Genomic DNA, 70,416 nt, shown 5'->3' with positions numbered 1-70,416 from the left:
GGTCAGTGAGGAAAGTGGGAAGTGAGCTGGGGGGGTGGGGTACAGAGTCACATCTGATGGCTTGGTGGCATTAAGTGTTGGGCCCTGGCCTTGCCAGGGGTTGAGACCGGACTACAGAGCTTCCCCAACATCCTCGCTGTCCTGGGCATCGGTTCCCTCCCTTTCCCCGGCATCCACACCTCAGCACAGTGAGTGGCAGCTGAGGCCGGTGTCCACATACCTGTTGGGACAGGGCGGGCAGCTTGTTTGTTCTTCCCAGGGCCAAGCCTGGTGGGCTGGACCCAGAAGTATTATGTTACTCAGCCAAAGAATTCCTTTCCTTGCCTGCCTCCATTATAAAGGGGAAATAAAACCCCAAGCTGTATACCCTTGTGGCCCCAAGCCAGGTCCTCAAGTGTCGTTTCTGAGGAGCTGCCCTCCCCAGGGCAGGGTGCAGCCTCCAGGGAAATAAGAGCCCTTCTTCCCCATCCCACCGGTGGTGGTCCAGTCCCATCACCCTGTCCCGCCTACCCCCAAGGAGGCCCTGTGTTCTCCAACATGACCCTTGAATGTTTTCCTCATCCCAGGTCTGAGCTCTTGAGAGCAGAGTGGGGCTCGGCGCTTTCCTTATCCCAGTGAAGGCTGGGACTGGGCTGCTGGGTTGATGGGTTTCTGTCCCGGCACCGGGTGGTGCTGGTGCTGGTACGTTCCAGCAAAAAGAACAACCAAAGAGGTCTTTCGCCATTGTCTGTGTCCTGGTGTCCCCGTCTGTGCTTTGAGGACCTGAGATGGGTTTGGGATCCTCCAAGGCTTGTGCTGCTATCGTCCAGAGCTCTGGTCAGAACCAGACAGCCCTGGGCAAATGTGCACCAGTCTTTCTGAGTTGCATCTCCCTGGAGAGTCCCAGGAGCAGGTGAGGTCTGAAATGTACAGACCTGCCAGGTGAGGCCCTCTCGTTTTGCAGCCAGAGCTGGAAGGCCCGATGGAACGCTTTCCAGGGAATTCTCCCTGGAATGCGAGGCAGGGAGAGCGACAGGTGAGGGGGGTTGGGTACAGAGAGTGTGCAGGGCTTGGGCTGAGGAGGGCCTCGGCGATTCCCTGCCTCCTCGTGCCACCTGATGGCACGGTCCTTTTTGATCTGGAGGAAGAGGGATCGAGGAAGCTTGGATTTGCGTGTGCCAATGCTACTTTTCACCACAGACGAACCGTTTCATGTCCTCATGCCTCAATTTCTTCGCTAGTAGAGTAAGAAACTCAGACTGGATGATCTTTAAAATCACTTCTGTCTTTGATGTGCATTTTTATGACCATTTTATATCCTGTGGCCCGTTGCCAACAATAAATGCTGGTTTGTGAATGAAGTCTAGGTATCATCTCCTTCCTGTCTCCCTTCCTGGGCAGAGTCTGCCTGGTTTGGCCCAGCTGCGATGACAGGGCTTCTAGCACTCCTTCTGGGAGAGACAGGTGTATTACTTGAGAAGCAGAAGCAATCAGGTTCTATTTCTGAGGAATATGAAAGTTTACATTTGTATTTATTTATTTATTTATTTATTTATTTATTTATTTATTTATTTATAAGTTTTTTAATGTTTATTTTTGAGAGAGAGAGAGAGCACGAGCAGCCGGGGGTGCAGAGAGAGAGAGGGAGACACAGAATCCGAAGGAGGCTCCAGGCTCTGAGCTTGTCAGCACAGAGCGCGACGTGGGGGCTCTAACTCACAAACCATGAGATCATGATCTGAGCCGAAGTCAGATGCTCGCCCGACCGAGTCTCCCATTTTAAGTTTTTAAATAGCATGAAGCGATATATAATTAAACTTGGCTAAGACGTTCCCCTGCCCCCAACGTGTTCCTATCTCTTCTACCTGGTGGAACGAAACTTTACTTGACTTGCTAGTTTCTCTCTTGTCTTTTATTTTCCTTACTCTTAAATATTGGATCACAAGGTAGATTGCCATGTGTTTGTTTAGTATCCATAGCCCAGCTCTGAGTGATTTGGGCAGGGAAGCCATGATTTACATTCTTTCATGCCACCACACAATGAAATGTCTTACTCATAAGCATTCTCCAAGAGTGTCAGTGCCCCGAGAGCCAGGATTTACCTGTGTGATCACTGCCCTCTCCCTCACTCTGGGAACGGTGCCTGGCACCAGTCATACTCAATGAATATTTGTTGAACGAATAGAACATCAGATGAATAGTGGGTACTCGTAAGCGCTTACTGGTTCGCCCTGAGCCATCCTTTGTCTCGCTGCATCCCTTTGACTAACTTGGTGGTACATTTTCCTTGGTACTCTTTGACAGCGTCCCCTTGGCTCTAACTCTGGGTTCCGTTTTGCTCAGTTCTCTGGCTTTCTGTTCTGATCCCTCTATGTGTCCTCCATTAGAAATCCCAGGCATTCTTTGTGGCAGCATCTAGTACTTTCATGCCGATGGCTATCAAGTATGTGTCCTCAGCTCTGAACTTGGCTGGAGCCAGGTTCTTACATCTCCAGCTGACGGTGGGCTGATGAACGGGATCATGGAGTATGAGTGCTGGAAGGAACCTTGGCAGTCATGCTCACCTAACTCCACATGATTCTTCTCTACTCCTGTCACGAGGCAGCCCACTTCGTCGTCGTCCAGCCCTGGTGATTGTCCCCCATGCCGCTTCTTTCCCTTCATCTGTCGTCTTGTCTAAATTGTTAGCTTCTGGACAGCAGGGGCCATATCTTATGCAAATCAATTGACATTTGTTTATAAAAAGTGTATATTTGATAATATGAAAAGTTGGAATGTTTGAAGTTAGGTGAGAGGTGCTGTTCCCTAAATAGGTTTGGGGGGTCTCCCCTCCGTTCTGGTTTTGGAATAAGAAAGGCCTGGGTTCAAATTCCAAGCCTACCATTTAGCATCTATGAACCTTTAGGAAAGTTCCTTCTCTGAGACTTGATTTCTTCATCGATAAGGCAGTGATACTAGCAGTAACTACCTTGCAGGCTTGGAATGCGGACTCGTGAGATACCGTAAATTCAGGGTTCAGTGCAGGGACCGACAAGTATTGGGGGCCCCCCAAAATGGAAGTTGTTATTACCAGTTGGCTGACATTAACACTCAGCTTGGGCTCTAGGTCAGCCTCTAAGCAATATGTATGTAGCTCTTGCCCCGTACTTCTCCAACCCCTCCTCGCCTCTGAATACAATACTGAAACCCATAATCCTTTGTTCTCTGGGTGAAGGTACAAGGATGGTTTCCCCTTTCAGACAAGTCCATTAATTTCTGCTTCTGAATATGGAACCATGTCAGTGCTGACACGGACACTATGGAAACACAGAGAAGAAGGAAACTAATCTATACGTTTAGTTCAGGCACTGTGTGGAGCTACGTCACAGTGCCTGCCCTCAAGATGCTTGTAGTCTGGCAGGAAGGAAAGGCCAGGATGCGTGGAGTGAGTAGGAGACGATGTTGGCTTCTTATGACAAAAGGCTGCATTGTGATGGGCACACCCAGTTGAGTGGCCCATTAATAGGGTGGTTAAGAGATTAGGTTCTGGAGTCACAAAGACCGGCCCTCTAATCTTGAGTCTGTCACTTTGGGCTTGTGGGACTTGTGCTTGTGTGCTTGTGGGACTCAGTTACTTGACTTCTCTGGACCTCAGTTTCCTCATCTGGGTCCTCTGGTGAGGATTAAGTGAGGGCACGCACTGAGGAGTGCTCAGCATAGCCCAGCATCGCTCCCTAAGTGCTACTGTTGTTAGTAGGTGCTTTCTGCTTTGGGAGAAAAGAGCTCACCGACGCCTCTGCTAATCAGAAGGGGTGAGGCTCAGATAATTAGAGGGAGGGGAGAGTGCTCTGTAGTTGGGAAACAAACAACAAATGACAAAAACTCACAGAACAACAACGGCATAGAGCCAGGAAAGACTCAGGAATGTCTAAGGGCAGTGGGATGTACATCAGGATGGGAACAGAGGAGAGTGATGTGTATGACACAGTAAGCGGGACCAGCCACAGGACAGTTGGAGTTGGACAGTTGCTTCCTCGTACCCTCCATTATGCCTCTCACGGGACCCGGTTCAGCAAATGCTTATTATTTGCTACTGAAATTCTTGGTCTAAGTAGGTGGGCGTGTGTCTCTTCTGGCTAATGTACTTCATAGGCTGATTACCTTCTTGAGTGCTTCCATTCCATTTCCTGGTTCAAAGCCCCATAAACGTCCCTTTTTCCTATTCAGGTCTTGGTCAGCAAATTCCGAGGAAACGTATCTGTACTATTTATCATCGAGAAGCTATGAAGCACCTTTCTTCCCAGGCTTTACCCTCCAGACAAGAGCGTCTGCCTCGTTTTGGAGTCACAGAGCCGGACTTCACGGGCTACTGCGTGGCCCGGAGCAAGTTACTCAACCTCCCGTGCTCTATTTCCTCACGTGTGAACTTGGAGTAATGTGCCTCTTCGCAACCAGTTCCCCTTCTGGTACCTGCTCTGCAATGCTGGCCGGACTGTAAGCAGGTCTCGCTCCTGAGAGCACGATGTTAGACGTCGTCAATAGAGGGTGCTACCTCAGAAGTAGGGTCTCGTGAGTAATGGCTTGAAGGGTCCCGGGTTTCTTTTTGGGTGATAAAAAATGTTCCGGATTAAACAGCGAGATGTGGATGCACTGGCAGTCACCTAATCGCACACTTGAACGTGGTTAAAATGGCGGGTTTTCTGTTGTGTGACTTTTACCTCAATAAAAAGAAGTAGGTCTCTGTGAAGACAGGACGAATCTGTGGTAGGAAGGGTTGAGAACAGTCCTTGGAACGTGGTGACTGGTCCGGTCCAGTGACTGTAGTTTTGCTTCGTCGTTTAGCGGTCTGTCGCCGGACCTACTCTTCCTTGGACCCTGGCACCTTCTTCTTGGGTGTCAGAGTCTAGCCGCCTCGGAGCTGTCTGTGTCTCGGGCTGGCTCTCTCTCACTGGCTTCTCAGGCGGTGGAGTGAATGCCTGCCCTCCCGCTTCTCCCGAATCTCTCCAGACAGCTGATGGCGGGGGACGAGGAGTAGCCGAAGAGGCCGCAATCGCTGCATAGCTGAGGGGAGTCAAAAGAAAGGAGGTAACGTTAGACTTTGTGTCCCAGGGCTCTGGGCCCCTGAAGCGAAGGTTAATTTTGCCCGACTATTCTCCCCAGGTCTCCTCTCTGGTCTGTTGCCCTCCGTGTGGTGACTGTGGAGCCCAAGCGTGCAGTCCCCAGCTCCTTCTGGGGAGAGGAGCTGGACCTCCGGTCGGAGGCTCTGGAACATTCTGTAGGTTGGCAGAGGCGGCGTAGGCTCACGGGACAGGGATGCAAGGGAAGGCTTCAGGAACCACATGGTGGGGTTTGAAGAAATCCTGAGGGCTGGTTTGGGGGAGATCTTCCTTTAGGGTAATCACCGGTGATGATGATGACGAGAGACCGGAGAAAGGTGAGGAGGTGTACACGAAGAACTCCATTCCTTCAGTTTCCTCCTCTTCCATCCGGGTAACGGTCCCCACCGTACCACCGGGCCCGGAAGACTGGTGTTTCCGTCGCATACAGTGTCGTTCCTCCCAGACCCAGGGTTTTTGGGACAACCTAAGTCAGACGTTTTCTGTCCTGATATCCCCCTCTTACCCATGCGCGTGCCTGGTCACCTGTCCTGCCCAACCCCTCCCACTACGGCTCCATCTTCAGAGGGTGCTGCTTGCCAGGGGACCGTCACAGAGCAGGTGGGGAGCACACGACAGACGGGGGCTGCCTCCCTGCAGGGCTCGCGTGTCCTCTAATGCTGGGGGCGGGGGACACCAAAAGCACGTGCCTCGTGATTGGCAACTCTGTCACTCTGTTGCCATTTTCCATTGAGCTGACTCACGGAGGCTCAGGAAAGCAGGCTCAGCGGCCGGCCTTCGGGGCTCACACGTCTGACCCCTATCCCCATGGGGTAGCCACAGTCGCTGGGTGGCACTGGTTTCAGGGTCCCCGAGCTGTCAGGGTCTCTCTCTGAGGACTCCCCTCAGACACGGTTACCAAACATGTTTTTCGTGTTTATTAACCTGCTTCGCTTCTCACGTTTCCCTGGGCACAGCTGCATTTCTTATCTGATGGGCTTCCTGCCAGCCCCTCGAAGCCTGACAGTTACAAAGGGCGGGCGGATTAGCTGCAAAAGAATATTTATTAGAAAAAAAATCCCTTTTATTCTTCTGTCCTTTTTGTGGAATTAGCCATATATTGCCTGGATGAGATAAGAGCAGCCCTTTTGTGAGCGAGGAGCAGAGGTCCGACATCTGGGTTACTGGCAATGCCAAGGTGAGTGATGATTATTCTCCTTGCCTGCTGTGGACCCTTTCTCTCTCTCGACCTCTCTTGGAGGCTCCTGCTCAATTTCACAGCTCAGAGAGGTCTGTGGTGTGGCTGGATTTCTCCAGAAAGAGGAGGATAATCTTTTTGTGAATGGATCTCATGTTTCTTCTAAACTCCAGGGCTGGAGACCAGTAGGGAACCAGTCATTTGGTAATGATCTTTCAACTTGGTAGCTCCACTTGCTGGGGTTTGTTTAATGGGGTTATAGAGAAAAGAGATGTTCCAATGGAAAAATGGAAGCAGCAGTGGCTTTCCTTATGCATTCAGGGAGAAACTCTGCCACTGAGGGAATTCTTGGTTCCCAAGTAAATCAACTCCTTTGTGGGAAGTTGGCTTTCCTTCTGTCTTTGAGACTTTGGTGGTGGGATTGCGAACTGAAGATGTTTGCATCTGGCTGCTTCAAGCCCGAGGAATGTCCCGATCATGGCACTCAGAGTCCCTGTGAGGTCCCAGAGGACATGTTCTGTGAGGGCCCATGCACTTTGTGTAAACTCTGAGAAGATGTCAACTTTCCCGCCCCAATCTGGGAGCCGCTGTGCCAGACCTGCCTGGGCCTGCCTGCCTCTGATGTACTGTGATACAGGGGAGGTAGGTGAGGAGGCCTGGGTGCTGGCCAAGAGAGCGACTTCTGATCTGGTCCTTCTGGTGCCAGTGGTGGTCATCATCTGGTATTCAGGCCAGCCCGGGCTCTTGGGGTCATGGGAAAACCAATGAATCAGGATCTCTAGACGAGGAGCTAGGGTCTCTGAGAATGGAGGGAGAATCATTGTCAAAGAAGAAACTAAGATAAAGTATTAGAGCCACAAGGGACATGGAAGATGGAGACCCTTGTTTGCCCATCACCACTAGAATTCAAATTCCCTTTGATATCCCCACCAGATATGTCACACATATTTCTGGTATATTCTCTATTGTGTGGTCTCCTGGAGGAGAGGCTATGGCTTTTAGAAGAGAGTCTTTCCAAAGAGCTTTGGTGGCATGAAGAGAGAACAAGGGGTACTAGGGTCTTGGAGAGATGTAACTGCTCACATCTGGCCCTCTTGTGCTATTTTTTCATTTACTTTTCCTTCCCACTGACCCCTCCTTCCTGGCTTCCTGGCTTCTCTCATCTCTCTTTGCATGGAACACCCCTCGCCTCATAGGTGGGCAACACTGGGCGTAACTCAGAGTAACTCATCCTCTCTTTCCCATCCCAACACTCTCCTCTTGACCTCCTGGTCTTGGATGACGGCACCAACATTCTCTAAGTCACCCAGGATGCACAGCCCCGGTGAGTTTGCTACTTTTCTTGCCCCGCTTTCTATATCCAGTTGGTTCCCAAACTGAGTATAGTCTACCTGGGTGGTATTGCTTCCACTCGTGCCTTTATTTCCCTTCTTACTTGTTGCCCTGGTTTCGATCATTATTTCTCATCTAAGTTAATGCATTAGCTACCCAGTTGGACTTCCAATGTTTTCCTCTTTCTTCTTAAATTTGCTTTGTACTCTGGGGCTAGATTGCTCTTCCAAAAGGCTCTTATCATGAACTTGCAATATTATACATTGTCACTAGCTCCCCAGTGCCAACCTGAAAATCCTGGAACTATTTAAGAAGGGTGACACTGAGGGTTCTCTAGTCTTCATTTTTGGCCTTATTCTTGTGTGTGGGGGGCACTTTAAGCCCTGCGAGGGCAGGGACCTTGTGTGTTTTGTCTACTGGTGTATCCCTGTACTCCGCACAGAGCCTGCAAATAGCACATAGGCCCTGGCATGCAGCAAGGCCTCAACGATGCTTGTAAACTACTTCCCTACGCCCAAAATACTGCTGCCTACCAGGAACCCTCACTGCTCCCAAAGAACAGCCTTCTTCCCCATCCCCCCCTTCACCATTGCACATACGCTCCCTGGAATGAAGGCGACACAATTTCTGTTTATTCTACTCCTACCCGCTTCCCAAGGCCCAGGCCAAATCTCACCTCCTTCAGGAAGCCCTCACTGATTCCTCAGAGAGACGCCACGGCAGTTCTTACTCTCCTGGGGCACTTGGCATTGTTGGCCTTTATTTGAAGACTTCTCGTGTCTTTCTTTACTAAGGTTTGAGTTACTTGAGGGCAGGGATCGTTTTTTACTCATCTTTTGAAGCACCTAATACAGTGTCTTCTCCTGGATGTGCTGAGTCAAATGTATTGAATTAATAAATGAATATCCATATCTTATCTGCAAGCCTGTTTGATTCGTAACCACATGGACATACAGCTTTAATGACGAGGAATGACTTGGAGGCCAATTAGCATCCATTTATGCTACTGCTGCTGGGGGTTAATTAACTCTAATAAATGTGCACAGATTAGCATTTGTTGTTTTACAGCACAAATCACATCAAGGTGAATCCCGTGCCAAGCTCTGAAGCAGAGGGTTGTAGACACCTGAGCTGTGGACGGGAGACGCCCTGAAGTTTAACCCATGAGGACCTCCCGCCATTTCCTCAGCTGACTGCTTTCTCGGATCCTTTCAAAGATGCGTTTCCTAGTGATGGTCAGACAGCAGAAACCCGTCACAGCCATGAGCCTGTGCGAATTCCCTTTGCCTGTTTTGTGAAGATCTGGGGAGGGTTGCTATGGTGAACTTAGTGCCTGGGGAGGGAGAGGAGCCCCTGCCTGAGAACGTTCCTGGTCCCCAGTGTCCCTCCCCCTCAGGAAAGTGACATCAGAGAGGAGGAGCTGAGCTTTTACCCCCGTGGGTCACCTCATCTCTCTACGCCTCAATTTCCTCATTGGATGGTGGCATCTGCTTTATGGGGAGGGGGGTGTTGCAGTGGCATTGCTGAGGATGAAGTGACATAATGAGTGTCATGGTACTTCGAGAACCATGTATTACGCTGTCACTCACTTCATCGACATCGACAGTCCCGAAAGTTGTCGGCTTCTGTTCAGCTGCCTGTGCTGTGAGAGATGAGTGGTGTCTGAGAATTCCTTTGGGAAGGGTTTGACCAGCTCTCTGGGGGGCAGACAGTGTGGGCAGTTAATTGAGTCGCCTGGCACACACATGACTCTCTGAGGCTGGCACAGAGAGGACTCTGGAACACGTCCCGTCAGTCTGGCCCAGTGCTGGATTAGCGGCCTGTCCTGGGTGTCATTTCAAGTTCTGCTCCAAGTTCTGTGTTGTCTGCAGATCCTTGGCGGTGATACAAGGGCTCTGCTTCTCCAGATCTCCCAGATCAAGCCGCCTCACTTGGGAGTGGCAGGTGGAGGGGGAGCTGGAAGATATTTCCAGATCCTGATTTCACAGCACAGTGACTAGACAGAGAGGCATCCCATAAAGCCTTCCTGGGCCCGGCACCGCGGCAAGCTGTCAGTAGGGGGAGCTCTGTCACTGTGGTGCCTCCTCTTGCCGCAGCTGGGGTGGGGGTCTGCCTGGGGGTCTGAGGAGGGGCTCAAGGAGGCCAAGGGCGCTGTCTTGGGTAGACAGGTACTGAAAAGCAGCTAGGTCAAGAGTTGTGGGCTGCGAGAGCCCCAGCAGAAAAAGAAGTGGAAATCCACTGTGCCTGGTGCCCAGGGGTTAGAAGGGTGCTTGGGTTAAGCACACAAAGAAAACGCACAAATATCCCAACTTAGGGTGTCTTAGTGAAGACGGGCTGGAGGGTGTGGCTTCACTAAGACCGAAGCTGCTAGAATTGCCCTCCCTCCCTGTTCCCTCCCACAGGGCCGCCTGTGGGGACTGGCCACAAGGGGGCCCAACATGGTTCCGGGAGCTCCTGAGCGTGCCCTCTGTGGGTGCCTGGGTCTCTCTGCTCACTGAGCAGCCCTCATGAAGCTGGCCTGGCCCTGGCTTATCAGCTGCACCCAAAGGCAGGAAGGTTCTAAATGAGGCTCCTAGCCTCAGACTGGGAAGGGGGGAAGATAAGATAAGGGAGGCCTCCTTCCTTCCAGGGCCTGGGGTGGCTTTGAGCACTTAGGGGGACAGATGTGTGCCTAGGACTCTCCAGGTGGTGGGGGTGAGCAGCAGGGACGTCCACCTCCCTCAGAGGGTCTGACGCTCAGATGGACTTGTCTTGCCCCTCTCGCAGGAGGCTACAGCCATTTCTCCATCTCTGTTCTGTGCTGAGACCCTGGGAAGCCCGAGGACAGGACATCAGGTTTGTCATCAGCCTTGCACGTGTGTGAGATGAGGCTGTGTGGCATGCGTCTAGATGTTTGAGCAGGAGGGGGGCTGGGAACCATTTCTCATGGGCAAGTGGGGAGGAAGCCCGGCTTAAGTGGGGCAGTGTGGCCTCATCCAGAACTGCTCTACCCTTAGTGGTAACTTGTGAGACACGTCTTTGTGACGGCATTAAGATCAAGGTTGAGGGGCTCTGAGAGGCTCAGTCAGTTAAGCGTCTGACCTCGGCTCAGGTCACGATCTCACGGTTCATGAGTGTGAGCCCCATGTCAGAGCCTGGAGCCTGCTTCAGATTCTGTCTCCCTGTTCCTCTGCCCCTCCCCCCACTCATATTCTCTCTCTCTCTCTCTCTCTCTCTCTCTCCTTCAAACATTAAAAATTAAATTAATTAATTAAAAAAAGATCGAGGTTGAGATTGGGGTGCCAGGGAGGACAGCTGGCTTAGAGGTAGGGGAGGATTTGCTGTACTTTTTTTCTGAAGGTCTCTGGTACTGGAAGGATCTTCTCTGTATCCCTCCTCCTTGGGGTCAGAGACCAGATCATCTGGCTTGGGGCAGTTTAGGGGGAATCCTACCAGACGGAGGGATCAGAGATTCCCTTTGGGTGAATGGAGAAGGGGCTGTCTTTCTGTTTGTGATGAAATTTGCAGTGAACCACCAAGCTTCAGAGATGGAGAGAGGCTGATCCCAGCCGCTTCTGTGCCCTGTGGGTCCTGCGCCTTAGCTTTGCAAGCTGAGTGGTCTGGCTCCCAGGGACGTCCCGCCCTTCTGCCCACACAGGTGCAGACCTAAACTTGATCTTTGCAAATCAGTCGGCTATCTCTGCTCACTAGAAGCACAGTAACCTCTTGAATTGTCCAGATTAGAGTTTTCAGATGATGAGGGACCCAACACAAGTTCAAGTCAACACAAGGTGAGAGGGGAGGCCTAAGGACTCTTTCCAATCTCAAGGCCTTTACATATATTGCACTCCTCCCCCACCCCCTACCCCCACCGGCATATTCTCCCCTATCCCTAACCCATCCTTTTATCTAGGCAATTCCCACCCATCCTTCAGAGCCCAGCCTAGGTGTGGCTTCCCAGGAAGCCTTCCCAGACTGCCCAGATCAGTCTCAAAGCTCTTGGTCTCATTTGCTACAATTATAAACATTTTGCATCGCGTGACTGATTATTTTCTTCTCCCTCTTGTAGCATGTAAGCTTCATAAGGAGAGCGCTGGGAGTTTCTCTTGTTTACCACCCATCGAGTCCCTGGCAGAAAGTAGATACTCAACAAATAAGAGCCGAATGAGAGAATAAATGGGGTCACCAGGTTGCCAGTGGAATCCCTCCCACCTTCTAGCGGCCAGACTGCTGTCTCAGGCTGTATGGATACTGTTCTGTGTTCTTATCGACTGAAGGCGAGAACCACAGCTGGGCTGAAGTTCTCCGCGCAGCTCCTGGGACTTTTGAGTTCTCGTGAGGTGATCACTGGTCTCACTCCTCTTGTTTGATCTCCCCCGGACTCTCTGCTGAGTTAAGGTCCATTCCCTACCACGCCCACTGTCTTCTTTCTCGAGATTCTTAGCTTCTGGTCTTTGTGTGAAACACGCGGCTCTCTCCAAGTGAGGCCCAGAAAGCTACATGGTGGAGGGAAGGTTGTGGGCCGTTAGCTCCTGAGCTACTGCTCCAGAGCCAGAGTCTCTTAGCATGGTCCACCTGCCCTCGATGCAGTTTCACGATGAGATCAAGGAGCAGGTCATCTGGACTGGTTGGGACGGTTTCAGAAGAAGCCTGAATACTTCCTGAAGCAGTCCACCTCTGCTTTTGCAAGTCCTCCGGAACTTTGTACCTTGAGAGCTGGCTCAGAGGCAGCCGAGGAGCCTGCCTGGAGACTCCCCTTTCTCTAGAGAGCGGGACTACAGCTGGCTGGCTGAGCGCACAGAGCCTCAAGGCCGCTCTACCTGTGTGCCCTGCTCATGCTCCGCCCCCAGCCACTCCCTCGCCCCTCGGCCGGGCCTGTGCTGAATCAGCAGCATCCCCCTAGCTCTCTTGGCATCGTGCAGCCCGGCTAAGCCAAGTGTGGTTACAATGAGTCGGTTCATCTGGAAGCTCGCATCCTGTACCCTTTTCCAATGTGATGTTCCAGCCAACTGGCACCCAAGAGTAAAGAAAAACCCTGGGAACCGAGGCTGCTGAGGACTTACAGCCTTGCACAAGCCAAGGGCAAGGGCAACACTGAGGGGAAGGTCGCCCCGCTGCCAGGCCTTTCTCTCTACTCCGTCTTGGTTCCTGTCTAGCAGCACATGGCCCTGGCTGGCAGTCAGCGATCCACTGCTGGTACTTGTTGGTGGCTTGGCTGTCCTCCATCCAGCCAGGGCATTTGGACCTTGTTTCTAATTCTGCTTATGAGCTCGGGAAGCGAGCCAGTAGTTTCCCTTGGAAATTGCCTCTATTGATGTCATTTTCCATCCTAGTCCCCGGGGGAATCTGTTTCTCTATTTCCTCCACATTGACACTACTCTTGCCCTTGGCTCAAATACAGAAGCCTCAGGTAGCACCAATGACATGGGGAGGGGAAGGGATGGGGGGGCACATATAAGAGACGGAGGTCATGGGGCACTTGGGTGGCTCCGTTGGTTAAGTATCCGACTCTTGATTTCAGCTCAGGTTATGATCTTGCGGTTCGTGAGTTTGAGCCCCACGTCAGGCTCTGCACGCACAGCACAGAGCCTGCCTTGGGTCTTCTGTCTCCCTCTCTCTGCCCCTCCCTGACTCGAGCTCGCACTCTCTCTGTCTCTCAAGAACAAAAAAATGTTAAAAAAAACTTAAAGATGGAGGCGGTAAAATGTTTACATCTGGCCAAAGTGATAGATGAAGCTTTGAGCCCCCAGGGTTGTAAAGTCACCCAAGGAGGGAGGGAGTCACAGGCTTATTTCTTAGCCCCCGGACTGATTGCCTATGGCTTTTGTCAGGAACTCTCTGGCACATCTGTGAGCACCAGTGTTGACATTGGTTATGGGCTGAATCACACCCCACCCTCCGCCCACAGATTCATACGAAATCTTAGCTATCGGTACCTCAGCATAGCTCTGTATTTGGAAATTGAGTCTTTTAAAAGGTAATTAAGGTACAAATGAGGTCATATAGATGAGCCCTAATCCAGTATGACCGGTGTCCTTATAAGTGGAGATGTGGACACAGACAGGCATGGAGAAAAGACCACATGAAGACAGAGGAGAAGGTGGTTGTCTGCAAGACAAGCAGAGCAACCCTGAGAAGATACCAATCTTATCGACATTCCTGTTCTTAGACGTCTACCCCCAGTGTTGCGGGAAAATAAATTCCCATTGTTTAAACCTCACAGTCTGTGGGACTTTGTTACGGCTGCCCTAGCCACCTAACACAGCCTCTTCCAGCAATAACAGAGAAGGTGGGCAGAAGGGCCAAGGGACTAGTAGATTAGATGATCCCATTCTGACCATTTTCTCTTGGACTCTCGAGATTACTGGGGGTATGGGGCGCCTGGGTGGCTCCACTGGTTAGGCATCTGACCCTTGATTCCGGCTGAGGTCACGATCTCCTGGTTTGCGAGTTTGAGCCCTGTGTTGGGCTCTGTGCTGACAGTGGGGAGCCTGGCTGGGATTCTCTCTCTCCCTCTCTGGCTCTCTCGAAATAAACAAACATTTAGAAAAATAAAAATTAAATTAAATAAATAAAAAAAAAAAGATTGCTGGTGTCCCTCTGTCTTCTCCAGTTCTGCCTTCTTCAGGCAGCCACTAACCTCATCTTGTTTAGGTGGTTAGCCAAGTAACTACCATCACTGGTGGCCAATACACGAAGCCTGTCTCTTCGTCCACTGTTTCCCTTGTGACACAAACTGCAGGATCTCATTGTCACCCAGCATGGCAGGTCCTGTCCACTAGAAGCGCACATTCTATGGGGAAGGAAGTCACAAAGGCCATTTGACTGCAGCGTGGCAGGTGCCCTGAGGGGGGTCAGCAGAGGGATGTGGGACTACCCAGTAAGACAACCTGAGTTGGCCTGGGGAGGTGACGGAAGGCTTCATGGAGGTGGTGGCTGAGCAGAAAGTCTGTTGCTCTAGGAAGGCAGAGACTTGGTCTTGCTCACTTTCCTTCACCCATGGAACCGGCACAGTGCTTTGCGCATAGTAAGTACTCACCTACTTACTTGTCCCCTGGATGGATGACACTCTCAAAGTCCCTTCCGGCTTTACGATTCTGTGATTCTGTGACCTCCCTGTCACAGATGCTAGAAGGGACTACTGGCAGACAAGTGAAGATGAACACGTACAGGGTTTTGTAGCATGCAGAGTCACTTATGAACGATTAGACTCGAAGTGGGCAAGGAGAGCGTAATGAACTCCCCTCCTTAGCATTTCTGGGAGAATCCTCAGGCATAACAACGGGAACCCGGCCAGGGCACCTGCCCCACGTGCATGATCAGAGGCGACGCCTCGCTCTCCACAAAGCCAAGGTTGGTCAAGCTCCTCACAGCTGTTTCCCGGAGAGAGGAAAGCCCCTAAGTTCCCAGGCAGTGTAAACTGACCGTGTGTTTATAAAATACGAGCCGCGGCCCACGAACATGAAAAGGCCTCAGATGCACGACGCGGCAGCTGGCGCAGCAGGGATTCGAGACGCCTGGGTGCAGGGAGGAGAGCGTGGGAGAGAGAACGGTCGCTTGCCAAATCGGCGTGGCTCTCCTTTGGAGAACACCCAAACTGATCTAAAACCGAAGTTGAAAAAATAACAAACCTACAAGGCTTTTGAAAACAAATTGGGCCCAGACATCTTTTAAGGCTGACGGTTGACCCCTAGATGGACCACCCAGCACCCAAATCAGGGGCAGCGCACGCGCCCTGTCCGAGGGTTTCAAGAGCTTAGGCTAAAACACTTTCCGCCCGGCTTTGCAACAGGGAACTTAAAGAGCCTCCTTGGGAGAGGTCAGGACAGTGTGGCGGGCTGTCCCCCTCCCTGTGCAGACAGCGCGCTGCCTTCAGATGAGCTGTTTTGTTTCACGCCCGCCCGAGCTGAGCTCACCTGGGAGATGACCTTGTGACAAGAATACCAAGCTGAGTCCAGATCAGCAAAGAGAGCACAGGAAGAGGAAGAGGAAGAGAGGCAGAGGCGGCCATGCGAAGCAGTGACTGGCAGAAAGCGAGTCAGAACGGCGGGTTAACATCATTTTTAACCCTTCAGGCAGAGTCAGTACAACTCCGACAATCAAGTTTGCCACCAAATTCTGTCCAAACCCTTGGGCTGCACCGGGCTTTGAGTCCCCTCCGGGTTAAGCTAACATACGGTAAACCTGGGCACTCCGGCCCCCTTCAAGAGCTCACGGGGACTAGGGAAATGCGGGGGCCCTGGCTTCCCTGAGAGCCTCCTCTGAGAGAGCTACTGCGGGCCCAGCGAGGCTACTCATCTGGGGGGAAACAATAATAATGATGATAAAAATAATAAGGATGACTGTTACTTATTGAGCATTTTGTCTGCTCAGATAGATGTTGTGCTAGGCACAATGTCGCATGTAGTCCTACCAGGGATCATTATTGTTCCCTTTCTACATTTGAGAAAATGAGACCCAGATTAGTCAGATGGCTTTCTCAAGGTCACCAAGTACATGGTGGGGCCAGAATACGAATCCAGGAGCTCTGACCCTAAAGCCTGTGCTCTTAATGGTCGCCCTGTCCTGCCACGGGGAAGTCCCTTCTGTCCCTTCTGGGGGTTCCAGGCTGTACATGGGGGGAGGCATGGATACTGAATTAGAGCCCAAGGCTTGCTCTGGCTTTACTGCAAGGGCCCCAAATTATTCCACGGCACTGGCATGGCTCATAGCTTCTCAGATCTGTTCTTCTGACCTGACCTCAGGAAGCTAGTGTCCTCTGAGGCCTGGGGTATGCATGTATGGGGACCCCAAGTAAGGGGCACATATTATCTAGGATTAAATATAATGATATATCCAAGACGGGGCAAGAGAAAGAGAGAGAGAGAGACTCAGTTCTTTCCATCTAGGATCCAGGAAAAGAACTGATGAAAGCCATATAAACTCGGTCTACACAACCCCATTCCCCCCACCAGGCTACACCATCAGCAATACCCCAGCAATCCCTCCCCCACACCCTCCAGGCCCATCTCTTAACAGCTGGACATTCTAGGGTGCCCAGAATGAAAAGTATCCTGAAGCTTAACGGCAAAGGAGCTGCCACATTCCACTGTATTTTTAACCTTTGGGCCTCTGGCTCCTCTGTGTGTCCCCCACCCCTACCCCTTCCCCTACCCTCAGCCCCCTGGTACTGCTACATCTGCCTCTTCCCCTCTGCAAAGAGCCAGACTTCATCTTGGAGGCCGGATTTTCTTCCTTGTTTAATGTGGACGTGTCTCGGGAGTCTGTCGGGCTGGTCATTCAGAGAGGCCATTGCTAAGTCCTACGGGACCTTAAGCCATACTCGCCTCCTTTTGCGAATACCTGCTATTTTGAACACCAGAGATCCAAAGGAATCCCAAACTCTCTCTCTCTGTCTCCCCCCACCTCTTTCTTTCCTCCCACCTCCCTGTCTCCTCCTGCCCTCTGACCCCTGGGACCTAAGGCCAGAAGGACATGATTCCTTTTTTTTTTTTTTTTAATTTTTTTTTTCAACGTTTATTTATTTTGGGGACAGAGAGAGACAGAGCATGAACGGGGGAGGGGCAGAGAGAGAGGGAGACACAGAATCCGAAACAGGCTCCAGGCTCTGAGCCATCAGCCCAGAGCCCGACGCGGGGCTCGAACCCACGGACCGCGAGATCGTGACCTGGCTGAAGTCGGATGCTTAACCGACTGCGCCACCCAGGCGCCCCAGGACAGGATTCCTTTTAAAACAAAGAAGAGATGTCTAATTCTTTCTCCCTCTGTCCTTTCGAGCCCTCTCTGTGCAGTGCTATCTTTTATGCTCACTTTCCCTGATTTCTCAGGGAACTTCAGCATCCTAGTGACTGGTGTGACCAGCGGCCAGCTTATAAGTAAAGGGAGTCTGAAGAGGAGTGGAGGGAAGGCTTCTGTTCTCTCCCGCTGGCAGGACACACGGAGGGTCAGCAACCTGGCCACAGGAACCTGGCCACAGGGTTTTAGCGAGGGGGGCTAACTCCGCATTCTGCTCTGCAAGGCAGGGCTCCAGAGGCGTCAGCCCACGTAGGACATCCTGCGACTAGCATCCCATTTGGGAACCAGCTGGCACACAGGGCTCGTGCGCATCGCCCTTTCCGCTCTTCAGCTGTTTCTCTGAGGATATGTGACTTTCCTCTCTCCTGTCTCTCCAAGGCAGGCTGCTCCCTCTTCCCAGGCTCCTGGAAGTCTTGCACACTTAGTTCTCCTTTAAGCACTCATATCCGCCCCCCCACCCCGCTCCCCCTCCCCTTAGGGCTGGGGAATGTGGCCTTCACCAGCAACCTCCAGTTGGAGGCTCCCTCTGAGGTGCTGAGCGGAGGGGAGAGGAGCTGCAGGCCCATGCAAATCACTTTTGCCCGGAGACCTTCGGAGAGGAAAGGGAAGCGCAGAGGCATTGATCTTGCTCTGTGTTTTTCTCTGCTGCTGCTTTCAAGTGACCCGGATCTCATTACAGATATTGAACTGGGGTGTGATTTGGGGGAGGCGGCTGAGAAATGGGAGCTTGGTTTCCGTGTTGCCTTTGAGGGTCGGTGGGAGAGAACCGCAAGCCTGTCCAGATCTTATCTCGTCAGGAAAGGGCAGGAAAACAACAGAGCAAACAGTCACTCACCCAACGTCTTCACACCAGACGCCCACGCCCACGTGTGGTGCCGCTGCCATTTCTCACAGAGGCAGAAGGGGAGGGCGAGGCAGGGCAGGGATTCCCTGAGCCCCGGTGGAAAGCACGGCCGTGATCAGAACCCGTCACCTCCGCCCCAGGTGCCGGTCTCCACCCACCGTGGAGGGGCCGGGCTGCTTCCCTTCTCCGGAGCAGGCCCTCCATCACCAGGAGTGTGCCTGCCTCGCGCTCCGGGGCATCCAGTTAAATAGAAGACAGTCCTGCCCCACGTGGAACTTAATGAAACTCGAGCGGGGCACCAAGTCCAGATCAAGGCGAGGTTAAATAATGTAGAGCACGTGCCCGCACATCACACCCAAGAACAGTTACAGGTGGTAAGTGACTAATTGGCAAATGAAAGACACGTTTGCTCTCGGTTTGCTCCCACACTGACATTTCACTGAATGACAGGACAGGACAGCACAGCTCCGCGGCTCGGGGAGCTGGGGGAGGGCGGGGGTGAGGGGTCCCAGAGCAGGGCCGCAAGGCTTGGCCGGGGCCACCTCCGCACATGCCCCGCTGTGACGTCAGAGGGACTAATTGTCTCAACCGGATTCAGAGCCACCTGGGCCGTGCTCTCGGAAGGCTCTGGTTCTCTCTTCCTACCAGACACCGATCGTACCTGCTGGCATCTGCTCCCACTGCCAGAGCCTTCCTCCGCAGGCTTGGGGACGGACTCTGTCCTTCAGGCTTTCAGAAGGTGCCTGCGGCTGCCTCTGGGCTATTGTCCCGGCCATTCTTTTCCCAGGCTCTTTGTCGGGCTCTCCACTGGGGACCTTGTGCTCTGGAGGCAGTCCAACCCTGGTGCGAATCTCGGTCCCACCGTGACCTGTGGTGCACATCACTTACCCTCTCCGAAAGGATTCGTTGTCTCATCCAAAATGAGGCAATTCTCCATGCATGGGATTTTATGATGGTTGTAGCAATAATGCTTGTGAAAGCTCTAGCATATTGTGAGACTTCAAAAATAGCGACTGTTCTGCCGTTTCAGACCCACAGTAAAACCTTGGATTGCAAGGAACTTGTTCTGTGAGTGTTCCACGAGATGAGCAAACATTTCTAATAAATTTTAACTTGATGGGGCGCCTGGGTGGCTCAGTCAGTCAAGAGTCTGACTTCAGGTCAGGTCGTGATCTTTCGTCTTGTGAGTTCAAGCCCTGTGTGGGGCTCTGTGCTGACAGCTTAGAGCCTGGGGCCTGCTTCAGATTCTGTCTCCCTCTCTCTGTCCCTCATCCCCTCATGCTCTCACTCTCTCTCTCAAAAATAAACATTAAAAAAATAAAGTTTAACTTGATAAATGAGCAATGTCTTGCAAAATGAGTAGTACGTGGGAGTGCCTGGGTGGCTCAGTCGGTTAAGCACCTGCTTCGGCTCAGGTCATGATCTCACAGTTCCTGGGTTCGAGCCCTGCGTCGGGCTCTGTGCTGACAGCTTAGAGCCTGGGGCCTGCTTCCGATTCCGTGTCTCCCTCTCTCTCCGCTCCTCCCCTGCTCGTGCTCTCTCTGTCGCTCTCAAAAATAAATAAACATTAAAAAAAATATATGAGTGCGACATGCTGCTGAATGTCACATGATCACAACGGAGCCCATGGTTTTCGAAATTCGCTTTGATGTACGAGTTCTTTGGATTACAAGCATGTTTCCTGAACAAATGATGCTCGATATAATCACTTTCTCCTTGGCGTCACTATAGTGTATTATAATAATAATATCTAGTTCCTTTAATAGAAGTAAATATAATAATATGCTATATGTAGGCCATGTGCTACTTATGTTATATACTTATGTAGTGTAACTATATAGTGTATGTTCTCTAGTCTATATGTAGTATATACTATGGATTTACTATATGTTTAATTGTAGGCAAATAAATAATATAATATGATAATAATAGTACTAATAGTAATAATTATAACAACTGACTTCTTAAATCCTCATCACGCGCAGACACCATATATTACAACGTGCACTTTGTATCCATCCCTGGGCTCTGGGTCTCCATTGCCCGTGGCAGGTGCATTTTTGCAACCTTCCAGCGTCTTGCGCCAGTTCGGCAGTGGTCTCGGAGTGCACGTGGAAGCAGAGGCCTTCTGTCAACATGCCCTCCGTAGCTAAGAGCTCGAAAGGGAGGACACTGGCTTCCTGGTACCCAGGTTTCCAAAGCCCAAGCCTCCTGCTCATTTGGAGCCCAACTAAACAGGCTCTCTCTGAGCCTGGCAACAGATGGCAGATTTTTCTGCCCCAGGGAAGATCACTTAGAGTATACAGGCATGGTGTAATGAGACAAAATGACCACCAGGCCAATTAGAATAAGAAAGGTAGATGTTCACTTTGCAGTTAGGGACTCTATTAGAAAAGTCAGTAGAGGTAAGGTGTTGGGCACAAGCATGGGTTTAATCATGTGGTGGGCAAACAATAGAGAGAGAGGATCCTTGGGATGCCAGCCGAGGACACAGCCTGTTTGGGAAACAGCCTGTTCTGAGCCATCTGCCCCTGCCCCGCTCTAGTCAGGATGGGGCCCGATTGTCACCTGAAGGTTATTAACTGCACCGTGGTCGAGAGACAAGAATGGTGCAGTGAAATGAGCACAGATGGTGAACATTTACATCTTCTGATCTTAAATTTCCTCTTATCTACAGGAGGATAACAGTAGAATGTGTCTCATGGGTTTGTTGGGAGAAAGTGAAACATCATACGTTGTGACAGTGGTGAAGATATCTTAGATCTGCAAATGCTTTAATAATGATGATAATAAATAAAAATAATAGCAGTAATAGCATCTAACCTACATACAGCACTTGCTATATGCCAGGAACTCTCCTTTTTTTTTTTTTTTTAACATTTTTTTAAATGTCTATTTATTTTTGAGAGAGAGAGAGAGACTGAATGTGAGTCGGGGAGGGACAGAGAGAGGGGGACACAGAACTCAAAGCGGGCTCCAGGCTCTAAGCTGTCAGCACAGAGCCCAATGCGCGGCTCGAACCCACAAACCGTGAGATCATGACTGGAGCCGAAGTCGGAGCTTAACTGAGTGAGCCACCAGGGTGCCCCCAGGAACGCTCCTAAGTGCTTTATATATATTTAGCTCACAACAGTCTTATGAGACAAGTAGGAGTATTGTATCCATTTTAAAGATGAAAAACTGAGGCACAGAGAAGTTATATAAGTTGTCCAAAGTCACACAGCTAGCAAGGAGCACAACTGGCATCTGAATGCAGATCGGCTCCAAATCTGTGCTCTTAACAGCCGAGTGGTTAAGGCGAATGGGAGCATGTACACTGGTAAAGCCTGCCTCCATCCACGATCTCAGGTAATCCTCCCTGCTCCCTGAACAGGGAAAGTCTCGGGCACAGTGGAAACTGGGCCATTCTTCACAATGAGCAAAAGCTACTTCTTGGAGAACTGTCTTGAGTCTCTTCAGAGACCAAACCTGGCAAAACTTGCCTGGCGCTTGCAGAAAAAAATCAAGAGAGTCATCTTTGTTCTTGTAGGGAGGCCAGATAATCTCACCCAACTGCCCGGGTTCTCACTGTTCTGACACCTCAGCGTCCATCAGAGTCCCCGGTAGCTGACTCTGGCAGCAAGGGAGGTGCTCAATTAAGCACATCACCCAAATTCATTAGGCACCTACATCACGCCCACACTGTGTAGGGACAAGGGGGCGTGATGCATAAAAGAAACAAGATTCTTTATGGTCTCCATTCACAAAAAGTTAGAAGTCTGTTCGGAAAGATCAGACAGATGAGACAACAGATTAAGATGACAAAACAATACCGTTAGGTAACAGTGTGATGTAACACAAAATTGTTCAGTATTGCCAACAAAACAGTGGGAGGTGAATGGAACATGTCGCGAATTGTGTGACCTTCATGCCCTAGCTCTTTTTTTTTTTTTTTTCCCTCAAAGTTCTAAGTTTTTTAGGGACATTGTACCCAGCATGGGTAAGCTCTCTTTGCTTCTCAGAGAAGAAAATTCCACGCAAAGAACATTTTTCACCCAGCAGCTCACACCATGTTCATCAAGATGTGACTCTGTCCTTTCCTATGATTTTTTTCAACAGAGGTGCTAGAGAAGGCAGTTTGACTGTTCTCCCTGAAGAATAACTGTCCTAAAGATGTGAATAGAGGGGACTTGAGGCCAAGGGATTAAGTCTGTCGATGCCCTGCCCTCTACTCCTTTCTTGCTGTGCTCTTACCTCCGCAGGGACCTGGGAAAGCTTCCTACTCTGGGAATGTAGGGTGTCCCATCTCGGGCACCATCTTGAATCTTTGGTGGGCTGCAGCCCCTTCCCTTAGCTGGGCAACTTTGGGCAAGCTGCTTAATCTCTTTCGGCTTTTGTTTTTCTTGTCTATAAGATGGATATATAAAAGTGAATGTGAGGAGGAAATGGAACAATTACTGCAGCGTGCTCATCAGAGTGACTGGCACATTACATGTTTTTCAAAGGGGTGTCTTTCTGTCATTAGCAGCTCTACTGCCCATACCCCCACATCACTATCACCACCACAATCTTCACCGTCAGCACTAACGATATCATCGCTATCACTGCCATCATCATCTTCATCTAAGCAGGACCTCCCGTGACTCATTCCTGTAGGATCTTTTTTTTTTTTTTAATTTTTTTTTTTTAAATTTTTTTTTTTCAACGTTTATTTATTTTTGGGACAGAGAGAGACAGAGCATGAACGGGGGAGGGGCAGAGAGAGAGGGAGACACAGAATCGGAAACAGGCTCCAGGCTCTGAGCCATCAGCCCAGAGCCCGACGCGGGGCTCGAACTCACGGACCGCGAGATCGTGACCTGGCTGAAGTCGGACGCCCAACCGACTGCGCCACCCAGGCGCCCCATGTAGGATCTTTTTTTTAAGTTTACCTATTTATTTTGAGAGGGAGAGAGAGAGAGAGCAAGAGATAGATAGAGAGAGAGAGAGAGAGAGAGAGAGAGAGAGAGAGATTGGGAGCAGGGTAGAGGCAGAGAGAGAGAATCCCAAGATGGCTCCATACTGTCAGTGTAGAGCCCGACACGGGACTTGAACTCACGAACTGTAAGATCATGCCCTGAGCCGGGATCAAGAGTCAGAGGCTTAACTGACTGACCACCCGGGTGCCCCATCCTGTAGGACCTTTTTAACTGACTGGCTGGCTAATCCGATAAATATCATGTTCTCCTGATGTGACAGTGGCTGGTCACCCCGCTCAGGTAATATCTCTGCGAGTTTTCAGAGGCAAGCAAGTGACTTGCTGGAAATGAATGCTGACAATTTTAGTCCCTGTGGTCGAGCAGAAAGGGCGTTAGTTTTAGTTGGATGGTCTTTTGGATGTCCCTCGAACTACCCCCTCTGCAGCTATTAGGTCTGTCCCACAGAAAAATTCTTTCACTGAGTTCTTCTCATTTCCCCACGAATAACAGCGGCGACGATGCAAGTGAAGGAGACCTTAGCCCACTAAAATCATTTCCCTTTTCCCCACTAATTATAATGTCATGGGAAAGAAAAGACGCTTCATTTCAATTTTAGTCTCTAATAATGGGAGCGCCTGGAGGAGGACAACAGAAATGTTTGAGGTTGGGATTCTGAAGCCTAAAAAGCCGAGTTAATTACCTTCGGCTTCCCAGACAGATTTCTGTGTACACAATTGTGTTTCATCTTTGTGACCCGCGGCTATACTTTGAGGGTTTCTGAAGTAGAGAAATTACTCAGGCTGTGTCCAGAGCCCTGCCCTCATTAAGGGTTGTAAGAAGATGGACATAAATACCACGTGGGACCCCCATAAGAGAAGCCCTTCTCTGGGGAGATGTTTATTTGGCGATTCACAAGGGTAAAGGGATTCTGGGGGAAATTTTCCCTTGGGTCGGGGCGGGGGGCTCTGCTGAGAAGTTCCACTCTGCAAAGGGGGTGTTGAGTTCTGTTGAATTTCTTCACCAAGTCAACACAGGTTGCAATGTGGAAATGAGCGTGTGGAGACATTTCCGATGTGGTATTTCTTTTTTTCTTTCTTTCTTTCTTTTTTTGCCTTTGGATAACGACACAGTCAGACCTTTGTGCGCAATGAGGATTCTGAAAGGCCGTGGAAGGCAGAGGGGGAGGACCTCGAAGGTATCTCAGGGGAACATTTAGCAGAAACACAGCACGTGCCAACTTGCCTCAAGGCCGAGGAGACTGAGGGCTTCTCTGCCGCGGCCCCTCTTCCTACACGCTCACCCAAAAGGCACTGGAAGGCATCCCCTTGGCTGGTACATGAGGCTTGAGCCATTCATCCATTGAACAAATATGTATTGAGTGTGAGCTAATGCCAAACCCATTCGAGGTGCAGGATACAGCAGGGAACAAAAGTAGGCAAAAATCCCTAGTGATACAAATTTCACTTTTCCTCGGATTGGCTTCACATTGTTATCTTGCTCTCTTTGATTTTATATCTATCTATATCTATCTGTCTATCTATCTATCTATCGGCACCTGTATTTTTTATACATGTATGTCTATCTGTAGGTTTTATACGCAGATCTTAAATTTATCAGATTTATATACCATACATAATAAAAATGTAAATATACATATCATTAAGTAAAACAATATGTAAATACGCCTTCTTAGATGGTACGTTCCAAGAATTCAAGGGTTGAGCTTATCCAACTGTCTTTGTACAGAATCCAGAATGTCATCATTCATGACTCTTTCATTCATCGACTCAACACTTACTCTCTGAGCGTCTACTTTGAGGGAGGTGATGGCGTTACTGTGATGAACAAGACCTAAAATCTCTCATACAAATTATAGCGTAATTTAGCAAATACCGAGACGAAGACAGGGAGGCCATGCTTTCTTTGACATTTAATCCAGGCTTACTGATGTACAATTCTTAAATCTTACATCTGAAAAGATTTACTTTATATCTAAAGAATAATGCCATATTAATTGCCAGTTGACACATTTTCAGCAATGATGACTTGGCACGTACCACGTAGAGCCTTTTTTAAGAAAGCTTTTGAAGATAATTTTAGTTTTATAGAAGGGCTGCAGAAAAAACGGACAGAGAACTCCTGGGTACCCTTCACTCAGTTTACCCTGATGTTAAGCTCTTCTATAACCGCGGTCCATGGATCCCAACTAAGAAATTAACATTGATACAATACTATTAACTAGATTATACAGACTATTAGAATTTCTCCAGTTTTTCATTGATTTTTTTTTTCTTTTCCAGGATCCAATCCGGGATGCCCTTTTTCATTTAGACATCGTATCTCAGGAAACCTTGGGGACTCATTCATACTGGCATGTAACTGATTCCACCTCAAAGTGTTAAGCCTTTAGAAGGACCATTACCTTTCGATGCAGACGAACACATATATGGTTCTCAGTCCTGGTCATGCATTGGCATCACTTGTGGCACATTTGTGATACAGCTCAGGCCTCACTTAAGCTCTGTAACGTCAAACGCCTCCTCAGGTGTTGCCATGCACAACCAGGGCTGAGACCATTCCTAGTTTAAGCAGAGGTTTTTAGTGTGTGGTCCCTGAACCAGCAGCATGAGCATCGCCTGCAGACTTAGGAATGCAAATTTTGGGGCCTGAATCAGACCTCCTGAATCAGAAAATCTGGGGGTGCGTCCCCACGATCTGTTTTATTAAGTCTGACTCGGATGCATGGTAAGGTTTGAGAACCATTGCCTTGAGCAAAAGGACCGAGGTCTAACCGGTACATTTCAGCCAGGAGTGGAGAACAACAGACGGAGGGCACTGGCTCCCCCGGGAAACACATTCCATAAATGGTTGTCTGGTCTATGTACACAGAAAGCCGTCTCCAGTTCCTCGTCCGTCGACTGAGGCTGTCTCAGATTTGCAGACCATCAGCGGTGTTAGAACCTTTTCTTCCAGGAAGGACAGCTTTGCTTCAAGTGGCAACAGTATGCTGGGTAATAGTATTAACTGGCGCTGTTTATGTTGGTGATCACGACTCCCCCCTTCCTTCCTCTTGTGTCCCACAAGCCACAGACCACAAGTGAGGCTGGTGGACAGGGCTGAGGCAGAGAGTAAGGTTGTGGTAGGGGAAATAAGTAATTTGATTTCTTAAGCTGAACTGGATTGAATTAGAGGTCGGGGAACTCTTTTTCACAGTACGTTATTTCTTGAATTATAAATTTAATCTCAAAAAACAGTGATCCTAAAGTTTACTTTGAAGGGTAATGTCTTCATGGCCTACAGCACTGTATGTGGGAAAGATGCCTTCAACATTTGGCTGGAATGTGGGGACGTTTCAATGATTCTATTCAACTAGCACTATTCTCGGTACTGGGGTGATGGACAAGAGGTGCTAGTCAATGAGCAGGAGGGACACTGTTCCTAACCTCAAGATCTACGGGGGGAAACAAACATGAGTGCCACCGAAGAGGGGACACAGGAAGGATGCTGTGTGCGCGTCTGGTACTTTCTCTGATCTGCTCTCTGGGGCTCAGGTAAATCTTCTCTGGGGAAGTGAGGGTTGAACAGGAATCAGCCAGGTGAAGGGACGCAGGGGAAGGAAGAAGAGAGTGGAGAGAAGAACATTCTAGAAAGAGGAAGAGCTCGAGTGAAGGCCTGGAGTCCAGAGAAAGCCTGATGTGAAAGTTTTAAGAGCCGTGAGCTGAATAAACCAGGCCCTGGAGAGCGTAGGCCATGGGATGGAAGGATGAGGTTGGAAAGGCAGTGAGTCCGGATCCCCGAGGGCCTAGGAAGTCCCATGAAGGATTTGGACCGGGGCCTAAAGGCAACTGGAAACCACTGAGGGTTTTTAAGCAGTGGAAGAAAATGACAGATTTGCATGAGAAATAAATCCTGTGGCAACACTTTGGAAAGTGCATTGGCCGGGGGAGGGGGATGAGCCGTAGTATTGGGAGACAGGAGCTGTCTATTGTACAGATGAAACTTATGAATATTTGCTTAGAAAAATATGAAATGGACTAAGAGATTGTGAGATTCAAATGTATTGCCTCTTGTGTTCTTTTTCAGCCCGAGTTTTGTTCTTTGGATGAAGCACACGTGTGGCATCTATCTTCGGCGTCGATATGCATTCGACACAGGGAGTTTCTAGTTAGCGGCGTAAGACAGCTGATACTAAGTGGACACTAGCCTCTCGCAAATCACAATGTAAAACACCGTGCTGGATATCATGGGGGATTCCAGGAAGCCTTGGTCCTTGACCACAAGAAACTGATGTTTGAATTACGGAAATAAAAACGTACATTTCAATTTTCATCGAAGACTCCATCTGCGTGTTATCAATGATCAAAAAGGGAGGATGGAATCACTGACGCTCTAAGAGGAGCAGTGGTAGAAGCAGTTTTGTGGAAGACGTAGGTCTTGGTCTTGGCACATGGCTTTGAAGGCTCCGGGGGGTGGGGAGAGAGACCAGCTGAGGGAAGACAGTGCAGGTGGCGGAAGTGGGCGTTGTGATTGGATCCACACTTGTGGTTTCAATTTGTCTTGATTTTCAGGGAAAGTCGACGGGACCTGAGACATAACAGAAAAGTGCAGTAGCTTTGGGCAAAGAATAAGGCAGTAGTAAATGTTCCCATCTTGAGTAGCGGTCACTTCTCTACCATCCCTGCTGGAACTGAGGCACACTTGGAAAGGCGTGTGGGGTTGACTGGGGAGGGCGGGTGAGGGGCCCTCCATGACCCTACCTGCCACCCCAGAAATCAGCACGCTCTACTTTTCTGGATCTTACCTAGCGCCAAGGCAGTTTAGAAGTTACCTGTAACAGAAGGGGCCGTTTCTAAAGTCACAGCCACCAGAAACCCCCACCCTTTGCTTCTTAATCCTGACACAATCTGCTCTTGTGCAGAGTTCAATTGTACCAAGGGGTCGATTTGGCTCTGCGTTGCCCTCAAGCCCTAGGCGCGAGTTGCCACTCGATGGCCACCTGCCACCACCCTGGGCAGGAAGTAGGGAGGAGGCCGAAGAGCAGAGGGGCCGAAACCAGACCCTGTGGGAGCAGAGGCAGGTGTGGCCAGGCTGAGAGCAGACAGGTCTGCCTCCGGGAGATAGCTGTACTGGCCTGTGGGCCAGGGGGAGGGTCCGTGCAGAGGGTCAGGGTGGTGCAGGGAACATGTCTCAGAGTCTGGCCGGAAGACATCGGTCTGCAAGGTGAGTTCAAGGCAGAACGTCACGGGGCAGAACATCTCCAACCGTGTGTGTTCTCTGGAGATGCCGTGGACTGCTTGACCGAGGGCCAGGGCAGCCAAAGGGGTGGGAGACTCCAAAGAGCCGACGACCTCACTCGTTTTTCACCGGAGTTAGTCCTCTTCTTTCTGTTTTAGACTTTGGGGGATCTGTTGAATAATTGAGATGAAAAAGAAAAGAATTCTGATGACAGAAATCAGCTGAAAACCTTTGTCGGTCCGATGGCCTTCCCACAACATTCTGTTTCGGTCCCTGTTTGGAGGAATGTCCTCAATACAGGGAAGGCACTCGTTGAGCCCCCCGCCTCCGTGGGGGCGCACCAGGGTGGAGGCACTGAGCCCCGAGGATCTGCTCGGCATGTGCAGACCAGCCGAGGCTCTGCTGGGGTCGCTGGAGGCAGGGCTGGGGAGCAAGAGCCAGAGAGCTGCCAGCGGGAGGAACAATGGGCTAGTGTGAGCGCCGCCCGAGGGGCTCAGCAGAGGGGACAGTCCACCGGCGCTGCGGAGGCGTGTTTGTCCAGGCAGGAAGCCACCAGGGACCCTGAGCCAGGCTCCCCTGGCACATCTGACGCCACCTGCAGTGGAGCCCCGGGCACCTTGAAGAAGGCAGGAGCGGTTGCTGGCCAGCCCCCCTGGCCAGCCACGTTTCTCACTTCCTGCTTGCGCTTGAGGACGGTCCCTCTCCCCGCCCCTGCTCTGTAAAAGGATTCCCTGTTGTGTCCAGGTTGCTCAGCCTTTTCCCCGTAGCCGCCTCATGGCTCGCCATCTGAGAGATGTTCCCTGAAACAGGGAACTAAGATCTAATGCAATCGCTTCTAAGGGGGAAGGGTCTGATGGGGACAGGACACCTCGTAGGCTCTCATCAGCATCTGTGAAATGAGTGATTCTATGAGCGTGCTAGTGTGTTACTATCCCACTGTGTTAAGACTGTTGGGCTGACACGGGTATAACTATATCATGGTGGGTGGGAGTAATTGTATCACAAGGAGAGACACCGTGCCTGGTGTCAGTCACCTGGCGAGGAGGTCTGCTCAGACCAGGCACGGGCAGTGCACAAACATCTGGAGAGGGAGTCAGGGCGGGCTCACATGGAGATAAACAGTAGCAGTGAGGGGGCGGCGTCGATGAGCCCCACGGTGGCATTAACTTGAACATGACATGTGGAAACGGCAGGACCCGTGAGCCACTGGAATAAGCTGGTTGTGGCACTTGGTCGGCTTGGCTTCTTCACCAAGCCTGGCGTCCTTGGGGCTCATTCCCACTGTGGGCTCTCTCGCCCAGTGGTTAGTGATGCAATGGCCAACCTTCACGGGGCATCCACGGTTACTGGCATTGTGGTGTGGCTTTTCATGCAGTGTTCAGTTTGATCCTCAACAGCCTGGGAAAGAAGTGTCACCTGTATTTTACAGACAAGGAAATTGAGGGGTCGAGTGTTCACTGACCTGTTTAAGATTACAGTTTTAAGTGGTAGAACCAGAATTTGCACCCTGGATCTATCTAATTCCAGAGATCAAATTCTTACCTGCTTTTTGCCGTGGAGTCCTCTGGACAATATCGGCCGATCTTCTGTGCTGAGGGTTACTAAGGGGGTGTGTTCAGTTCAAGCTTAGAGGGAACTTTTTCAGAGGTGGGAGAGCTCCCAGGGAGGACACGGTTGCAGTGTATGGTGGGTCTTGGGGTAGGGGCCATGACACTCGGTCACTCACCCTTCCTTCCTAGAGTGTTTCCTTCCCATGCTACACTTTAGACACTCTGTTCTTTCTTTAGTAATTTGGGAGCCATCCCCCATGACTTCTTTCTGCAACCTCTGCACAGCGGTCCTTCCATCTTTGGCTAATGAGAAAATTCTCTTAGGGGTCAGGAGGTGCAAGTGAAACTTAGAACTAAAGTAAATCTCCAAATATACAGTTCTCTGGGTGGCCAGCATCCACACTCAGTTACTGCCTGGTTTCAGCGTGCGCTTCTCAGGCATTCGCGGGGACTGAGAGCCAGAGTCACCTGCCAGTGCTGCCTGAGGGTATTCAGAGGGCTGGACAGGGGCAGGTGTTCAAATGTTTGACGTCTGCCATTTGCTCTGGCTGATCTAATCAGTCCAAGCTGTCATCACATCCTCTGACAGGTGGGCTGAGAGCAGAGGGCTACCTAGATTACATGCCGTGACTCACCATCATTTACAAACTGATTTAGCAACCTGGTTCCTCGACCCAGAGAAATAGCAGGGAGCTCCATGATCATCCAAGTGGACTTGAAGGAGGCCTTGAAGTGATCTACATAGGATCAGCCCACAGTGATCTCCCTGTTCTTCCAGCAATCTTTGTACTCATTGATATGCATGTTTGTGAATCTAGGTGACTGTATCATGTAATCTGACACACTCTGTTACATGTCCTCATGCCCCTCTGTGGTCTAGGCAAGACCACATGACTCCTCTTGGGGCCTCGGGCGCGAGCCCTGCCACAGCATTGTAAGAGTCATAGCTATCGCTTTTAGAGGCTTACTATCTGCCAGGCACTTGCAGTGTTTTTCACATACTAACTAATCTAATCCTCCCAACAAATTTTAAAATACTCGCACCCGGAGAAGATAACTTGCCCAAGATGTGTTGGCTATTCAAGACTCAAGATGCAAAACTTTTAACAGCATGAGCCTGAGTCTACTGTGAGCCACTGTACCCCTCAGTCAGCATCCTGAGTAAAGTGACTGCAGTTGAATTTGATGCTTAGTGACCGCAGTTGAATTTGATGGGCTATGGAGCTTGCTCTCCAGGCGTGGCCACTGTTGTCCACGTGGTTGTTCGAAAAAGAATAAATGTCTGGCGATCTACCCATCCAGGAGACTTTACTGAGCATATACTCTACAACTGGCATTGTGTCAAATTTTCTGGATACAAAAGGAACCCGAGATGCTTCCTTAAGGAACTGGCTCTTCTTGGACCAGAAAAGGCGATTTGCCAAGGCTTCTGCATTCCACAGCTTGGTGTCGTCAATGCGTCGGGCAATCAACACTCAAGCTGAGATGGATCTGGGACTTCGCAATCTGCCTGTAACTTGCTCTAAGGTTTGTGCTCTTGCCTGCGAAGGCCGCCTCCCTGGTGCGAAATGCTCGCCTTGTTGCAGATATAGAAGTGGTCCGGGTTGCAGCTGAGGCTGAACAAGAGGGAAAGCAACAAGGCTATTTGGGTCTTACTGGACTTCGGATTTCTGGGCGTGGCATCCATACCCTGGCAAAATCCTTGTAGGTTTCTGTGAAAGAGTGGAAAGCCCACCAGAGCCCTCGCCCCACCTCCTGCTATATGACTGAGCTTGGACCTCCTTGAATTCAGTGTCTCCCTTGCCACGGTGAGGGATGGCTCATGCTCGGTTGATGTTTGTTGAGTGTGCTGAGTGTAGAGTATCTGGGTTTAACATCACTGATGGTTTTTATCTGTATCCTTAGCTGGTTCTTAGAAATGCTTTTCTGCATGTGCATATTTCTATGGAAGCACAAGATATTTACTTGGGAGATGCTTTCTGACCCACTGTTTTCCTTGTTCTGGTGTGAGGACATTGGTGCTGGCTGTCCCTCTTCCACCTCCACTTCCCTCCACCACCCCCCCCCCCCATTAGAATATAAGTTCTGTGAAGTCGGGGACTTTCCTTTCCTTGTTCACTAATATATCCTCAGTGCCAAATACAGCCTGCATAATAGTAGAATGACCGTCAACGACTCTTTGCTGAATGAATGGAGAGGTGAATGATTGATTGTTTGGAAACTAACTCTCTCGTGGTGAGGTAGTGTTACATGGTGATAGAGCTATTCTCATCATAAGAAGAAACGTGTCACTATACGTGGTGATGGATGTTAACAAGACTTTTTTGCAGTATATACTTGTGTCATTGTGTTGTACATGGGAAATGAATAGGTCAAGTATACCTCAGTTAAAAAAAAAAAAAAAAAAGAGCTGTGGAATCCAAGTGTCCAGGTGGGATCCCTGGCTCTCCTTATGAGCTGTGTGTTTTAGCCAAGTTTCTTAACCTCATTCTGTCTGTTTTCTCACCTGTAAAATGAGGCTAATACCTCAAAGCATTGTTATGAGGATTAGATGAAATAATATGTGCAGAGGATTGAGAAGAGTTCCTGGCATATAGTAAATGTCCATAAATCTCGGCTGTCATTGGCTTTGCAAACTGGAAGGTACACAGGGAGCTCCTGCAGCTGTTTGATCTCTGGCCTCTCCCCTCACTTTTATTTTATTTTATTTTTTCATGGTGTGACTGTGCCCATTTGTGGAACACATTAACTAAGAAAGATTTTTTTAAATATACTCATGCCAATCAATTTCTATTTATTGTGTGCCTATTACATTTCTAACCCTGTTTGTGTTTTCACTTTCCATATTTGCTCCCACAGGTAATGGCAGAGATATTGGGCTCAAGTCAAAAGCTTCCATATTATTTAAAATATTTCATATTAAAAAGAATAATGATGGCCACCATTTATAGATTCTTATTATATGCCGGGCATCATATACTTTAGTGGCTAAGTGCTTGCCCAGGCCAGGGTCAATGACGTGTAGGTACTGACTGTCAGTATCTGACTTTGCCTCTGGGTTCACTGAGCACATGCTTAGTTTACTCGGTTCACTAGTCTCTCCCCGGTGGTACTGGGCCACACGTACCCCACACACTTACTGCCTGATTGAATTAACAGCTCTGTCTTTGGAGGCGGATCTTTTTTCCCCTTGGACGTTTAGGATGTCTACAATTCTGAGTCACCCCTCTCTCTCTTTCTCATCCTTTTCCTCTTTTTCTTCTTTCTCCACTTGCATTTCTATTTCTGTCTCCTTTTCGACTTCTCCATCTCTTCATTCATTCATTTGAGTTGCTCTCCCGCCAAACTACAGCAGCCCGCCTGGCAGTTCCCCGTGTGACCAACAGCTGCCCGGGAGCACGGCATGCATGCAAATAGACTTGTCGGGGCTTGTCTGGAGCCTTTTCCTTTTTGTAGTAAACCAGACCTTCGATTCACAAGGAAATAGGCCTTAGCTTTACCGTAGTTCCGATTTCCACAGTGTTTGGGCACAAATCTTGAACTGTACACCTGGTAAAAATCCTGAGTCACCAGAGGGCTTGGTGTTGCAGGAAGAGGATCTTGGAGGAGATCCTTTGTTGCATTTTGGAAGGAAGGATGACTGGCAAGCATTACTGGACAAACTCCCCTCCCCTTCCTCTTCTGAATCTTCAGCTTAGGGGAACAGAGGCCAAGAGCATCCCTGCTGTCCATTGTTTGGGGGGGGCTCTGGTCACTTGGGGGACCTTTCAACACTGAACTGAAAAGCAGTGAGACTGAGTGGTCTGAGTCATGGGCATGCCAAGTGGGTGCCAGGTCACAGAGTCACCTGACCACTGCTCCTTGGTGGGGCCAAGCTCCCCGCCGTGCGTGGGAAATGATGCTTATTTGCTTCCCTAGACAAAGGATCTCCCATGCTACACTTCAGGTGGAGACTTTTGTTTTTCTTCTTAATCAGGGCTTTCTAGGGGCATTCCAATGAATAAGAGTTTGAAAGAGGATAAAAAGGAAAAGAGATCTTGAGAAAGAAGACAGAACTAGTTTTTTGGTTTTAATTTTAATGATGAATGTGATTCATATTAACCGATTAAGAGAAACAGTGTGACTATCTCAGTAGGGGCAGGAAAACAATAGGACAGAACACAATACCCTATGATCATGTACACTCTCCCTCTACCAGAATAGAAGGGAACTTCCATAAGTTGGTAAATGGAATCTTTAATAAAGCCTACAGCTAAGAGCATACTTAATGGTAGAGATCTAGAAGTTGATAAGGCTGCTCTCTGTCACCACACTCAAGTGGGAGATGCTTGCTTGAAATTTGGCCCAGGAGGGTGAGGGGAGAAGGTGACCCATAAGAGATACTCTTGGAGTGCCTTGAGCTGCAGATGGCCAAGGAGGTCACCAGTCAGAGGCAACAACCATCCCAGGCGGGACCCCTTGCACATTTGCGAAGTCCAGCCAATTACAATCCTCCCTGGAATCAGGTCAGTCATATGGGGCTCTGCCTGGACAGGGGAGTGAGGGCAAAGGATGGTCCTGAGACTCAGGAAGGACTCGTTTTTGATTGCCTAAGTTAGTGTTTCTTAAACCCCAAAGTAATGTCATCTGATTATTTTTTTTTTAAGATAAAAAACAGCCCATAGAGTCATAGGCAGCTCCCAGACCTACTGAACCAGGTTTTCTAAGGGTGGCACTCAAGAACATTTCTTTATAACAATTATCCTGCATAATTAGGATGTGAACCATTCTTTAGGAATTCTTGTAGGACTTTTCATTAAAAAAAAAAAAATCAGGTGTTTCATATCAGTGATAAGTACTTGAGCACAGGGCCTGGGTCTTCCTCATGCGAAATCCCTAATGTCTAGCATAATTTCCAGCACAGAGTTAGTGCTCAAAAAGCATTTGTGGAGGGGAACTTAGGTGGCTCAGCCAGTTAATTGCCTGACTCGGTTTGGGCTCAGGCTGTGATCTCATGGTTTGTGAGATGGAATCTCACTGACAGCACGGAGCCTGCTTGGGATTTTCTCTCTCCTCTCTCTCTCAAACTAAATAAATAAATCTTAAAAAAAAAAAAAGCATTTGTAGAAGTAAGAGGGAAGCTGTTTCTCAAAGGTGGCCATCAACTGTGTAGACTGTGGGGGAGGTAATGTTAGTGACATGGAAGTTAAACTATCAAATTAAACTTATTATTCAGTGTGAGATGCCGAGGAATGGTAGAGCACACACACAAAAAAAGTCCCTTTGCCTTGAAAGGACCACATGTGGGTAGAATAGCCTGGAGACTTTTTCTTGTGCAAAGGCTGGTTTTTTAAAGCTCCAGGGTAACAGGTGAATCAAAGGTAATAACCACTAAGTTTTCTTGACTATCTTCCAGGATTATTTATGGCAGTCTTGAGCCGTAGATAATAATTAAAGTCACCTTTAAATTCTAGGAACCATCTGTTTAGCATCAAGGGGCGTTCAGGATAGCCATAAAAAGAGGGGGGCATCCTCCAGCTTGTTCCAAAGGCCAGGCTGCTACGTACAATAGCTTCTGAATACTGGCACCCATCCAGGCCACTCTGCCCTGGGTCTATGCAATCAGAATGAGTGTGCTTTCCTTTTTTAATTGTACCTAGTCATAACATCTAATTATTTAAGGCATAATAAAGCTGGAAATCCCAGCCATTAATGCTACTCCCAAATAAGAGCCTGCCATATGCAGCTGTCAGCCAGATGCACAGATGATGGCTGGGAACGGGGGATGACAAGACGTGGTCAGAATCCCACTGCTTCTTTGGCAAAGGTAGTGGACCTGCTCTTCTCTTGGAAAGGTACAAACTGTTCAAGCTTGAAGGGGCCCTGGTGTGCATGAGTTTTGAGAACAAAAACATGAGAGGGAATTCAGTTATGGAGTCTCTTGATCAGAATGAAACAATGAAAATTAGTAGATGTAGAGTCCTCTACCCTAGGCTATTGCATTCAATCATTGCAATAACAACAGTTATCCTTAATATTATTGTTATTATTATCTTGGTCTGGAAGAGGAGGACAGTAGAGCTAGGAGAGTTGAAACAACTTACCCAAGGCCACCCTGCTAAAAGTACAGCTAGATTCCACACCAAACTCTCTGACTCTACATTAAATAATCTCTTCACTATGCTCTGCTGTCTTGCCGGGAGGCAAATTCGATGGAAGAATGAAATGGTATTTATTTGCAGGAGAAATGAGAAATGAGCTTGGCTGACTCGGTGTGTAAAGGAAATATGGGAGATTGCCTGTAGGTAGCAATGAAGTTTGATACTATGCCCACGGATTTCCCATATCACTTGGGGGCTCATTAGTGTTTTAGCTGGACTTAGGCAATGTATCTTTCATGTATTTAAAAATTTGAGGGGCACCTGGGTGGCGCAGTCGGTTAAGCGTCCGACTTCAGCCAGGTCACGATCTCGCGGTCCGTGAGTTCGAGCCCCGCGTCGGGCTCTGGGCTGATGGCTCAGAGCCTGGAGCCTGTTTCCGATTCTGTGTCTCCCTCTCTGTCTGCCCCTCCCCCGTTCATGCTCTGTCTCTCTCTGTCCCCAGAATAAATAAACGTTGAAAAAAAAAAAATTTGATATCATAGTATTTCTCTGAAATAAATAGTGGTTCTTAACCTTGGAATTCTTATGAACTCTACAGACTGCCTCCCAAGGAAAATGTATATAAGCACACACACACACAGGACCCCTCTTTAAAATCACTGGGTCCTCCCTTTGTCTCTCACCCCACCCCTAAGGTCAAGAAATCTTTCTCTAGGGGTGCCTGGGTGACTCAGTCAGTTAAGCACCCAACTTTGGCTCAGGTCATGATCTCTCATATCATGATCTCACGGTTCATGAGTTTGAGTCCCTCATTGGGCTCTGTGCCTGGAGCTCAGAGCCTGGAGTCTGCTTCGGATTCTGGGTCTCCCTGTCTCTCTACCCTTCCTCCACTTGCACTCTGTCTCTCTTTCTCTCTCTCTCTCGTTCAAAAATAAACAGTAAAAAAAGAGAGAGAGAGAAAGAAATCTTTCTCTAGATATGACTTTACAAATTGCTCTGATTTTCTGGGCCACAGACAATCTTTCTAGTTTAGGGGTTGCTCTAGTCTGTCCGTATCTGCATTGATGATTCATTCATTGGAAGGTCATATGGATTTTCTGTCTATCCAACACCAAATATCTGGCTATACGATGCTGACAATTTCTGTTTTGTTCATTGTTTGCTTGCATCTAGTTTTGCTGTTAAGAAAAACTAGTATTAATATGATTCTTGTTCCTCAGCTGTTAATGTACTCTTTTTCTCCACAGGTTTTTAGAATTTCCTCTTTGTATGAGTTGTTTTTTTTTTTTTTTAATTTTTTTTTCAACGTTTATTTATTTTTGGGACAGAGAGAGACAGAGCATGAACGGGGGAGGGGCAGAGAGAGAGGGAGACACAGAATCAGAAACAGGCTCCAGGCTCTGAGCCATCAGCCCAGAGCCCGACGCGGGGCTCGAACTCACGGACCGCGAGATCGTGACCTGGCTGAAGTCAGACGCTTAACCGACTGCGCCACCCAGGCGCCCCAGTATGAGTTGTTTTTAAACTTCACAATAATGTGTCCAGGTGTTAGTTTTTCTTTACCCCTACAGTTTGACTGTCTATCACTCTTTCAATATTAGATCTTTCATATATATAGTAATATCTATTAATATCTATTAATTATTATTTATATAATATATACTATATTGTATACATTGATTAATTATTAATATATATAAATCATATATATTAATATATATTAATTTTAGGGATTTGTCTTCATCATATCCAAGACAAGGATGAGACATGAATTACCACCATCACCATTGCTGTTATCATGGTACTCTCTAACACTATAAAAAAGGGAATAAGAAATGTAAAGATTGGAAGGGGAAAGAGAAAACTGCTACAGTTAACAGGAGAGATGATCATCTACCTGGAAAGACCATCGTAATCAACAGACAAACTGTTAAAACCAATAAGAGAGTTTAGCAAGATGTAAGAAAAACTCACAGTATTGTTAGAATTTTTCAATAACGTCAACAGCCAACTCAAACATACAATAAAAAGTCAGATGCTGTTCACAATGTCAACAGGAACTATGAAGCAAATAAGAATTACCTTATGGGGTGCCTGGGTGGCTCAGTCGGTTAAGCATCTGACTTCGGCTCAGGTCATGATCTCACAGTCCGTGAGTTCAAGCCCCGCGTCGGGCTCTGTGCTGACAGTTCAGAGCCTGGAGCCTGTTTCACATTCTGTGTCTCCCTCTCTCTCTGCCCCTTCCCTGCTCATGCTCTGTCTCTCTCTGTCTCAAAAATAAATAAACATTAAAAAAATGTAATAAAAAAAGAATTACCTTAGCTCAGAGTACATCAGACTTCTATGGAGACAATTTTTAATTTCTAGCAATAAAGAACATGGAATATGACCTCAGTAGATGGGGAGCTATCCCATGCTTAGTGGGGCCAAATTAATCTTATAATGGTATCAGTCCTTCTTAAAGGTATCTACAAAATTCAAGGAGAAGGCAATAAAAATTCCAGTTGCATTTTTTTTTGGAGGAGCTTGAAAAGCTTGTTCTAAAGTTTTAAGATGTACTATAATAAATAATAGAGAAAACTTTCAAGTATTAGTACAAGAACAGACAAGGAGACCAATGAAATACAATAGAATTCAAAGACAGGCCCATGTATATAAATTAGGTGTTTCTACTCAAAAAACCATGAGTGAAGTTAACAGATGCCAGGTTAAGAGAAGAAATCTATATTGAGCAAAACTGATCATATCTAGAATTTTATGTATAGAGTATACAAAGTACCCTAATCAATAGGAAAATGACAGCAACCCTATTAGAGACATTAGCAAAAGAAAAAGTCATTTTAGAGAAGAGGAAATCCAGAAGGTTAACAGGCATGGGAAGAGATGCTCGAATGCGTTAGTGCGAGTAACGTAAAACAAAAGCGTAATGAACCATCACTGCATCTGTTAGGTTGGCAAAACTTGGAAAGCTGAATGGTACCACGTTTGGCGGTGAAATGGAAATACGTGAAGCCTTGTGAACTGGTGGTGGGAGTCCTGGAGAACAATCTGGCTGTATCTGTTCCACTTGAATATATGCATATTCTCTGAGGTAGTAATTCTACCTCTGGGCATATAACCCATAAAAGGATATATATCTGTAAAAGGATGCATCAAAATATTCATTGATGCTTTGATTGTGGAGGGAGAATTCAGAGGCAATCTGGTTAAGTAAAACACAGTGTTTGCATTCCATGGGCTCCTTTCAAGACACTGCAAGAGACGGAGGGAATGTCTACATAGCAATGTGGTTGGATACAACATAGTGTTGAGTTACAAACTAAGAGACAGGGTAAGCGCTATAAGACAATACCACTTACATAAATTAAAAATGCATGCATGCCCAGGGCTCCTGGGCGGCTCAGTCGGCTGAGCGTACGACTTCAGCTCGGGTCACCATCTCACAGCTGGTGAGTTCAAGCCCCGCGTTGGGCTCTGTGCTGACAGCTCACAGCCTGAAGCCTGCTTCGGATTCTGTGTCTCCCTCGCTCTCTGCCCCTCCCCCACTCGTGCCATGTCTCTGTCTCTCAAAAATAAATAAACATTAAAAAAAAATTTTAAAAATGCATGCATGCCGAACAGTATACATTTTGTAAGAACAGGTACAAATATCCGCAAATAAAAGGCTTGACATCAACCAGATGAAAATAGCTGCTTTGACTGGTATGTGATGGACGTGAGTGGGGACAAGAAAAAGAACAGACATGGCAGGTGTGGATGGGGATGAATGAATGAAAGAATGAGTGAGTGAATGAATAAATAAGAGAGGGACTTTCATGGACCCATGATGATAAAGTGCCATGGCTGAAAAAGATGATGAAGGCCCAAATGGAAAGGGGAAAACAAGGCCTAGTCTAGATGATGCCACATAGTAAGAATTTAGTAAATACTTGTTCACTTGAAGGAAGGAATGAACTCTGTGGTAAATCCTGTTTTGCAAAGCTAGAATTCTTTTGCAGTACGGATCAGAGTTCTTTACTGAATTATTTTGGGAGTTTTGATTTCAATATAGGAAAGTTTTTTAAAAAATGTGAGCATGCCCAAATTTGAGACATCTAGAGGCATTAAGGGAATGTTTTCTTTTCCTCGACTTCGTAAACATGGACACCTCCTTCTGTTCTTTTGAATGACGCCATGAAGTTTCACTTTGGATTCTTAGCCGCAGAGAATGTCTTCCCAGCAAATATTTGACATTTTGATCAAGTCTTGGTTCCCTTATATGTGGTCATTGATATCCAGAGTCTTCTGGAAGCACTGAGCTGGAATCTACTTCCTGAGCTTCAAGGCTGTCAGAGACTACTGGGCTTATAGCTGGGCATGACAGTGGGCTAATCTACTGACATCCTTTTTTATCTGCTATTGTATAAGATCTGACTTGTCAGAGCACCTCTAGATTTGTGTTCTCCCTTCTTTCCAGAGGATAGAGGAATTATCTCAGAGCTTCCATCAACCTGTTCTAGGTTTTAAACATGGCTGACATTTGGGCTTTCACTGATTTCAACTTCACGAATATCTGTCAGTGTGATTATTTAAAGCTCTGGCTCCAGTAAGATGAACTTGAGTCTGATGGTCAGCCTATTGCCCAATCCTCCTGTGACTCTGGGCAAATTAAATTTCCTGAGCATCTGTTTCTCTGAACAATATAGATAGAAGTTTCCCCAGAGTTGTGGAAACTCCACTAGATAATGTCGTTAGGGCTACCATAGAGCTCGGAGCCTCGTAAGTAGTTGTTATTATGATTGCTTCATGAAACTCATCATGCTAGGCCTGGGAGGAGAGACCAAGATACGTAAGAAAAAGTTCTTAACTTCGTGGAACTTGGAGAAACAGGACAAAACTCAGAACGCTGTGAGACAGGACAAGTGAGGTCACATATCTTTCCTAAGAACCCTGGGGGACATTCAGAGAACTGCTTCGTAATTTTATAAACAAGGAAAACTTAGACTCAGTGTTACGTGACTTGGTGGAGAGGACGCAGGGAGTGGCACAGCCTCCCCGGGAACCCACCTCTCCCATGACTGAGCTGGGCTGGATGGATGTGCCTCTGTTTCCAGTGGACAAAGTTGTGTCAGAGGGCTCTGAGGTAGCATAGGGGGCAAGGCCCCAGACCTGCCCTGGGGGACCTTCGTCAGAGGGTCTTAATCCCCAAACCTGGGTCATGGGGGCCTGAGCATGTGAATTCAGATACAGAGAGGCGGGAGGCTTCCAAACTGGGAGGGAGTCCGTGGCCTGCTACTTGTATGCTCTCAGGTGGTGAGCCTCGTGACTTTTCCTTTGAGAAGCTTCATGCTAACAGGTGGGTGGGTACTAGGAAAGAGGCCCCGCTCATATTGTACCTGCACGTTCCCTTTCAGTTACCGGCTCTGGTTAAACAGCATGGGTGTCCTCTCCTCTCTTCCCTGAGCGAGTTGGCCTTTTTCTCCAGGGGCGTACGGACCACGGGAACCAGCGTCTCCCATATTTAAGCATGATTAGGCCTCGCCATTTTGGTCATGGCCGGGGGGCAAGGGAGGGGCTGTTGTGTTTCAAAATGGAATAAACAGAAAAGCAGTATTAAAAGAATGAGGAGGTTGTTTAGTGAGGCTTGAAGAGACTACAGGTGTTTCCTCCTGTGTTGAGAACCAGTGGCCCCTGGGAATTGCATTTCCCGTTGAGCAGGGCCCATGGCGGACTGAGTCCTGCTAACATGCCTGTGGCGTAGAAGCCTGAATGGGCGCCCCAGAAAACCCAGAGTTTTCCAGGGGTCTTTTGGGCTCCTCGTGGGTGTGGAGAGGTCCAGGACTGACACACACGCTCGCTCAGCTCGCACGCACAGACATTTTCACGCTCACCGTGCACCGCACCACACTCTGATGACCCCGGTCATCAGGACGCGGCCTTCTGTGCTGTGTTGTTGTTCAGATCCAGCTGGCTGGCTCTGCGGGTCTGTGGCCGGTGGGCCTCCGAGGGAGCGCACAGTGGGGTGACGGGCAGCCCTGCTACAGAAAAAGCGCCCGGGTACCTGAGGTGGGAGGATGTGACGACGCCGTGCCCCCGCGCAGCGGGGACTCGGGCCTTTAAAAAGCCGAGGAAACAGCCTCTGAGCAGGCGGTGGCTACACTGGAGGAGAGCACACCCAGGTCTCACGTGAAAGCAGCCAAACTGTCTGCTTCAAAGAGAAAAGGCAACATCCTGTCACAGGCCATGCTCTGGCAGAAACGTAAGTGGTTTGACCGTGGCTGTCAGAGCCGTGCAAGCACGGGCAGGGGCCGGGGCTTCACCGGCGAGCCCACCCGGGGACGGGGGAGGGGGTGGTGGCGATGGAGGCACCGGGGGTCCCCGTCCCCAGCCAGGACGGCGCAGGGGCCAGGTGGGCGACGGAGCCCGGTGGAGAGAGCGACCTGGCAGAGGTGATGCTGATTTTCCAGGCTGGAGGGGAACGAACTAGTGTTCCAAGGTGGGACAGCTCATCGTGTCTCCGCTGCGAGGCATGAATCACTGTGGTGAGGAAAGGGCAGTTCATGATTCACACAACAGAAAAGCCAACTGTGACATTGGTTTGGGGCCGAGAGGGAAAGGCCGTGGGGTCCTTCACATGATTGGCTTTGTTTTTCATCCACGGCTGCCCTGTGGCCTGGGGTTCAATTCCTCGGGCCTGTTGCTGTCTGAGTGACTTAGGTTTCTGCCGAAGGTGTGATTTGTTTGCGTGCGTGCCCTGGGACAATGTGGAAACTGGGCTTTGGTCAGGCGTGCCTCCACTCGCTCCGCTGTCCTGCCTAAGTCACTCTTCTCTGCGCCTTGGTGGCGAGGCCCGTGTGTCCCAGTGCAAAGGGGCAGTGGGTTTATCTTTAACCTTAATGTTTATCCCTGGGGTCGGATGGAACAACTGTGAACTTTACTTTCCATTATGTGGGATCAAACAGAGACTCCTGTTATTAATAATGGAAATCATACAGAGATTATCTACAACATTCCTTTCTTGAAATAACAAAGTCAACTCAACAGCCTCATGAGACTTGAACCTTACCGGGGCTCCGTTCTGTGCTACCTCAAGAGAGAAATATTACCAAAAAAAAAAAAATCACTCTGTCTTTTCCAAGGTGCTTGGGTCTTTACAATGCCTTTTAACAAATTCATGTACACCCTACTGCAAGCAAACTTCATATAAGAGAATCTAGATTTACAGAAGATGATACATTGGGGAGTCTTTGTTTATTTTACACAAAGATATTCTCCTGGAGGCCTTGAAGTTCTGAAAATACACCTTCATCGATGAAAACGTAACTTAGAGTCCTTTATCACCAACTCACTGTTCTCCTTTGTTACTTGTGTAAATTCTCTGGAATTGAACTTGTTAATGTATAATTTGGAGGAGTGATTTCAAAATCTCTCAGACTGCGAGGTCTCATCGTTGATACTAGCAAGATGCATTTTTTTTTTTTTTTTTTAATGAAAAGAGATGAACTTCCATTTGGGCTTGAGAGCTATGGAATCCTTCCAGAGCAATTAGAGGTATGCTGATATGGGTGGTGTGCATAGTTATGTGAAGGAAGATCCTGACCTGCAGAGGTAACGGCAGCCGGCCCCACGGGACAGCTATGCAGCCGAGGCAGGCATTCTTGTCTTTACTGGAAGCGTTGAGCATCCATAAGCCCTTACGCTTAGAGCTGAATTGGTGGATTTTAGATGAGCCCTTGGGGGACTTCTGCCTTGGTTCCTACCTATTCAGAGTAAGTCATTTTCCTTTTCTTTCTTTCTCTCTTCCTTCCTTCCTTCCTTCCTTTCTTTCTTTCTTTCTTTCTTTTTTTTTTTTTTTAAAGTTTTAGGTTTCTCATATGTAAAATGGGGTAAAAATACTACGTATTCCTCAGAGCTACCCTTACCTTGGTGAGCTGAGATGCCACCGTATTGTTGATGGCTGTCGTTTGCCTTCAGTGTCTGGGATACGGGTTGCTTTCCTGCGTTCATGAGCCGCCATATTCCCCCTTTTTGGTTATACGCTGCATTTTTCCTTCTCTAGTTCCTCTTGTGATATTAGCAGTGGTTTTTTTGTTGCTTTTTAAGGGGATGCTGGAGGCATGTTTCTTGCTGACACCCCAGAGGTCGGTCAGGTCCAGCAAAGCCGCATCCTTAGGGAGACTGTATTGTAAACTCCTCAGTGGAATAACTGGAATGAATGGTGTTACAGGTTCGGATGCATACAATCCAAATTATCTTTAATTGTCCTTTGGCACCTTAAAGGAAATTAAGAAAGGCCCTGGGCACCGGACCCCTTACCCTGGATCCAAGTAAAACCTTCCTCCAGGACACTGAGGGGTCATAGGTGACTAGATTCTGTGGGGAAACCGGTAAAAACAGGGCAGCATTGTCAGCCCACTTAGAATCACCTGATGGAAGGGCAGAGTTTGAAATCAGACACTAAGAGTGCTGAAAAGGCACTTTCTTTTTTCAGAAAACACCCTCGGGCCATGATCTGAAATGACTGTACTAGGGGGTTCTGGAAAGGGTTAAGAAAACATCCACTTTGTAAATGTTGCCTCCTCCCTGCCTGGCCCATGATCCCTGTTTGTGAACGAAATGTGAACACAGACTCTGGTCCAGATCAGCTCAGAAATGCTGACACACAGAAGTGGAAATCTTCGAGCCTCATCCATGGATCTGAGCTTTGCTTGACTGGCCAGTTAGATAAAGAAGTCACGGCCCCTGCAGATTCCCTTCTGGGCTCTGCACTTCGTCCTACGGGTCCCGAGTGGACGTGAATTCACATCCACCCCGGTGAGAGGTCCTTGTTAAGGTCAACTGGCTACAGTGCAGTAGAAACAGCAGAAGCGATGGGGTGAGGCAGGTCTGGGTTTGAAAGTTGGCTCGGCAGCTTGATTATTCAAACTTCTCAGGTTCTTAAAAATCTGGGAAATGGGAATTTTAATGCCTGCCTTACAAGGCTTCTGTCAGAGCTAAAGTAGGGAATGTACGTAGTGTTATCAAGTCTCCTGAGTGTGGTGAGAGAGAGTATGTGCTGTCCTGGGATATCTCACTTGTGTCCATCTGGAAGGATCAGGGTTACGCTAAATTCCTTCCCGTCTCTCCTTTTCCACAATTTGATTAGCAGAGTTAAAAAGACATCACCAAAATATTCGTGAGTGACAGCATCTTTCAAACAATTTTTCGCGGGTCTAAATCAGGGATCTGCAAACCACAGCCTTAGTGCCACATGGGCCCCACTAACTGTTTTTGCAAATAAAATTTTATCAGAGCATAGCCGTGTCTATTCACATATTGTTGGGCTGCTTTTGTTACAACAAAGAGTTGAGTAGGTGCCATATGACCTACAAAGCCTACAGTATTTACTATCTGGTCCTTTACAGAAAATAGTTTGCTGACCTCTGAACTAAAATGATTTGGTTCATACTTTAGATACTCTTTTCCTTACGTTTCTCTGCGTCCTGGGGTCACACAATGCCAGCGCCAGTGGGAGGTAAAATTTGCAGTCAATTGATTAAGCGATTTGCATAATGCTGAAATTTGATTTGATTGACTTCTTCCTTGAAAGCTATGGAACCGTGTATAATAAACTCAACACCATTTGTTACAAAATGAATGAGTCACATAACTGCTTTTTCTTGTTGTTCTTTGTGTAAGGGAAGGTTTACACGATAATGAAAGGCAGGCTGCCTGATTTTCTTTGAACTGGCTAGTTGCCTTGATACCCCATAGACACGGCCTTGGTGTTTCTTTGCTGTGGTGCCCAGGGAGGCACTTTACGAACAGGAAATGGTTATTAAACTATTATGGCACGAATGTGCCTTTGCTTTCCGACAACTTCAACAGAGCACAGGTTCACAAATAGATACATTAGGGTGTCAAAATTGTCATTCACGTAGAACTCTGGATTTTACTCCAGGGTTCCACTAAACAGCCAATTAGAAAAATTTTTTTTCTTGACATTTATTTTTGAGAGACAGAGAGAAACAGAGCATGAGCAGGGGAGGGGCGGAGAGAGGAGACAAGAATCCGAAGCAGGCTTCAGGCTCTGAGCTGTCAGCACAGAGCCCGATGTGAGGCTCCAACCCACAAACTGTGAGATCATGACCTGAACCGAAGTCTGATGCTTAACCAACTGAGCCGCCCAGGCACCCCTGTAGCCAATGTTTTTTAATGTTTATTTATTTTTGAGAGAGAGCACAAGCAGGGGAGGAGCAGAGAGAGAAGGAGACAGAGAATCTGAAGCAGACTCCAGGCTGAGCTGTCAGCACAGAGTCCGACATGGCACTCGAACCCACAAGCCTTGAGATCATGACCTGAGCCAAAGTTGGATGCTCAACTGACTGAGTCACCCAGGCCCTCCAAAATAGCCAATTTTTAAAGGGAAGTGAAAATTCAGTAAAACGTAAGAAACGCCTATAGTAGTCATCTACTGTTTGGAAGTCTATCTCTTGCAGGAACTCAGTCAAACTGGTAACAAGAAGTAATGTAGGTCTGTGCAGCGCCTCTAACATTTCTATTGTGTGTTACAACCTTTGCCCACTTAGTAGGCACCTTTACTTCTCACCAAGTTTATGTTATTGATTCAGTGGTTCTTGTTGATAAGGACAAGGAGGGTCTAAAAGACAGACACAAAGTCACATGCACAGAAGGAAGTAAAGTAAGTGACAAACATCTACCAAGCACACAGATTAGCTGGTAAAAAGAGTAATCTTTCAAGGTGGACACTTCCTTCTCCCCGTATTCACTAAAGAAAAATGCCAACTTTGTTTTTCTCTATACCCAGAAAGCTCCCAAGTCAGAGGTTTGGAAATCTCTCCTCCAGTTTAAGTCGGTAAATCTGTTCTGTTGTAAGGAACAAAAAGAACCAAGGTTGACTACACTTATTAGCTAAATACCTGGACATTTAATTAGCTTAGAAGTTCTGTAAATTTTTGCTTTTAAACCTTCCCATTACAAAATAAAGGTATTAGGTTCTTTCCTCCTTCTGATTTCTTTCTAAAGAAGTTTATTTGCCTACTGATGAAGATGTCACCAGTTTCTGACTTTGAGCCAACCAAGTCAAGGTTGGTTAATTAAGATTATTAACGTAAGTTTCACATTTATAAAGTACTTGGCAACATTCTAGTTTAATCATTTTTGTAGAACAAATGTTTGAGGAGAGTGGGCTTGCCTGGGATAGAGAGGCTTTCTCTGGAATCTTCTTGTCCCGGTTGTGTGATGGTCTGGCCAAAGCATTGTTCTTTAAACTTTTTTTTTTTTTTAATGTTTTCATTTATTTTAGAGAGAGAGAGAGAGAGAGAGAGAGAGAGAGAGACAGACAGACAGAGCGTGAGTGGGGGAGGGGCAGAGAGAGAGAGAGGGAGACACAGAATCTGAAACAGGCTCCAGGCTGTGAGCTGTCAGCACAGAGCCCTACGTGGGGCTCAAACTCACGAGCGGCGAGATCATAACCTGAGCTGAAGTTGGACACTTAACCGACGGAACCACCCAGGCGCCCCATGGACAAAGCACTGTTCTTGCAGACAGGAGACGTGGAGTTTACTTTCCAATCTACAGGTAATTAGGTGTGGGGTTACAGGCAAGCCACCTAAGCACCTTATTTCTCAAGTGTTCCAGCTATAAAATGGGACTTGCCCTTTCCTGGCTAAGAGCAGGGAGAGTGAACTTGACTTCATCTTCTTTTTCTAGCTGTAATTTCTGAGCTTTCGTGAATGCTTATACCAAATAAATACATGTTTTCAAACCCAAGTCTTTAATTTAGTAGAAGGCATGCTCCCATCTGCACAGAGCAGTGCTTTTCAACCTTGGCTACGCATTGGAATGCTCTGGGGAATTTAAGAAATCCTAATGCCCAGGTCCCAACCCGAGGGTTCTCATTAAATGGCCCTGGGCATTAGCTTTTCAAACCTTCCCAGGCAATTCTCATGTGCAGTCAAGGGGAGAACTACCGAGCTGGAGGTTACAGGGGACGGCTTCTAATATTCCTTTGGACATTGCAGTGCCGTGGGCAGGACACGTTCCATCCTGTTCATAGGGGTACGTACCAGCTACGGGGCACGGAGTACTTACTTGGTGCCTTACACTGTGTCACATGTTCTGTCGCATCAGACTGATTACATTTGGTTGCTAGTGAGGAGACCTGAAACAATGTGGATTTGAATAAGACAGCGGCATTCGCTCTGCCACACTGAGCAAGTCCACAGCAGGCTGTGAAGGGCTGTATGCAGACTCTACGGTCCCAGCGACACCTCTGGCTACTTCCATCTTTCCGGTCTGTTGTCCTTGGCATGCAACTTTTGCCAAAGTTGCTTTGTGGTTGTGCCACTTTAGCTCCAGCCACCACCTCTGTGTTTTGGACACGGAAGAAGAAGAAAAAAGAAAAAAAAAACAACCCCCCCACCCCCCATCGTGTAGGGTTGTTAAGTCAGAAAGGATAAGGCTGATGTTGGGTGTGGCAGTGGCCAGTCTTTGCCACACTTTGGATATATTATCTCACTTAATCCTCATAGAAACTCCGAGAGGCAGGTTCTGTTTCAAGCTCCATTTCCTGGATGAGAAAATCTGAGCTTAAAGATTAGGTTAGTAACTCACGCTGAGTATTGTCTTACAAAGCTGTCCTGTGTCCCCACCACAGGGCTCGGCTCACTCCCGGGGCTCAGAAGGGTGCTCTTGGTAAAGGCACAGGCCTTCCTCGTGAGATAAAGGGATGGACACCCGATGGCAAAAATCAAGTATGGCAGCTGGCAGACTGATGTTCATACTTCACACCCTCATTCTGATGCGTGCGTTTCATCTAACTTACTGAAAGAAATAAGGTCTTTGCTTCCTTACCTCCCGCACCGGGCTCTTTGCACACATTTCAGCTGCAATGGGAGGGCTCAACGCGGAGAGAGTGACCCAGAATCTCCCCCTCCTGCCAACGTGCAGCCCATCTGTTTTCCGGGCAGCACTGATGAAGAGCTGTGTGGAAGCCTAAGCTGGGACCCAAGCTTCTGCCTCCTCGGCACTGCCTTCTTTTTGAACTATCTAGACTTTGGAAGAGTCAGGCTATCCGTTCACACACGCGTGTGGTGTGGTGTGGAAAGCAACATCTAGAGAGTAGGGGTTTATTTGGAATCAGAGTGCCGTCTCTGTTCTTTCTATGCCGTTAGCGGTTTAAAGTTTAGCCTCCAGTGCAGACAGATCTGAGTTTGAGTCCTAGGTTTACGCCTCACTTTGTTGCCATTTCCTTAAGTATATAATGGGGCTGTAGCTCTTACCTCACAGGCTATGGTACGTGTTTACTACTGTGCTTTGCATTAAGTCAATGCTCAATAATAAATATTAGTTACTATTCTTAATTTCCCGCTCCCTCTCGCTCTACGTCTGAGAATAAAGCTGATGCGGCTAATTATAGATTGTAATTTGTGTGGCCTCTGAGTTCTGCATTTCTTGTGAAATAGCAAGGCGGCACATTTCCAGTCTTGTAACTTGTGGTGGGGTTAGTGATCAGGGCTAATGCCGATGGCGAAGCTGGCCATTCTGTGACCAAACTTGGAACTGGGGCCACAATTTTCAATCACGCCTCATCAGGCGGCAGGCTCCTACTGACTGTTTTTTTTTTAATTCACAAAATTGGACTGAGGTGTTTATAATCTAGCCGTCAGGAGAATGACCCTTGAATTTTTCAAGAAATAGCACAATGATACCGAAAACTGAAACACCAGTGTGCTGCCTTTCTTAGTAATGGTTTCATCAGTATCACTTTCTGGGAAGAACAGGCAGCCGAAGAGTTATAAACCAGAGATATTCTCAGACCAGGTGTTGGGACCAAAAAGGATCTGACCACACGTGAGAAAAGCTGCACTCCTCTTTAATCCTCTAGAAAGACGCATATATGTAATTGGAAGATAGGAAGCAAATATACAAAGATTGTTATAAATTTCCAGGACTAAGAAATGCTGGGGAGATAGAAAAGAGAGAAAAAAAAGAGAGACAAGAGAGTTGAAAGTTGGAATGCTGGATGAAAGCAACACCAATTCAGGAAAGAAAGGCATGGAAGGAAAATCAATCACCTGGGTGTCATCCTTTGCGTGGGGACCTCCACCCAATAATGGAATTATTCCTAGTAGGGAAATCAAGCAATGAAATAAATGATCTTCAGCAGTGGAGAGTGGAGGATGGAATCAGGGAAGGTATCGTGAAGCATGTGGCATTGGATATGGATCTTCAAGAATAAATGATAAAACGATAGTCAGACTTCTGGTTTAGAACTTGGGAGAGGAAGAAGCCTATGCGGGATATAACATGTGAGCATTAGGAAGAAAATCCGAGGATGTGTAGGCTGGTGTTTACAACATTTTTTTTTTTTTTTTTTTTGGCACAAACCTCTTTATTCAAACCAAACCTACTGCAGAACTCCAATACAGAAATAAAAATGGAGCCATTTGGGGAGGATATTGAAGCTCTGACTGCTTATTCACCCCCAGATTCTCCTACTTCCTTCCTGTTGTTGGCCACTCTGGGTGCCTTCACTGTATTCCAAAGTTCTTTAGGTCATAGCTGGACAACCATGACCCGGACCCATCCTCCACTCATTCAGCAAGATTCCTCATAGCTGGTCATAAGTCCTTGGGTTAAATACTTCCAGGGTAAAGGCTACATACACTCCCGAAGCCAAGTGAGTCACTGTGAAGCCTGTTGTATTGGTCTCCATTAAGCTCTGAAACTGTGAAGGTCATATTTTCAGTCTATGTGGGTATCTTGTGAACAAAGAAGGGCATCTGTTCCTCAAAGATTGACCTGGTGACTCCTCTCCCCGGCTTGCTATTCTAGCAACTTCATGAGGGAATGCCCTCATGTCATGAGGCATGGTTAGTAAACCAGAGACTTGGCAAAAAAGCTCATCTTGACTGGCAGTTATACCTCACATCGTGAATCAATTATAAGGTCTAATTTCACTCACAGGGGCTGTGCCCCAGGCCTTGAGGTTGGAGCATTTGGATCTGACCCCAAATGTACAGCTGGTGTTGGGTCTGAAGAGTCTTCCTCCAAGGAAGTGGTCTTGGGAAAATTTGATTTCCTTACTCTCTTTGGTCTGGAAAATCTCAAACTTGTGCTCTCAGTGTGTGCTCTCAGTGTAGACCCTCTCTCTCCCCATTCTGATTCCTGTTTCTCTTGATAATGCTAAGGCAGTGCTCCCAGTATGTCAACTGGAAGTCTGCCTTGCTCTAATAGGTGATAAAACTTCCCTCCCTGACCACCGAAGAGCCTCCCCATTCACACTGCCATGTTTCCAACCCATATGGGATATGTGCTCCTAGATTTCTAGCCCTGTGGAGAAGTACCATGACCATGGTCTCAGTCATGGCTCTGTCTCTGTCCTTTGGGAGATACACAGAAATTCCTTGAGGGGCTGTATCTGAGGTCAGGACAAGGACATGCCATCTTACTCTGTCTGTCTCTCAGAAATCTCCCAGGTGCTCCTTCCTGGCATTCTTTAAAAATTGAAATCTACCACAAACGTACTCCTCTACTGGCTTCTGAAGAAAGACATAAAGGCATCCTTCTGCTCAGCTCATGGTACCTTTAAGAGACACCAATGCTAGGATTTTGATGTCTCCTGTCCAGGCTTGTTCTGTTTTCAGTTGCAGTCTTTGACCAGTCTCTCTGCAGCATCTTTGGCCCCCTGTCTCCTAAGCATGGCTCTCCTGCTGCTTGGAGACACCAGGCCCAGATACCTGAGGGATGACTTCCAGGAGCACAATGAAGGCAGGTTGAGACAGGCCTTGCTGGCCACAGACGCTCTGGGTGTGTTGAGGATAGAGACATTCAGTATCAGGACGTAGCAAGACAAGGGCAAGTTAGAATCATCACACAAGGATTAGCTACTTCCCTGATGAGCGAGGGGCTGAGGTCACAGGAGAAATAGCCATTTGTTGAACACCTGTTATGTACTAGGTGCTTAACTGTGTTAATTTCATCCAGTCCTCATGGTAATCCCATGAGATGGATATCATTACTCTCATTCAGCAAATAGGGAAACCGAAGCACATACATGTTAAATGATTTGGCAAGGGTCACGCAGTGATAAGCTATGTAGTAGGCTTTCCAAACTAGGTCTGCTTGAGTCCCAACAGGATCATGCCACTTTTCAAGGCCAAGGATTTTAGGGTTCCGTTAGATGCTTCTTCCCCTCCCCACTGAAAGAAGTCCACCCTTAGATGGAAGTGGATTTTTACTTCACTGGGAGCGGTTGTATCCTGACTCAAAAGCTCCCGCAAATATGAATCTCAGGGAGTTAGATTTGAGATATAGAACCTCTGGAGCCAGCCAATTTCTATCTCAGAATCTGAGTTCCTAGGACTGGCCTTCCATGGGCTAATCAGCCAAGATAGGATAAGACCAGCTGGTGTAACATCTTTGGAGTTCATCCAGGACCCCTAGGCTGGGGGTGGACCCTGAACATCTGGAACTACTTTGTGTGTCTTGGGCAGGACTTACATTCATGGTGTGGGCTGAGCCTGACCCCAGACTAGTTTCTCTGCCTCAGAAGGAGAACAACCATGCCTCTTGCCCTGTCCCCTTTACATAGCCCCTACAGACTGGGGACCCCCATTTGCTGCTTAAGTAAGTCCAAGTAAGAATAAAGTGGTGGTGGGAACCAGCCAAACAAGCTAAAACACTTCAACTGTGAGGCACTTGCAGCTCTGTCATAGTTTGCAACTCTAGCTTGTGCATTTATTCAATTAATGTCGATATCCCACTAGACTAGACGGTGAGCTCCATGATGGTTGGGACCTGGTTTACTCTGCTTAGTGAGTATTTGTTCAGGGCTCTCCTAGTCTTGTCCTCTGCACTGGGACCCAGTGTATCTCAGATGGGAGCACTTTCTGCTCTGGTGACCCGGGTTTCTGTAAGAGACAGGCAGATGCAGCTGGTTTCTCAGGTGGACCTATCCACTGTCATTTCAGTCGAAAATACCAAAAATAAAACTTTGCGGGGAATTGTTTGGGCCTCTCAGTTCTCGTCACTCATGTGAGCACACTGCTGGTAACCTTCTCATGGACTTCTTTTTCACGTCTCAGATGGGAAACACTATTTCTTGGGGAAATTGGCAGTCAAAGGAGACTGGATCAGGGTGGTCCAATCCCAGACTCCAACGAGAGGAATGAGGGTCAGAACCTGGCAGGGGACGTTTGGTGACTGACCTCCAGGGTTACCCAGAGAGATAAATGGACTTGCCCAGGCAGAGGACAGGCAGGTGATGAGGCAGAAATGGACTGTGCTTGGAATCAGAGGTCCTGGGTTTAGCTGATGACAAAGCTATTTACGAGTGTGGACTTGGGCAAGCCACTTCACATCTCTGGGCATCGTGTTCCTCATCAGTGGAAAGGAGGGTGAGAGGGAGACCGACCCTGCCTATTTCAGGAGTTGTGGTGAGGCCACACTTGAAATCATTTGTGTCAAGGCTGTGTGAGTCACAGAACATTGTGTGCAAAGGTGAGCATGGTGATTTCTGAATTCCTGGGGGCTAAGCTCACGACCAGGAAACACATGCCCGAGTCTCCACAAAGAAGAGGCAGAACACAGACACTGTTTCTGGGAGTAGAGAGAGCAACCCAAGAGCCTTGTGTGGTCTGCTTGTTCTGCTGGAGGTTTGGAGGGAGGATGGACGTATGGTGTGGAAGGCCCTGAGAGTCCTCGGGGGAAGGATGTCTCCGCAGCGGTGCCCATGAAGAGAGTCTGAAGGCTCTGGCACTAGCAGCCTTTTGGCTGACCTCTCCCAAGGTCATGGAGTGGGACATCCAGAACTTTGGGACAGTCCAGGTAATATTGAGGCTGTGGAATGGGAACCCTTCATGCAGGAACCTGGTGGAAAGGAGCAGACTGCAGGAAAACTAGCTCTCTGCTTAAGCCTAACATAACCTGAGAGCAGTGTGGTGACCCTGGGTATTCATTCCAGGCTGACTGGGGCTTCCCTTCAACAGGGATCACTCGGCCCCTAGACCCCTTTGGTCAGGGACTCTGTGCTTTCTAAGACTGAACAAACCTCTGTGGTCACCCCAGATATACTTTAGGAGCCTTCCCTGGCTCTCTCAGGTTGTCAGCTCTAGGTCCTTTTGGCCCGCCCAGGTCTGTGGCTCTCCTTCATCCTTTCCCAGTGACCTGCCTCTGTGGGGCTGATGGAAGTATGCCTCTTAGAATGGAGACAAAGAGAGAGGAAACGTCACTACTTTTCCCTTTCCTTCTCTGATGAGACCAGAGAGCCCAAGATCAGCTGCCATCTTGGAGCTCTCCTGGTGGAGACGTACCAGTCTACACATCAAGATGCCACGACTTACTCCTTTTCGGCTGCCTCAGCAGCCTTACAAGCAACACCAGATTGTAATTCGGTTGAGGTTCTACTTTCTCATATCTTCTAAACACCTTCAAAGGCATTTTTTGTCCATCTATCTTTTTCCGCCTCTGCCCTGAGTGTTATCCAGATTGCTAGAACGTAGGAGTGACATGGTGATACCTCCTAGCAGCAGAGCCCTTTCAGTTCAAACACCAGTGAGTGGAAAGCCCACATTTACATGCGCATGAAATCTCTTTGTTGGAGTCCATTAAAAAAAAAAAAAAAAAGTAAACAGCAATCCAGTGTAAATTGGGCGGGAAAGCTTTTCTGTAGCGTGTCAAGTCCAATCTTTGGCCAAAGCCCAAGTTCTTGCTTCCTGTTTGGAAAAAACTCAGCCATTGTCCATGAATGGAAAGAACAAATTTGAAAACTTTGACTCAGATCTTCACCAGAAGAGGAACATTCACATTAGTGTTTCAATTAAGGATGTGGATAATCCTTTAGCCACATGAGCTAAACTTTCCCAGGCGCCCTCAACTACCTTAGGCAGAGAACACAAACAAACTTCTTTACGTTAAAGTGAAAAGTGTCAGCAACTTTTATGACTCTGTTTTCACTTAGAAGCTAGGACAAGTTTGTTAGCCCTGGGCTTGAATTCCTATTGTTCACTTATTTGTTTTTGGTTTTGCTACAAGTGAAGAGAAAATTATTTGTATTTCTCCTTAGTGGATCTTTAAAAAAATAATACTGAAGGCTCAACAGCAAAAGAGAATAATATTTACCGAGGTTACTTGGAGTGATCAATAGTGTGTCATGTGTCCTTCTGGGCTAGGAAGGTTTTGTCTTTCAAAATGGCCTTGTGTGGCTGCAGGAGGGAGGTTCAACCAGTCAGTTGTAAATGGAAAGCACTTTCAGCGGGGTAGATAGACGACATGAGCGAGATGGGTTCCTCTTCCGGGTTCCTTGATGGTAGAAATGTAGGCTTACCCTGGATCCCAACTAGCCCTTACAGCAGCAGTCCTATCTGCTGTTGAACTTACTGCCTGGCCCTGGTGGCTCGCAAGAAATCTGTAACAGGACAGCGGCTAGGAGAAGCGTCTTCTTTCAAGAGGACCCTTGACACTGTTCTAGGTAGCACCTGGCTGATGAAGGCTCTCTGAAAGCTGACTGGAGGAGAAGTTACAGTGACAAACGCCTGGGTGTGAGCTCCACCAGGAGCCATGAGGAGGGACCTATCTCCTTAGCTTCCTCACTGTGGCGTGAATGTGGTTTACACGGGGCGATTAAATAAACAAGTGCTGACAATTTTGCATATGTCCTCGGTGATATTTATTATCCCTTCATCAGGGAACTGGAGGGCCGTGTTTATTTAAATGAGTAGCATCCATATGCTTCCTAAGCTCGGGGCGAACACACACGATGCCCGCATGCAGACAGAGCACAGCCAGAAGTGACCCGTCGGCTTGATCTGTCATGGTCTGTGCCCTCCAGTGGAACGACAGCTGCAGGGCTCTTATTTTTGTGACGTGGAGCCTGTCCGGCTGTGTGGCAGGGGGAACTGAAATGTCTTCTGCTGACTTTTTATACCTTCAGATTTTTTTCATCGCTTATTTTGGAAAAGGAAAGCCCTCACTGGGGCCAAAGTTATAGGTTTTTCTGTAAACGAGTTTTGTGGGGTTTTTGTTGTTGTTTTTTGTTTTGTTTTGGTTTTTTTCCCCCAAACTCCACTGGCGACTGACTTCCAGTGGTGGGAAGTAACATGGCTGAACGTTACTCGCCCTGAGGAAAGGAGATTCCTAGCAAAGGCCAAGAGGCTCATGTTTAGGTGGAAAGATTTTTCTCAGTGACGGACACTTGGCTGCTCCCAGGAGACTTAAGGGCCTTCGACCACAGGATAAATGGTGAGGAGGCTTCAGGCTTTCAGGACAAGCTGCCGTTTGGTCAGGGGACTCCTAACACTTCTGGTCAACTCTACTCTGGGAAACTGGACCGGGTAGCATCATTTTGATCTCCTGCTTTCTTTTCTTTGTCTCTTATTTGTTATTAAACTATTTTAAGAATCTTAAAAATGTTCTTCTCAGTATTCTAGTCTAGTTGTTTTAAAGTGGCTCCGTTCAGGGATCCCCACGCCCCCAAGGCAAAGCAATCTCGATTTCAGACAAATTTCTTTTCACCTTTCAAATTTTTATGCTGGTTTCTCAGGCTGGTGGCGGTGGGGGGGGGGGGGTTACAGTGTTTACCATAGAATTAGAAACGTTTATTGTTGCTTTACAAAGGTTGGTGTGAAAAGGACTAACTGCAGGTTTTGGCTTTGCAAATAGGCTTGGCCACTGGGGTCCTTTGGGAATTGTCCTGAGGCTTCTGATTCTGGTATTTCACGGTCACTTTGCAAAGACACCGGCTGAAGCACCCTCGAGCACTCCAACATGCACACTGGCAGTCAGTTCCTGGATTCCTTGGCAGCTGGTTGTGGGCTGGTAGGTGGGGAGGCAGCAGGTCCTTGAGAGCTCTGGGAGTTTTGCACTAGGAGGAGGTGGGGACTTAGAAACTGCTCTCCATATGGTCCTTGTGCCAGGGCACACCTGTTGACACTGTGGCTTCTAAGGAAGTCCAGACATCAGAGGGTGATGCCCTCAGCTCACAGCACCTCCCCCAAGCCCTCTTTGTTCATTGATTCAAAAACAACAGGAGGCAGGAAGCCCTCCCTTGACAAGATCCTGGAAATGCCCAGCTGGCCCCTTTGCAGCCAAGTGTTCGATGTGTCCACTTCCTGGGAGGGAGCGGGTGGGGAGTCCTCTGGGCCCTTCCCCACAAGCGTACATGCAAATCAGAGAGGCTTAGCCGTATACCTGTCTTTGGTCTGGACTGAGATGTGAGCACGTGGGATGGAGCCTTTCTTGCCCCTCAGCTGAATTAAGAGTGTGGCCACCGTTCTTAGACCCCCAAATAACCCTGTCCCCTGAGTTTCTTCTGAGTGTGCAATGCCTCAGGCTGCACTCATGCCTAAGAATAGCTGGAAACCCAGCTGCAGACAAGTGTGGTCTGATATGGGCGCGAATAAAGCCACTGTGGGTGACTGAGAATGAGTGAACAGAGTGTGGGAGGGCAGGCGCCCCTGTTTGCTGCCATGTGGGGCCCCACCTGGGGTGTGTGGCCAATGCTGGGCATCACTGATCATGAGAGAAAGTGGCACAAGGAACCCGTGTAGGAGTGAGGCACCCAGAAGGAGGGTTAGAAGGATTCAGAACATGTCATTAAGAAATAGCTGCAAGAACAGATATGCATTCAGACTACAGGGGACCTGGTATCTGCCTTCCGATGCTGGAAAGAGATACGACTACTGCCGATACTATTAGCTCACATGTATTTAATGCTTGCTGAGCACACGCTCTGTTGCAAGCATTTACTTGGGAATTCTCAAGCCTACCAGGTATGTGCCATTATGATCTTCATTTGCAGAGGTGAGAAGGCTGTCAATGGATTCTGAACGGCGAGTTTCATCAGAAGGCAATGCCAGGTGGGGCGCCTGGGTGGCGCAGTCGGTTAAGCGTCCGACTTCAGCCAGGTCACGATCTCGCGGTCCGTGAGTTCGAGCCCCGCGTCGGGCTCTGGGCTGATGGCTCAGAGCCTGGAGCCTGTTTCCGATTCTGTGTCTCCCTCTCTCTCTGCCCCTCCCCCGTTCATGCTCTGTCTCTCTCTGTCCCAAAAATAAATAAACGTTGAAAAAAAAATTTTTTTTTTAAAAAAAGAAGGCAATGCCAGGCAAAATGGCGCTTGTTACCACGCGGCCGGTCAAGCAAGAGGATAGAGTTTCCTGACACTGGAGCTCCCCAGAGGAAGGTGGAAATGGGTGGAGGGAGGGGAAGGAAAGTAGCATCTACCATAGCTGGCCCTGGCCATGGCTTTGCGAACCTCTGGCGTATTATTGCAGGGAATCCTCACAACTACTGTGTGAGACGTGGGTTATTGAGGCCCAGGGGTGTTAAATAAATCATCCGAGACCTTGCCACCAATAAGCGACAGCCCAGTTTTGCATACAGGTATTTTTGGCTCTCGAGTCTGTTGTTAATGCTGCTTTTACGAAGGTGATGGTGCCCAGGTAGTGCTGGGGCACTGGTATGGGGCTGGATCTCTCTGCTCCACACTCTAGTTTCAGTCTGATTTTATGTCGGTTGTAACTGTTTCATTGCACGTCTCTCCCACTAGATGCAAGATGCATGTGGGCAGGAGCCATAGCTATCTTGCTCAGTGCTGTATTCCCAGTGCCCAGGGATAGTTGGAAGAATGAATGAGTATCAGTTGAGACTCCTTGTTACGATGGGGCGGGGTAGGGGGTGGGGGTGGAATTAAAAAGAGGATAATTTATCTATCAGGACGTTACAGGGAAACTCTGGTATTCGATTAGGGATGGTTATCAGTGATGCTAACCCCAGCAGAGCTTCAGAATCACCCAAAAGCCTTTTAAAATATAGATTCCTAGGCCCACATCAACCCCCAGAATCGGAACTACCTGGAAGCAGGGCCTGGGCATCTGCACTGTGTACCACTCCCTGGTCAATTCTGCTACCTGGCCAGGTGAGGAGGCCCCATGGATGCATCTGAGTCTGGGGTTCTCTGTATTATGTGTCCCCGGGGCTCTTGGACACCCCTTTCCCTCCCCCTGCTGCCTCTCTACCTGCTGGGCTTCAAGGCCAACTGCGTGTGTGCCTGGAGCATGGATGGAGGTCTGGTGCCGGGTCAGGCATGAGTTCTTATCAGTTGGGTATTTACTGAGCAAAGTTCAGCCAGGTAGCACTATGGTTCCGGGTTTAATAGATACCTAGGCTTCCAGGCTTTTGATTCAGAGTCCGGGTCCCTGGGACCCTTATCAGTGGATGATAATGGGCTCCCTGTGTGAGTCCCCAGGGCCAGGGCTACTCACTAGTCTTGGCTGACCCAGGCCTGCCCTCCAAAGGCCCAGGGCCCTAGACTGTGGGCTGTCTGGGAGGGCAGATGGTCAGTGCCCAGCCATGACTGCTTCTGGCTTGCTCTCCCTGGCCAGGAAGTGCCCGGTTCCAGCTCAGTGCTTTGGTTTCCCAGCTTTGATGACAAAGGGCACGGGGAGCCTTCTCTCTACAGCAGGGCTGGACACTCTCTGGCTCCCGGTATGTGGATCACCAGTGGGTATTGGTCCTCTGCCCTGGGAGCCACGGAGAATCCAGGAACTGTTCACTGCAGCCCATTCTATGGGTCCAGGAGAGGGGAAGGCGGGGGGGGCGGTGAATGGCAGCACATTCCAAATAATCATCCAACCGGTTAATCAGCAAATCCCTTACTGAGCTCGCTGTGGACATGCGACTTGGGAAGATACAGAGAAAGAAGGTATAGTATCTCATCTTGAGAAGCTCATCATCTGGTTAGGGGCATACGAAATTTACACCGAAGGATTACTAATTATTATATAGCAGATTGCAAATTTATTAAATGCTTGCTCTGTACCTGTTTTATACTAAGCGTATATGTGCTCCCCATTTACTAGGTCAGCGACCCCTTATGACATTCGTTTGGTAAGAAATTGCACAGAGAGGTTTAGTAACTTGCCCAGGATCACATAGCTAGAATGTGGCAGGGGCAGATTTCGAGGCCTGTGCCATCCGACTCGGAGTCCCTGCTCTTTTGCCGTCCTCTACTGCCCCCTATGAGGAGCACTAACCAGGCCTAAGAGGCTGGAGGATGAAGCCACTTCTGTGGGCAGCCGTGGGCCACCAGGAGAGTTGCACTAGTCTTGAGCCAGGACAAATCAGGAAGCTGAGAAGTGTGAGCGTGAATCCTGACCACTGGAAATCCCAAGTAAAGGTGAGGAGAGGAGACAAGCAGGAAACCAGAGAAGTCTGAGTAGACCTTCTGGCCAGAGTCAGGGCTTATTAGTCCTTAGTGTGCAAAGTGGTCGGAAAATGGGTTGAGCTGATGCAGCCCAGGACTTTCAATTGTACATTAAGTTTACAGGACTGAACTGGTGAGGCAGAAGGGAGCTATAGACGGTTTGGGGCAGGAGGAGTGGCAATACTGGGGGAAATTGTCTAGGAAGTCTCCCGGGTCCTCCCTGCTCAGGCACAGCTGAGGTGAGCCGGCAGACCCTTGAGAAGAGGGGAGCATACGCTGGGGTGGGGGCTCCTCTGAGAGGCCGATGAGCGCCAGCGACATTGTTTTTCACAGCCTCGGCACCAGAACAGGCCCCGGCTCCACCCCGGCCATACCAGGGCGTCCGTGTGAAGGAGCCAGTGAAGGAACTGCTCCGGAGGAAACGTGGCCATGCCAGCAGCGGGACGGCTGTCACACCTACGGCGGTGAGGGGGTCGCTGTGGCCCGAGTGTGCGTGTGCGTGTGCGGTGGGGTGTCCAAAGGGGCCCTGGCTCTAGGCGAGACTCAGCGAGGCCACAAAGGCAACACGCTGCCAGGTACGGCTGCTGAGGAATGGGCTTAGGGGAGAACAGGTCAGTGATCCCTGGGTAGACCAAGGAGGACTGGGGCCATGGGCTGGCCCCATTGAACAAAGCCAATGCCGGGGGCCTGAGTGACCAGATGACTCACACGTCCTGGCGTGAGCTGGTGCCCCCTTGGGAAGACGACGAGGCCAGTTCCCTACGTGCACAGGCTTCTTGCTAAACGGAAACACGCATCCCCCAAAAGTATAGGTGGTGACGGCTGGGACATGACATGGATGTTTTGGTCTGAGAAGGAAGATTCCCCCCCATCACCCCCCAGCGTATACTTTCCTCCCCTGGGGCCCTCTGGGCAAGTTTTCTGCAGAGGGCCAGTTGGAGAGAGCTGAACACTGATCCTAGTCTCTCCTCCCTCTAGGTGGTGCTGCCCCATCAGCCCCTGGCTACCTACACCACAGTGGGTAAGAGCTCCCCACAGCCCTGGTCCCCTCCAGGCCCCTCGTCTGGGTCATACCTGCAACTCTGTAATTTCCTTCTTCCCACAGGTCCTCCCTGCCTTGACATGGAGGTCTCCGCTTCCACAGTGACAGAGGAGGGGGCCCTGTGTGCCGGCTGGCTCTCCCAGCCGGCCCCGGCCACCCTCCAACCCCTGGCCCCGTGGACACCCTACACGGAGTACGTGTCCCACGAAGCTGTCAGCTGCCCCTACTCGGCTGACATGTACGTGCAGCCCATGTGCCCGAGCTACACGGTGGTGGGGCCCTCCTCCGTGCTGACCTACGCCTCCCAGCCGCTCATCACTAACGTCACGGTACGTCACACAAAAGCATTGCTGCACCGAGGACACCCTTTGGAACCTGGGCTGACTTCCTGACCCCTGATCGTTCTTGCTACTGATTCTCAGGATAACTGAGTCTTCAAGCCCTTCCTGTCCCGCAGGGAGGCCTGCTCTTCCCATTGACCTTCTGCAAAGAAGGCGGATGGCCTCCCTTGTCGTACGCTGTGCTCTTTGGGGCGGGGATGTTCTCCGGCCCTTCTGCCCTAAATCTCCCCGTGCTGCCCCCAAAGCAGAAGGTCTTGGTTGGAAGTTTCGGTTTTCAGTGAATGGGGGTATCAGGTGAGGTCTGACTGGGGCCTTGTGCCACACCAGGGCTCTCTTTCTATGCCGCTGACTTAGAGGCTGATCGGTCACCTCATAGTGGGATTTGCAACAGGTGACACGACTTTTCAGAAAACTACTTTTGATGAAGTCAGACCCACCTACGGGGTAATTTGTTGAGTCCTGACTCTAGCATCAGATTGCTTGGGTTCAAATCCTTGTCCCTTACTAGCTATGTGATCCTGGACTGAGTAGCTTAATTTCTCTGAGCCCTGGTGTCCTCATCTGTGAAATGGGTATATTAACAAGAGGGCTGATGTCAGGTTCAATCGGGATGATGCCCGTGGAGGACTTAACACAGTTCCTGGCATACAGAAAACACTCAATAAATGTTACGTTATGATTGTCTCAAAGTCGGCCAGCAACATTAACCGAGGGCTGCCTTCGAGTGCCCGATGGGAAAGAAAGGGCCTGCTCCCCCAGACACAAAGAAAGGAAGAGAAGTGGTTTTATGTGAATGGTATCTGTTTGAGCAAAGGAATGGGAATCCCCTAAGCGTTCGGAGGAGGAAAAGTCTATGGGTGTAGCTATATCCGGCCTCAGTTCAGGGAACACTCGGGGGGTGCGAGTTGGGGCCTCAGGAGTAGCTGCAAAGCCCACATTGAGGTGGAACTGACTTTGGTTCCCCACCTCCCCCCACCTGTTTCCCTCAAGGGTTCAGCGTCATGCTGTTGCACCTGCCCTTTCATCACCATCCAGGCAAGGGCCCACAAGAGCTCTCCTCCCCCAACCCTATCTGGCTACTCTGCAAACCGGTTGTGGGCATGGATGATGGTGGCTAGAGGAGTGAATTCAACATCTTTCCCAAGCAACTCATTTCCATATCGGGGGCCTTTGGTGGGGGCGGGAAGCGGTGGACGTAATGGTTCTCAGTCATTTCAATCCCAAGGATTTCTCTCATTATTTATCCTTTCATTATCCCCACCTCCTACCTTGAAAGGCTCTGTGTATCAAACAGACCGTATTTATTAAGAAATAATTTGTTTGTTTTGCCGCTTTGTAAATTAACGCATCAAAGCCGGTGAGAGCTACTAGTCAGCACCCCTGATTAGCAGGAGATAAGACCTGTTAAAGCCCGGGTTGATGGAATTCTATCCCTGAGCAAAGAAATCTGCAGTCCCCGGTTTCTGACTCCACAAAGTAGGATTTCCATGGGAATTTTGAAATGCTGGAAACAGTCAGGCTTTGCTGGGAGGCTGGAAGGCCTCTGAGACCCTTCCCAGCTCTGTCATTCTATAGAAAAACACCCTAAAGCCTTGCTACTCGAGCTTCGGTCCCCGGACCAGCCACCCTGGCGTCACCAAGGATCTGATTGGAGATGCAGAATCCCGGACCCTACTCCAGACCTCTTGTACCAAAACGGGCACTTAGCAAGATTCCCAGGGGACTGACATAATCTCTTTTCTAAATGACTCTGTTCCCAGGGGCGGTAGGGGGAGACTTCAGCCTCTCTCACATCATTTCACGCAGAGATCTTCCTCCCCGTCCCTGCTGCCTCAGCTGCGGGAGATAGTCGGAATCCAGGCCCTGCCTCTCTTGCAGGCTTGACCTCAAGTGTGGTTTTATAAAGTGACCTTTATAGGGTGGTTGTTGCCCACGTGAGGGGTATTGTTTGTAGGGCACCTGCGAGAAGGGCCGGGGACAGCCAAGGGGGCCCAGCTCAGAGACAGGAGGATAAGAATGTGGCAGGCACCGGGTTCCCCCAGCGTCCAGGTCGGTCCCGAGCACGTGGGAGATGAGTGGCACCGTGTGGGCGGACCTCAGGGCGGACCACACACCGTGTGTGTCCAGGCGTGACAGCGGCCGCCTGGGGGTACAGCTGCTACCCAGGGGGCAGTCTCCTTAACAAGCTGTATTTTCACCAGTTTTTAAGATGTGCATCCCCCCCTCCCCCGCCTCCACAATTTAATATCTCTGAAATTAGGTTGGAATTCGTATGCAATAAAATCTGGAAAAGCGTCTCCAATTGGCTCAGCCCTGCGATGTCAGTCCTGCTCGTAAGGGACCCCACAGAAGAGAAAAATGGAGGCGGGGGGAGGTGGTGGGAGCCAGGACTTGTAGCTAGTGAGAGTCACGGGCAGGGATCCAGCTAAAGTTTGCGTGGCTTCTCCTTGGGGGGAGACACCGAGCAGGTGGAAATGGAGCCCCCTACCCCCACCCCCACCCCCGGGCTGAGAGCGCAGGCAGGGGCCAAGTTGAGGGGGCCGGCGAGCTCCCCACCGGGAGCAGGACGAGCGCGGACGGACAGACAGACGAGCGGATATCCCCGGGGCTGCTAACCCTTGGTCCCGTGTCTTCCCCATCACAGACGAGAGGCGCGGCCGCGCCCACCGTGGGGCCCCAGCTGGAGGGCCCGGAGCACCAGGCGCCCCTCACCTATTTCCCATGGCCGCAGCCCCTGTCCACACTGCCCGCCTCCACCCTGCAGTACCAGCCCCCGGCCCCAGCCCTGCCCGGGCCCCAGTTCGTCCAGCTTCCCATCTCCATCCCCGAGCCGGTCCTTCAGGACACGGAAGACCCCAGGAGGGCCATCAATTCCCTGACCATCGACAAGCTGCTTTTGGAGGAAGAGGATGGCGACGCCTACGCGCTCAACCACACGCTCTCGGTGGAAGGCTTTTAGGGCCTGCTCGCCCCGGAGAGTCCTGCTCCCCGAGCCTGGGATTTTACACGGAGCCTGGGATTGAGCCTCAGATTCACGCCTGTTTGGAGTAGCTGTCTCACAACTACACTTTCCACCCTCAACTAGAATAATTGGCTTTCCTTCCTCCCTCCCCTCTTCCTCCTTCTTTCCTCCCTCCCTCCCTCCTCCTCCTTTCCTTCCCCCTTGCCTTCCTGCCTTCTTCCTCCTTTTCTCCCTCTCCCCTCCTTCCCTTTCTGCCTTCCTCCCTCCACCCTCCTCCCTTCCCCCTCCTCCCTTCCTCTCTTTCTCCTTTCCTCCCTCCCCCGAACCCCTTCCTCCCTTCCTCCTTCCTTCCTTTATTTTTTTTTTTCCATTTCTGTTCCTATCTGAGAAGGAATTATAGAGATTTTTGTGGTAATATTGATGCCAGTGTTGCAAACCCATGTCCCAGGTGCTTTTATTTCTGCCTCATTTTGTTCATTGGAGCAGCAGCCCAGCTGAGCTGTCTTGGGGCCAGTGCCGCCCTGCCCTCTGTCATTTTGAGGTGTATGGGGTGGCCTTGCAGACCCACTGCCCAAGTCCTTGAGCTGTCAGTCCTCACCGTTGATTCTTTGCTGTTCTCTGTGCTGGCCAGATTTACGGTCTAGGCAGCAGAGTCCCAAGGCCTGGGGCTCAGTTAGGTGGTGGGGGTGGTGTTCCAGGGGAGAAAAATCAACAGCAGAGTGGGTGGGTTGAGGGACAGATGAGGGAGGGGAACGTTGTGTGTGTGTGTGTGTGTGTGTGTGTGTGTGTGTGTGTCCGCCCGTGGGCATGCGTTGCGGTGGGGGGAGGGGGAGGAGAAGGTTGGGTGGGGAGAAGGAGGACTAAGGAAACACTGAGCTTCAGATTACTTGGTTATTAAGAAGGAGAATAAACTTAAGAGCAATAATTGCTTCGATTGGTGGTTTTGTCGCTCTCCTTGAGGATACTTGCAAGGAAAGCCGAGCTCTTATAATCGGGAGGGTTAATACCTCTGATGGCGCCTTCCCACGTGCGGACCCTCCGTGGTGCTCGCTGTGTGCGAACCAAAACTCACTGAAGCCCCGTGGGGGCGGGGTCCTCGCTCAGTGCCACACGTGGTTCTTCTGTGTCTTATAAAGAGCCATCATTGTGTGGGACCACAGCCTCCTTCTCAGGCACCTTCCTGGGGGCTTCTAGAACCTCAGCCGGAAGTACCACTGGGTTTAATTTCAACGGATATTTTCTGGCTGGGGGGCCTCCAAACTGGCTGGTGCTGGAGCACAGCTGTTGCTGGGGGCGTTCATCTGACAGGGGCTGTCATCTGCTGGCTAACCCCATTGTCAGCACTGGGCAGACAGCTTAGTTGGTGGAATCCATGACGAGGTAATAAACTTCTCTCAGAAACAATGGCTTCTTGGACACATTTTCTTGCCCTTTTAAAATAAAAACTCCAGAAAGTTGTCTTTCATTGGATTTTTTTTTTTTTCTGCTTTGGGTTTATTTTGACCCACATGTCTCAGCATCTGCCTAAAATCTCAATACGAATATCTTGAATTATTTTTACTCAGACTTACTCTTTGGATTTAAAAGCGTAAAATTTCAGGTACCGAATTGACATCTTTGTTGGTAGTGACGGCGAGTAGGCAAAGGAGGTGGGGGGGGGCGGTTTCAGGCCTGTTGGATCAAACACCCTGGTTTCCTTTAAGAAAACACTATGCAAGATTTTTCAGCCTACTCTTGGAGGGCTTGAGAGGACGTAGAAACGATGTCTGTAGGGGAGTTAAGTTGGCAAAAACTACCAAGGAAATAAAGTACTTTAAGTGTTTGCTAAGATTTAAACAGTGTCTTTTGGTCTCCTTACCTTGAGGTGAAAAGGTCTTGGTTGTAATAACCTCCCTCAGTTTCTTCCTGGGTTTTCCTGCTAAAATGGAAACATGTTAATAAAGATGTGCTCAGACTCCTGTGCCGAAGCACCGTTTTATTTCTTATCAGATTAATCCCCCTTCACCTGCAGTTCCGTGTCGGGCAGTGTGAGTGTAGGCAGCCGCTTACACCAGTCTTGTTGACTTTGCAACTTGATCTATAGCAAGGGAACAAGGAACCGGCCCCACCTGCCTGCTGCCCAGCTCCCTCGGGCACAACGTGCGAGGCCCGTAGCCTTGTCTCCAGGCGAGCGGAGATCTGACATGATGAAGGAAACTGTTTAACCCTATTGCCCTTCCTGGGTGTTATTCATGCTACATGAGTCAATTCTCGTGATGCCGGGTGTCCAGAGGTAAGTTCAACCACTGGTACCTCCATGTGTCAGAAGCTAGGCCCACAGGAAGCCAGCTCTCAGGGCCAGACATCACAGTGAGAGGGACGGTCAAGAAGCCTGCCAGTCCTCTGGAACACCAGTCCTTAGAGTGAGTAACGGATTGGAAGGTCTCCTTTCCCAGGTGATTTTCTGAGTTACTAAGAACTTCTGAGATCACTGCCTTCACTGTTCATCTCTCCTGGGGTAACTGTTTTGTTTTGTTTTTTTTTTTTTTAATAGTCCACTTTATTCTGCCCTATGTCTTGTGTCCAGATTTTGGGGGACAATAGTATCTCCAGCTATTTCGTGTGCTTTACTTGATCACCACTGTTGTCTTTCTTCTTAGTCTCTGTGTAGATCATAATCCAGAATAAAGACACGAAAGGAAACGTACTTGAGGATTTCTTCCCCCTCTAGTTTTACCAACACTCAGTGGGAGGGGAAGATCTTTTAAAAATGTACTTTGCCTCTGTCACCAGCTTCCGTGATGCCCTCGGTCTGCAGTGTGGAACATATGGCCGCCTTGGTCTAGGTCGGTGCCCTGTCAGATTCTGATCCGTGAAGCTGCCCATTTCCAGCGTGAAATGAGGCAGAAAGGAGAAGATGAGTACCCGGTGGGACAAAGAAGCTGGGCCTCTACAAAATAATAATGCCACCACGAGGCTCAAATTCTCTGATCCTTCGTCTGCAATCATCTCTCAGTGGAATTTGGAGACGTGTTCTAAACATGAATTTCCTGAAATCAGAAATCATAGATCACTCATTTTGTAGTAACCTACTTTGTGAATCAGAGGTGAGGTACTCAGTAATTGCTTGCTGAATTGCATGAATTTGGGAGATTTTCCATCGATTCTGTTGAAGGAATACGGATATGGATGACACAGTTGATTACAGTGGAGCCTCCTTTCTGAGACTCACAGACACATGATGTTTCTCAGATGCTTTTTTTTTTCCCCCTTAAAGCTTGGGTAGGAGCTTCCATAAGCTGGCGTTCTTATTCGTTAGTTCTTCCAGGTACACCTATGGATTCTTTGGAAGGGCTTTACATTTTTTTCTTAATTAAAAATTTTTAGGGGCACCTGGGTGGCTCAGTCGGTTAAGTGCTTGACTCTTCGTTTCGGCTCAGGTCATGATCTCGCGGTTCTTGAATTCAAGCCCCGTTGGGCTCTGCGCTGGCAGCCAGAGCCTGCTTGGGATGCTCTCTCTCTGCCTCTCCCTCGCTCTGTGCCCTTCTCTTGCTCTCTCTCTCTCTTAAGATAAATAAAATAAAATTTTTATTTTTTAAATTTTATTATTTTTTTAAATATATGAAATTTATTGTCAAATTGGTTTCCATACAACACCCAGTGCTCATCCCAAAAGATGCCCTCTTCAATACCCATCACCCACCCTCCCCTCCCTCCCACCCCCCATCAGCCCTCAGTAAAATTAAATTTTATAAAATTAATCAATTTTGTCAAGAACACTCAACATACTTGTAAGTATACCATACAGTATTGTTATCTCTAGGCACAATGTTATACGTCAGATCTCTAGAACTTATTCATGTTGAATAACTGAAATGGAATACCCGCTGATTAGCAACTCCCTCTTCCCCCTCGGCCTAGCCCCTGGCAACCACCATTCCATTCTTTGCTTCTATGCGTTTAACTATTTTGGCAAAACACTCGTGGACGTGGACTTGTACAGTGTTTGTGCTTCTGTGACTGACTTTTTCCACATAGCATAATGTCCTCGATGGATAAAGAAAATGTGACCTATACATACAATGGTTATTCAGCTTTAAAAAAGGCAGTCCTACAGGACATGACAACATTGACGAACGTGACCATTCATTCATTCACTGAATATGTGTTATTCAGTGGCAGCTCTGGGCTAGGCAGGCATCAAGAGTTATTACAGATTTCTGCTTTGAAGTAGTTTGCTAGTGCAGTGATCTCTTTTCAGTGTGAGTGTCCATCCCTATGCATGTATATTTAGTTATTTATAAATCGTATCCCTGAACTCCTCTATGAACATAATATCCATTATAGAACGGTCACAAGAGAAATTTAAAAGATGAAGTAAATATAAAACATAATATTTTAAAGCATTGTTTCAGTCATTAATATAATAAAATTCTTTTAACTTTATTAATAATTAAAGTTATTTGTTACTGATAAATCATAAATAATAATAAATAATGTTTAGAAGGAGAAATATTATTGAATATATCTAAATTGATTTTTAAAATCTTTGTGATTCTCCAGGGACGCCTGAGTGGCTCAGTCGGTTAAGCGTCCGACTTCAGCTCAGGTCACGATCTTGCAGTTTGTGGGTTCGAGACCTGCGTCAGGTTCTGTGCTGGTGGTGTGGAGCCTGCTTGGGATTTGTTCTCTGTCTGCCCCTTCCCCTGCTTGTGCTCTCTCTCTCAAATAAAATAAAATAAAATAAAATAAAATAAAATAAAATAAATCTTTGTGATACTCCAAGTTGAAGATCTGGGTCTACGTTCTATTATTTAGGTACTTGGTTTGAATGGATGTCATAGCTGAAAAAGATACCATACCAAGATATTGAGATCCAAATAAAAATAGTAAATCATTGGCTGTGCTAAACAAATTAAAAAATCATTTCATAACCGCTTCCATCAATTTTGCAAAGCTTTATTTGTAAATCTGGCTGGTAAATTGCCATCCTAGCTGACATCAATTAGTCTTATAAACTCACTGAGGGGGCTGCCTTTTTATATTTTCAACACACTGAGTTAAAACCACTCAAAATCCTTATCTGGAAAGTTCTTAAACAAGCTAAAACATTCTGCTTCTACTTAAAAAAAAAAAAAGTATGAAGACAGTTTTCATAGGTGACATACACCTAAATCATAATTGTCAGCAACAATAGCCCATGATGATGGATATATTCCTCAACATCTACTAAACTTTCACTTTCTAAATGTTTTCCCCATTGCATGAGTTTATAAAAGCATCATTAAAATGTCATCTTTGTTTTGATGGGCTGGTTAAATGTAAATTATGTTCGTTACTTAAAAAATATCTGAGGCGCCTGGGTGACTTGGTTGGTTGAACGTCCGACTTCGGCTCAGGTCACGATCTCCTGGTTCATGAGTTCAAGCCCCAAGTCGGGCTCACGACTGTCAGCCCAGAGCCCACTGCGAATCCTCTGTCCCCCTGTCTCTCTGCCCCACCCCTGCTTGCACTCTCTCAAAAATACATGAAACATTAAAAAATCTGCAGGTAACATATTTTGCACAGTAAACTTATCAACCAAAAAAGAATAGCAAGTTTAGGTAAAAAATATCCACAATTCATGTTTCAGTCTGACAGTTCTTTGGAGTTTTAGCCGGGAGATAATCAGGGATTCTCTTCATGGTGCAAGAGTCCCATCCCACTATAAAGCGTGCGTCACTGAGAGGTGCTGTGTCCATAAGGTTAATCACACAGATGATCATCCTGTAAAACTCACTATGTTGCAATTTGATGGAAGTGAATGAACGGAGCAAAGGCACCACCATCAACCTTTCTCCCATACAGGACGTCCTCGTCTCTCTGGGGACGCTCTCAGACCCACGTGTCACACAGTTTGGGCGC

The 70,416-nt window shown here is 48.5% G+C and overlaps 1 protein-coding gene and 3 long non-coding RNA genes across 6 annotated transcripts; 3 read left to right on the top strand and 1 right to left on the bottom strand.

The window, feature by feature from the left end:
• The first annotated feature begins 1,732 nt into the window (after positions 1 to 1,732).
• Positions 1,733 to 13,078, top strand: LOC123600638. Its single transcript, XR_006713718.1, has 3 exons — positions 1,733 to 6,252; positions 8,653 to 8,854; positions 11,633 to 13,078. It is a non-coding gene; the product is annotated as an uncharacterized LOC123600638 (long non-coding RNA).
• Positions 13,079 to 35,661: 22,583 nt separating this feature from the next.
• Positions 35,662 to 64,714, top strand: POU2AF1 (POU class 2 homeobox associating factor 1). 3 transcript variants are annotated; one of them, XM_045482743.1, is made up of 5 exons: positions 35,662 to 35,758; positions 60,522 to 60,652; positions 61,167 to 61,209; positions 61,294 to 61,559; positions 64,216 to 64,714. In XM_045482743.1, exons 1-5 carry the CDS (start codon positions 35,689 to 35,691, stop codon positions 64,528 to 64,530), a joined length of 825 nt encoding a protein of 274 aa, XP_045338699.1. In that variant the 5' UTR covers positions 35,662 to 35,688; the 3' UTR covers positions 64,531 to 64,714. The 3 variants fall into 3 exon arrangements, with proteins under 3 accessions (XP_045338699.1, XP_045338701.1, XP_045338700.1); XM_045482745.1 differs by lacking the exon at positions 35,662 to 35,758 and adding an exon at positions 41,763 to 42,242; XM_045482744.1 differs by lacking the exon at positions 35,662 to 35,758 and adding an exon at positions 47,491 to 47,563.
• On the bottom strand, positions 56,562 to 66,651 carry LOC123600637. Its single transcript, XR_006713717.1, has 3 exons — positions 66,539 to 66,651; positions 66,392 to 66,451; positions 56,562 to 56,849 (listed from the first exon to the last, which is right to left on the bottom strand). It is a non-coding gene; the product is annotated as an uncharacterized LOC123600637 (long non-coding RNA).
• On the top strand, positions 66,565 to 67,585 carry LOC123600636. Its single transcript, XR_006713716.1, has 2 exons — positions 66,565 to 66,935; positions 67,306 to 67,585. It is a non-coding gene; the product is annotated as an uncharacterized LOC123600636 (long non-coding RNA).
• Positions 67,586 to 70,416: the final 2,831 nt, after the last annotated feature.

The sequence above is a fragment of the Leopardus geoffroyi genome, chromosome D1, assembly GCF_018350155.1.
Source record: "Leopardus geoffroyi isolate Oge1 chromosome D1, O.geoffroyi_Oge1_pat1.0, whole genome shotgun sequence".
Classification (NCBI taxonomy): domain Eukaryota; kingdom Metazoa; phylum Chordata; class Mammalia; order Carnivora; family Felidae; genus Leopardus; species Leopardus geoffroyi.
Note: the sequence above shows the minus strand (reverse complement) of the source record. Positions and strands in the feature narration are given on the sequence as shown.

Excerpts from the sequence above, each read along its gene's own strand:
- POU2AF1 (XM_045482743.1), top strand. The coding sequence starts at position 35,689 with ATGACAAGACGTGGTCAGAATCCCACTGCTTCTTTGGCAAAGGTAGTG. Across the intron at positions 35,759-60,521 it reads CCTGCTCTTCTCTTGGAAAG|CCTCGGCACCAGAACAGGCC; the intron begins GTACAAACTGTT and ends TGTTTTTCACAG. Across the intron at positions 61,210-61,293 it reads GGCTACCTACACCACAGTGG|GTCCTCCCTGCCTTGACATG; the intron begins GTAAGAGCTCCC and ends TTCTTCCCACAG.